Below are 72,089 nucleotides of genomic sequence, written 5' to 3'. Positions count from 1 at the left end.
AAATCTTACACATCTACATGTTTACACCATTCACACAATTTGTCAAACACATAAAAGATATAACATAATAGAATAAGTAGTAAACATATCATTGCATAGGAAAATATCCACAAACATAGTTCATACATCAACATCATAACATAACTATTTCTTATATCCTAGATATGGAGAATCTACTCCATTACAAGGTATTTCAATCCAAAGATGAAGCAAGAAGCAAACTATAACTCAATACATGAAGATAGAGAGAAAAGATGTTTATCTTTGAAGCATAGCATCCTTAGAAGAGCTCCCTTACTCTGGAGATGGACAGATCTTGAAAAAGAAGAGCTTTAGGGCTTCCTCCTAAGGGGAGAACCCTTCCATAAGGAGAGGAATAAAGTCCCCAATCCCAAGATGAGTAAGAAGGGGAGAAAAACCCCTTCAATAGGGTTGGGCACGAGTCTGGCATGGCCCCTGCCATAGCCGTGTGGTATCCACATAGCCAGGGCCTATGTACAGCTAGAACTGGAGCACAGAAGTGTAGAATCCACACGGCCTGAGTGAAGTTAGTCTCTATCTGTAAGACACGGATATGCCAAAAGGCATGGCCCCGCTCTAATTGAGCTTTGAAGAAACTACACGACCGTGTAGATCTACACGGCCTGAAGCTGTCGGGCATGGGAACTGCCACACAGCCATGCCTGGGGGCATGACCATGTTCTGGTTGCGCTCGGGGTAAGAGGCGCATCCGTGCCAAGAGGCATGACCCTACTCTGCTCTCTTCTCCACATGCTTCTCCTTAGCGCATTTCTGCTCCGTATCTGCTCTAAAAGCGTTCCTATCCTTACAAAATGCACAAGAACATATCTCTGAACCAAAAAGAGTGGAAATATGATATCATAATAAAATAAAGTGTAATAAACATAGATTATGCTCTTGAAATACAAGTAGATGTGCATTAAAATATATATAAAAGTGCATATAATTTACGCACATCACACCCCAGACTTAAACTTTTGTTTATCCTTAAGTAAATACTGTATCTAAACTTATATGGTTAAATAGTACATCGTAATCTCTAGTGCATCCATCTAACCCTATCAAATGATTTTATTGATGAATAAGATACAAAAATAGTCTAAGTATGACCTAAATAGTAGTTCTTCATGCTTAGTGCGATAGTGGCCTATGTTTATCAAGTTTTAATCACTAAGCCTAGTCAAATTATCATAGAATCGTATTCCTTATGCTCCCAGTGATAGACACTTGTTTATCACATACTTGGTTCATCCTTCTCAATCTATCCGAGGTCTCAAAGACGTGCTCGATATCAAGAGAAACATAATAGTTATTTCCAGTAATCTAACTCAATTTCAAAGGGGAACTCACTAGTTTCCACTCACGACAATTATTTTTTTATGTCCCTTATTCATTTTATATATATAGAGAGAAGAGATTTAATATGCTAAGCAACGCTTTGTGCACAACCATGAGCAACGCGCATACATGACATTGCCAGCTCGATTTCATTACAAAAAAATATTCCCTTTATTCTCTCACCCCTTCCGCCTTTTTTTCAAAACAACGATGCTTTGTGAATTTGACCAAATCTAAATTTCCCTTGCGCGTGCTCTCTCACACATTTTCTCTTGCTATTGCTCCTTTCTTTGTCGCCATCGTCCGTCGAACCTCAAGCTCCTGCCAAAAAAATAAAACAAAGGCGCTACAAGCTAAATCCACGTTATAGTCACTTGCTTGTCCACTAGCTGGCTTGCAGCTCCCCAAATTGACACTGAACACATAGCCGACGTTGGTTTGCTTAGCACCCCTCTCCATTCTCTATCGTAAGTCTTTCCACTCCACTATCTGTTCTTCAGCTCTGTACAATAATTTTTATCCCTGATAGAACCTATAACGCACAAACCCTAGCTATTTTTTTTTTTATCAATTTTTACTTATGTAATTTGCAGGAAACTTATCAAACATCAATTCCCACATTGAATAAACCAATGGTAATTCTTTTCATATTAAGTTGTATATTAGAAGGAAGGAAGGATTTATACTACAACGTGCAAAGCCGACACCTGCTATAAACGCTTGCAGAGTGCCTTTGTTTTGCTACTACACGTTATAGCGGATACTTCGATAATTAATTGCTACACCTTGTAGCAGCTAACTGTGCATTTTTATTTCATTTTAAGTTATAATTCCCTCTATTCCTATTATATATCATTTATATGTGATTCTTTTTATTGGACACCCCGGATGTTAAACTATTAATTAATTCCACAATTAGCAGCTACAATATTATAGCAGTTACTTGGAATGCTAGCTGCTACAACGTTGTAGCAGTTACTTGGAATGCTAGCTGATACAACACTGTATCAACTAATTCAATGGTTAGCTACTACAACGTTGTAGCAGTTACTTGGAATATTAGTTGTTATAACGATGTAGCAGCTAATTCGTCGGTTAGCTGCTACAACGTTGTAACAGCTACTTAGAATGTTAACTGCTACAATGGCGTAGCAGCTACTTTGAATGATAGCTACTACAACGTTACAACAGTTACTTGGAATGTTAGCTGCTACAACGTTGTAGTAGCTAATTCGTCGATTAGCTACTACAACATTGTAGTAGCTACTTGGAATGATAGTTACTACAACATTGCAGCAGCTACTTGGAATAATAGCTGCTACAATGTTACAACAGCTAATTCGACGATTAGCTACTACAACATTGTAGTAGCTACTTGAAATAATAGCTGCTACAACGTTGTAACAGCTAATTCAACAATTAGTTGTTACAACGTTGTAGTAGTTACTTGAAAAGTTAGCTGCTACAATGTTGTAACAACTAAGTCATCGGTTAGTTGTACAATGTTGTAGCAGCTACTTGGAATGTTAGCTGTTACAACATTGCAACAACTACTTAGAATGATAGCTGCTACAACGTTATATCAACTAACTGTCAAATTAGCTGCTATAACATTGTATCAGCTACCTTGACACTCCAAACCACCTTTTCTTATAATTTTTTTATTATAAAATTTATAGAAAACTTGCCAAACATCATTTTTCCACAAACCATTTGATGGCAATTTCAAGGTAGCTACCTAGATGATACTATACTAAATAGGTAGTAGACATTTATATTTGTATGGGTTTTAATTTTTTATGATTTAAGTTGTAACTGTTACAACATGTATCAGCTTTCAATTGGGTAGCTGCAACACCTTGTTCCAGTTATCCGATAATAGTTGCTATACAATGTAGTAGCTACCCTACAATAGCTGCTCCATGTTATAGCAGCTACCCTACAATAGCTGCTCCACATTATAGCAGCTACCTACAATAGGTGCTACACGTTGTAGCAATTACTTTAACACTCCAAACAAACTTGTCTTATAAATTTTTTTTTATATAGTTTGCAAGAAACTCGTCAAACATCATTTCCCACAAACCATTCAATAGTAAGTTTTTTCAATAGAAGTTATAAATCCCTCTAATCTTAATAGCTATTATCCTGCATGGGACAAAAAAGAGAAAATATATTGTACAATTATCTTTTTGCCCTCATCGACCAAAGTTTTAACCCCTAAACTCGTCATGTGACAAATATTTCAAAAGAATTTCACTAATAGTAGATCGGTGCCCCACGGTGTCTTCGTCAACCAACCTCACCGCGACGAGCTGTTTCTTATCCAAAGCTTCGCCTCCATCGTAAGTATTGTGTTGTGTTATGCTTTAAAGTTTTGATTCTTCTCGTTTTATTTAGAGGTTTGAATTTTTAGGGTTTTAATTCATCTTCTAGCTGTTATAATGGTGTTTAATAATTATAGGTCTTTGTATTGAAGATTTACTTTGAGCGAATAGAGTGTTTAAAAAAAAGTTTATCTTTGTTATAACAATAAAGCGATAGCAAATGCTACAACGTAGTTAAACCCTAATGATTGATACAATGTGATTAAACCCTACAGTCCTTATTGGCCTCTCATTATTGTAGTAACTACTTGACCCTAACTGCTATAACGTGATCAGTAGCCATGTTATAATAGCTACTAATCACATTATAGTACCTAGGAGAAATTATAGATATTATAATGTATCATATTATAGTTAAAAAATAATAGTGTAATGTATCATATTATGGGTGAAAACTAACTACATTGTAATGAAGCCAAATGATTATCACTGAGATCTTATATATTTTTTTGATAGAATTAAATAGCGAGCCAGAGAACCTCTGCCTCCCGTGCATATCATAAGAAAGTGCATTGGAAAAGTAATTACCCTTACTTCAAGGATTTTTATCATCACTACACATAAACGACTAACAGATGAGTTGATAAATGGAAGCTCATTTGCTTGGGTCATATCCGAAGCTTTATACAAAATATGTTTGACAATTGAGACGTCAAAATCAGATGTTTCATCTTTCATAATAAGGAGAATAGATTCATAAGGTAAGATATTTTACTGATTCTATGACTCCCCAACCAAGGCGAGGAAGTTAATTTGCAACAACAGGCAGCCACTACCCCACTATTTTTTCAACACTTCAGTAATGTGGAATGTACACAGAAGGAACTAGAGAACAAGAAGATCAACCTTAGCAAACAACCTTCATCTGTTGAATCTAATACTCTCTTTTGTCAATTTTTAATATTGTATTTTTTTTGTCTGTGTTTTATTTACTACTACTACTAGTAGTATATCTAGATTACCAGTACAATCACTAATAAATTGTGTAGATGATTTTGATAATTTAGGTAGATATAATTGGTATAAAGATGTATATGACTATATCAGCCCACAGCTGAGAGCCATTGGTGTGATGCTTTCATAGCGGCCAAAGCCAGAGGGCCTTGAGGGAAATCAAGCTCTAATGCTCAAAGGGTTCGCACATCTCCTCGCTGTAAGTTATTAAATTTAATGATAGACTCATATTATTTATGTATAAAATTTCATATTTAACCTTTTTTATTGTATTGTACGTATGGATGTGTGAACATGTCAAAATAATGAATCCTTACCAACAACATGCCCTTCCAAAAATATGCATATGAAAGTGATCAGGTTTCCGAATGGAGACAATAAAGTCTAGAATTACAGAAATACCTGCTACCAAAATAATTATTGATTTAAGTTCATCAGATCTAGAGATACAGATTCTCTTAAACGATTCCCTAGAAGATGTTGTAGAGCATATAGATCAACAAATTGTTGAAGGGTTTATACAATTAGTTTCTGAGGAAAATCCCGAATAAGTTTTTGAGTAATATCCTGAATAGACAACCAAAGCTTAGGAATATACTACAGAATATATTCAAGAGAAAGAGGCTTGTACTGTCAAGAAAGGGAGACCAAAATTATTCATTTGGAGTTTGTAGTTGAAGCCAAGGACCACTCATTGTAAAGATGGAGGCCAGAATTAATGAGTTAATTGAGGAGAATAAAATCTATGATTCAGAAACTACAATAGCTACCAAGGATAAAACAATTAATGAAAAGGACAAAATTATAAATGTAAAAGATAAAATTATAGTAGAATATGAGAGAAAAATTAATGATCTTTAAAGTCAGTTGCTTGGCAAGGATATAGAGGCATTACTTGCTAATCGGCCAATAACAAAGTCAAATAGGAGCGCTACAAAGAGAATCACACCCCCACCTGCAAAAGGGATTGAGGGAGTGTCCATGGCCAAAAGAATTAAAAAAATAATTTCCGAGATGAGAATGAGACAAGAAAAGGATGCGCAAGGGCAAAGGAGATAAAAATATTGAGCATCCTGTTAAAGTTCAAGAAGCATCTATCTCATCTATGGATATAGCTGTCATATTTTCATCATCTAAACTCTTGTATATGATTGTCAAACAAAAATCTAAAATCATGAAGATACGATTTAGGTTGACTGAATGTTGTCTTTTATTTCTATATCACATATAATTACTCACGGATAAAAATATTCTCTATGTATTTGTTGAGCAAGTAAAGTCATATTTTAAGAAAAATAAAGATGATTTGGTGTCAGGAACATTGTTGAAACAGAGTCAGCTAAAGTGACTCAAGTGTTCATTGATTCATATGCTTACTATAATACAAATATTTGATGATTTATGTTAATACTTCTATTGTGAACACAAAGATAAATTGCATTGGAATTGTCTTCTTAATGTATAGTCAAAAAAACATTTCGTATTGTTGAATAAAATCAACTATGGCTAATTTAAAAACTGCTATAACACATATAATTTTCGTAACTGCTCCAATAATTATAGTAGCAATAGACAATAGTGTTGTAAAACATCATTTATGGACATGTTTTATTTTTGTTTTATGTAGGGCTATGACAAAGTCGATTTCATTGAATATGGCATCTTTCCTGGGTGTTTTGATTGGACCATAGCCACAGATGGCGATTACATAAATGCATATTTTGCAATTATTGCAGAGGAGGCCAAAACCTCTGGCATACCATATTAGCTATTTATATTTTATGCTGCTGATTTTGTTGTAAGTATAACACTAACTGCTACTACCGAGTTATTTTTTCCACATATTCCTCTAACAATGTGTGTCTGTATACATAGAATTTGTTTGAAATGTTGTCTTATAATATATTTAATCTTTCAGCAAACACTGATAATGATAAACCAATCAGATATATATTTTGTCTATTAAATAACACAGACGATCACTGGCACCTACTGATCATAGACCTCCAAGAAGCTCACTATATGCATTATAACTCCCTTGGATCCTCATAGCTGTGTACATCTAAGTTTCAAAGTTCTGTAAGTACCTGCTGTAATGACCCAATTTTCCCTATTTCGAGTTCCAAATGTCCATAAAAATATTTGGAAATTCTTTTAAAATATTCTAGAGATTTTTAGGAATTTTTAGAGTATTTTTATGCAATTTTTGGAGTTCGTTTGGTATTTTTACCGAGAGGAGAAAGTTAAAAAAAAAAAAAAATTGTAGAAGCTAGGTTTCAAACCCAGCTCCTCGGACCCAAGCAAAACCGGCCCGACCAATCGAGCTACGCTCGTTTTGTTAACCAGATATGTAGAGATAGATATTTATAGTGTAGTTATAATGAGAATTGTTTTTTTTAAAAAGGATCGAAATTTTCCCCGAAACCCTATCTGTTCTTTCCCTTCTCCTCCGTGACGGCGCTGTTCTTCGAGCGATTCTTCTCGGGCGGAAAGGGGTGACGGCGTTAGGTCTTTTCTCCGGCGCCGACGAAGACTTCTTCCGGCCGGTCTTCACCTGTGTGTGGTCACCGCGACAAAGGGAGTTCGGGAACTCAAGGGAGCCGCCGAGATCCTCAAGCTTCACCCAAAACCCTAAAATTTGCTCCTCTCCGGTTGTAAGTCCAAGAACAGCGAGGTGAGTTGCTACTCACCTGCAGTAGGATAGCTCCGAGTTTTATTTCTTGTTATTTTCCTTGTTCCCGAAGCTTTGCGCGAAACCTTAGAGTTTAAAGAATCTGCAATAGGGATTTGGTCTTCCTTTTGGTTTCGGATCATGATGCACGGATTTGCAGTTTCTTTTTATGTCTGTGGAACCAAGTTTAAAGAACCTTGTACAGAATTTGTTGCTTGTGAAGCTTGCTGCCGTGATTCTTATAAAGAAAATAAAGGGATGTTTCGTGTACAGAATTAGGATAGCTAGAGGTTTAAGAACAGCATGCGTCCCTTGCTTTCTTTTCTCATTTCAGTTGAGTTTTTTTTCTTTCATTAGACCTGGATAGGGTCTTCCTGGATGTTATACATCAGATTTGTTTACACTTAGTTCTCCTCTTTATATATGTACAGATATATCTTTTGGGTTGGGTGGTAATAGAATGAAATGAATGTGTTGATACGAATTTCGGAATCCATTCAACAGATTTGAGCATGTGTTGTTTTTGTACTCTACATATGCTATTTTGGTACTCATTAAAGGTTAGATAGGTGCATACTCTACTTAGAATTTTGATTATGCTTAAATTGAGTTTCCAGATTCTAATCATAACCATGTGTTTAGTTGAAAACTAGTATTCCAGGAATACCCTAGATTATTCAGATGATATGTTCATAATATGGAGATTTCTAGTTGAATAAATGTGTACTGTGCATGTGTAATTAACCTGTAAAGATAGAGTTTGGATTGTTAGGTACACATAAAGTAGCAAGCTATAATCAGTCACAGTACTTAATTAGATTCAAGAATTAGTTTAGGGTGTTTACTGATATGTTCTCTTGAACCAGCATTACGAGTTTCCTTTGTTGTTTGAACTTACCTTAGCTGAGCATGTTTTGTTTTCATTTACCCTTAGCTGATCATGTGCAGTTTTTAATTGCTATAAGTTGAGCATTATCAGTTTTCTTTATTACTAGATACACATGAGCAGTTCCTTTAGTTTTCATTTGCTATTTTAATAAGCATGAACAACCATGTATTCTAGTGGGAAAATTAAGAGTTCTATCAAATTCTTTTAGAGGCACTAACAAGTAAAAAGAAAGAAAAAGAAAAGAAAGAAAAGGCCAAGGCCTTAAATAAATCCTAAGGTCAAGACTTTAGGGATTTTAGCACACAAGGTGCTTATTAATATGTCAAGGCATTTAAAGAAGTAATTAAGATAATAAGTATTTTACTTTTAAGAAGAGGCTAGTACCCGACTTCCAAGGTTGTCGTTAAACAAATCTAGGTGTTCAATTCCAAGGTCTTGGCCCTGGTAGACCAAGGTCTGCTCTTTTAGGATTGGCGGCTCGCTACCCCAACCTATTAGGGAACGCGCATAAGATGGTACTATGCCTGGGCCCAAGAGAAGTTGATTATTATTTTCAAGTATTAAAGTATAAATTTTAAACAAGTGAAATAAAAAGAATAAGATTAGAGTAAAAGAAGTAAGTTTCACTTTGTTTTAAAGATCAGCAAGTTTAGCTTTCTTTTATGCTAGCAGCTTTTACATGTTTAGTTTCTTACATGTTATTTATTTGCTAGTTGATGAGCATGTTTTGCTTTATATGTTGGCATTCCAGTTAGTTTGCTTTCTTTATTAGTTTATGAGCATGAGTAGTTATACATGTTATCTTTTCTGTTAGTTGATTTCTTTGCTATTTATGAGCATGAGTAGCTTTACATATTAGCATTCAGTTTTAGCATGTTTTTATTTGTATACATGCATATCGAGTTTTGTGAGTTAGATAGCGCTCACTAAGCTTTATGCTTATAGACTTTCTCCTACTGCAGATAAAGAAAAAGGAAAGCTAATATGAAGGAAGGCGACAAGGAGATGCAAGAGGGGTGTGTGATGTCTGCACTATGGAAGTTCTAGGGATCCTTGCGAATAAGATGAATTATGATTTGTTCTTTGAGTTAATTAAGTTTTTATGTGTTAAGGAAATTTGATAACTGTTTATAAGGACACTTGATACTGTGTTTGCTATTCAGTTGTGGTTGTGGATTAGTTTTCCTTTATTGTTGTTGAGTTAGATTTATTATACTGCGTGGTTGTTAGTTATGTGTTCCAGCCGCTTGTGGCTGAGTATATATACTGCATGTATTGTTGAATATGGTCACCGGTACAGGGGAGACTCTGTCGAAATTTTTCGATAGAGTTTCCATGTGGTTTTTAATCACACCGGTTAAGTAGAGTTAGTAGTTAAGTAACGGTCATCTTTAGAGAATAGTAGTAGTAAGAAGGGTGGTCGTTACACCTGCCATGTTGAAGAAATCAATATGTATTAGACTTTAGTGTGTATTGGTTACAAACTTCATCCTAATGCCGATGGACTTATTTATAAATATGGACCCATCTTACAATGAAATGTGGTATCTAGGGTTACATTCGTTAATGTCAAGAGACTTTGACGTATCTATAATCTTGGATCCAATACAAGTAAATCGTAAGTATATATTTATCCATGATTTTAATATATATCTATATTTCTGGTTGCAATTAGATCATTAACAGTGTGAAATCAACTCAATCTTTCCAGTTAGATTGTGTATTTTTTGTTATGCGATACGCCGAGAATTTAATGTACCGAAGACCAGCAAATTTTCGATAAGCTGGAATGAGAGAATATAATTTTCATGTTGGTCATAAAATTTTTACTAACACTGGATTACTGACAAATTGTTGGTATAAATTTATTGTAAAATTGATGGCAATTTAAGTTACCCTAGCATTTTTGCCTAGGTGGTGTAAATATTTTGTAATTTTGCTGTAAATGTATTGTCAAGTTACTATAGGGTGTAAGTCACACTATCACCTTTTTCTTAAAATAACTAGGATTGGTAGATTTTTTCCTTCTACTTCGATTCTTACGCTATTATTCAATTAATAATCTGAGATGTATTACATAAAGTCTCCCTCTGTGGTGTAATAACTACGGATAAGTAACTACGACAACATGAAGTCTGTGTTGTAGCCGTTACAAACCCGTAACTGCTACAACATCAACTCAATTAAAATTATATTTCACCCACTCCTCCCATTACATTTATTGTGTTATTTGGAAATGAAGTTCCAGTTGCTACAATGATGTAATAGTTACCACACACTAGCTGCTATAATGTGGACCTCATGGTCATTGCTTGTGAGCTTGATCATAACTCATGAGTCCACTTTAATTTACCATATCATGATATGACAACATACTTAAGAAATAAAATAAAAATAATATATACAAAAATAATTTTATTTGGCGATTAAAAATATTGGAGAACAAATTCAAGCACAGTATTTAACATAACATCTACCCCGTAGAATAATCTCAACGGCTAGTTGGCAATAGCTGCTACATCATGTAGTAGCTACATGGGAGTAAGAAAAACAAGATGTAACCGCTAGTGCCAACTAGCTATTATAACATGCACTAGATAGTTTGACAATACATTTACACATGGTATACAATGGATTTAACCAGTTTTTACAATAGTTATACAATACATTTATACCTTTATTGAGAAAATATTGTTAATAAAATTACATTTTGATTACATCGTAAGTTTAATATTGAACACAGTGTTCATAGTTTTCTGAACCCCCATGAGCACTCACATCGTTCTCATATTGTACAACATCAATTTCATATTGGCCAAGCTTTGTCCACAGTGTTCTCCATAAGCGATCATCTTTGATCAATATACACAATGATCTGACCCCCAAATAGCATATGTTGTTTTTCATCTCCCTCATGTCATTTGGTCGCAGATGACAGAAGTTCATGGAGGTGAGCATCCTATGACTACTCCATCAGCATTCCTCAGGGCATTCGTAAGGCTCTTCGTCGCACACACAAGATTTTTGCCTAACTTAGACCACTCCATGAGTGGCCTAACCTCATCAACGTACGTTGATCAGAGCTAGACATTGGTGTTCGCATTACAAATATTCTTTTACGAATATGGAAGCTTACACCAGACCATCGAAAGCAACTTGACCGCATTGTCATTTCCGCTTTGAGAGAAAGAACCACTTCAAAATTTATAGTGGATGCCATCGAAGAAATGATGAAGGTGGTGTGGGAAAAATGACGCTAATCCATTAATAAGCTATTCGTTTACTTTTGGATGTCATGAAAGGAGTCTCCCTCTGTTATATAGGAAAGCATAGGCACTATACTACTCAATTTGGGAATAGTTTTATTCACAAGCCCACAGTTGCCTTCTGACAAAACTGGATTTTACCGGTATTCACGGGTCATGATCTATGATAAGTATGACTAGTCATATGGTTTATGACAGCTATGAGTGGTCATTCTATGGACGTCACGGATTAATGAACCAAATTTGATAAGTCGCCATTAATTAATTGATGTGTCTCCATAAATTCATTAATTTCAAATTATATAAGTGATCATTGAATTATTAATAGAGATTAGGGCATGTTAGCTGCATCGACAGCAGCTTTGGAGTAAGTGCAACACATTTGTAGCAGCTAATCTACAGAGAAGCTGCTACACGTTGTAGCAGCTTCTGCCGACTAGCTGCTACACGTTGTAGCAGCTTCTTCCCACACTTCTTGTATACACGAAGAAATAGTTAGAGACTTTAGTTGGGTTGATATACATGAAGGAAATAATATTAATATTCTAAACAAAGATAATAACATAGGACAAGAACACTAATGCTATAATCAATTGATTATTAGCGTTCTCTAATGCTATATTAACTTGGAACAGTTATTGTCGCACTTACACAAATTTAGTTTGATTCTTTTTCTTTCGCAAAAGGGCAGCATCGATAGGAAAATGTTAGGTTGAACTTCACAAAGAATAATATTTCATTTAGTCAATTGATTTATATCATCCTCTAATATTACATTAACTTGTATAATGATTGTCGCACTTGCACAAGTTAGATGTTTCCTTAGTCATTTGATTTATAGCATCCTCTAATGCTACATTAACTTGGGACAGTTGTCTCGTCGTAGTTGCACAAGTTCAGTTTGATTATTTTTCTCTCGTAAAAGGACAGCATCCAACTCCTTCCTCGTCTGATTCCGTTGTTCTATGGGAATCTTAATATAGCCATAAATAACATGATGATCCATGGCTAGACTGAGATACTGTTTAGATTAATTTATAAATTCAAAAAAAGAAAGATATATATAATATAAAAATGATGGATAATATAAATCAAGAAGTAGATGAGTTTATTAATAGAGATGATCTTTCAAAGGCAAGAGACAAAGAGCTTAAATCCTCATCATTAGGGAGTTCTTTAACACCACCTTGAGTGAGTTTCATCTTCCTGCTAAAGCAAGACATGATCCTTGAAGAGCTATACTAAAACCACTATATAAGATGAAGAAGGACTGGCCAGTGTGAAAGAGAGTTAAGTTGAAAGATGATTTATAGGAAAATTGGATTTGACAACATTAACTCTTGATAAAGACAACCCTCAAACGGAAGTGTCTTTTCGATACTATAAATAGGGTCATCAAAAGACTCACTACAACTCATCAAAACCTGTGAAAAGATAAGATAGAGAGTAAAGACAAAGATAACCAACCGTCAGCCCTTGAATCCTTCCATGCACCTACGGTACAGAAGCTGCTATAACATGTCACAGCTTATATTACAAGCCTTAGGCACTAATAAAAAAGTATGCAACAATCTATTTTTATAATAGGGTGAATAAAACTTTTTTCATCAAAATTTAAAAATTCTACTTGTTGTAGCTACAACTCAACAGTTACTACTACAATATGTAACAACTACAACATAGTCTTTGTTGTAGCAGTTACAGACCAATAACTGCTACAGCATCCTCTTGATTATAATTACTAAATTTCACCAACTCATCTGCCTCTCGTTCCATTTAATTTGCTATCTGGAAATGATGTTTCAACTCCCAGAAATAAATTTCAACATTCATCGCACTTTACCTCTAAAATTGATGAAATTATATCATTATAAAGATGACATCCTAAATCATTTATCTTTCATTATCCTAAACCATTCAATTTCAGATAGTGAGTTCTCCTTTGGGAGACAAGAAACTAATACCTTTTCCTAGGCCCATGATACTGATCAATGAATCGACATTTTCCTCTTTTTTTGGGTCATGGGAACTCTTCAGCCTCCCTCCCTTCTAAACCAACATCCTTGCAACAAAAGTGGGATCAATCAGTGATCTAGTCGAAGTGAGCCCTTCAAATACTGGTGGAGACCAAAACAGCTATTAAAACAACCATTGATCTACTGGAGAGCATGAAATGCTAAGGGCTCACCTTATAAATCCTTAGGCTGGGGAAGGGTCATTTTGTAGCACTTTGTTTTGTAACGTTGATATGCCTTATTTATTTTGTTGGTGTTTTATAATGACTATCTTTCATATTTTGTTTGTTTAATAGAATTAGTAATTTTTACTTTTAATTTTATACTGTGGGTTGATCTATCTCGGCTTTGTATAATATGTTATAGTATCTACGGTTACATAGCTGTTACAATATAAATTTATCGTTGTAGCAGCTATTGTCCAATAACTGCTACCACAAGCTAGTCCAGTATGTTTGCATGGTAGCAGCTAGTCTGAATTAGCTGCTACTGTAGCAATGAATTATAACTTGACTCATAATATATTAAAATGTATTAAACATGTGACCTGTAATATTGGATAGAAACAATGATAATAAGATAAATATAAATGTCTAATCTTCATAAGTAATTTGTTCAAAAGTTAATATATCGTGGAAGATTTTAAGCTAGAAGACCTATAAACACTATGACTTCAAATATCATATCTAATCTTCATCACTAATTTGTAGAAAATTTAATTATTCATCTCTCTCTTCCAATGCATCTTTAAGTTTTCTAAATTTTTTAGTCATCAATACTTTTCTCTCTAATTTTAAACTTAATACTTTATTTGAGGCTGCAAACGAAGTTTCTTTTCCTCTTAAAGTAATGAAGGTATTCTCTTGATTTTTATTATTGTAGGCTTCAAAAGTCTTATTGCATCCTCTATATTAATTAAAAAGATCATTTATAATCACGAAAAAATAATATATTAGAATGAAAGAAAAATAAAATTATATTAAAATGACTTACCAAGAAACTGTTATACGTTGTAGCAGTTATCCCTCCAAGTACTTGCTACAGCGTATAGCAGTTAAATTTCCAAGTAACTATTCCATGTTGTAGCAACCAATTGTCTAAGTAGCTGTAACAACGTGTAGAAATTAGGTCTTGTACATTGTAACATAAATCCTAATAATATATTAGGATTAGAGATAATTAAAGCTTAAAATAAATTTAAATAATGTTTTACCAACTTGTTATACATTAAAAAAAATTAGCAGTACAATTTGCTAAAAAATATAGCTACTTCAAAAATATTATATCACCCAACAAAAATTAAATTTATAAAAAAACAATTCACATTGAAAGAAAAGATTACTTGCCAAATATTTTGTAATATGGTTTATGTTACAATGCCACAACGTACAAGCCCTAGCGACTACACCGTGTAGCGGATACTTGGACAATTAGCTGCTACGGGTTGAAAACTAACATTTTAATATATCATTAAGATTATCACTAAGATCTGATGTATTTCTTTGCTAGAATTTAATGGTGAGCCGGAGAACTTCTTGTCTTATTGTATTGCAGGTGTATATGTGTGAATATTTACATCTAATTGAGTCTTACAAACGCCACCATGACATTCCAAGAATATGCTAGTCGACTAGTTAATCGCCCTTCTTGTCTTTTCCATTTACCTCGCATAGTGGTGGGCGAAGATTGGTCGATCAGATCAACATAAGCGGATTCTTGAAATCCATCGAGGCACACAGTCTGCAAGATGAAAGAATAGAACATGAAAGACACACGGGCTAATTTCGGCCAAAGATATTCCTTTCTAAACCCCAACCTGGTTGCACACAACCATATGAAAGCTTACAATACACCGCAGAAGACAACATGACCGCCATGTGATTTCCGTTTTGAAAGGAAGACACAATACCATATTTCAGACAAACACAGTGGATGTCATGAAAGGAATGACAAAAGTAGAGCAGGGAAGATGGCGTCATAGTTATGCTATTCGTAAAAGTGACATGAAAGCAAGAATGTCAAAGAAAGTGAGAAGGCTCGTAAAAGAGTGATCATTTGGAAGCGATAATGACAAGCATCTCTCTGTGACACCATCAATTTATAGGAAAACAAAATCACTGTAAAATCGGGGAATAGGAGTAGCCCCCACCCACAGGTGGTCTTCTACCAAAGTCGAATTTTCCCTATGTTCACGGGTCATGGTTTATAACAGGTATGAGTGATCATTCTATGAAAGTGACAGATCAAATGATCAATGAACAAGAGTAGATAGGTCTAAATTATTATGAATTGATGTGTGGTCATATATTAATTGGTGTCAGCTAGTTTTTACAATGTGTAGCAGCTAATGTAGGATAACTACTATAACGTGTAGCAACTATTGTAGTGTAGCTGCTACATTGTGTAGCAGCTACTATCGAGTAGCTAATACAAGTTGTTGCAGCTACTCGATTGATAGTTGATGCAAATTGTAACAGTTACAAATTAAATTATAAAATATTAAAATGTATCAAATATGGAAACTATAATACTGGATAACTAAATTTTGACAACATAACAAATATAAATATCTATTAACTAATTTGTAGCAACTAAGTAGCTAACTGTCAAATTAGCTACTATACGTAGCAGCTACATGTCGAAGTAGTTGTTACACATTGTGGCAGCTAGGGCTTGTACGTTGTATTATAAATCATATTAATATATAATAGGATTAGAGGAAATTACAATAAATTTTGAAATGACTTACCATTGAATGGTTCGTGGAAAATGACGTTTAGCAAATTTCCTATAAATTTTATAACAAAAAATTGTAATAAATGGTTGTTTGGAGTCTACAACTAGCTATTACGTATAGCAGTTAATTGTCCAAGTAGTTGTTACAACGTATAACAGCTAGCTTTCGAAATAGCTACTGCATGTTTTAGCATAAATCCTAAAATTGAAATGACATACCATCGAATGAAATGTGGAAAATTGAAGCTCCCCAAATTAGAAAGTTTGCTGCAAATTATATAACCAACAAAATTAAATATTATCAAAAAAAATTATTAAGATTGTAAGATAGTGCGTTGTAAGCTTCAAAATCTCTTATTACATCCTATTTACTCTCGAAGGACTGGTGTATAGCGTCTTTAAAACAAACGATTAAATTGTATATATGCTTCTATCCCAAGTGTCATAAACACCAGATTTATGTCCAATAAAGACAACATATATTTTCCCCTATATTAGTTAAATAGATCATTTAGAATCATATATAAATAATATACCAACTAGCTATGGAAAAGGTTATTTAGGGTGATGAAGTAGCTGCTACAACGTTGTAGCAACTAACCATCGAAGTAGCTACTACAATGTTATAGCACCCACACTATGGAAGTAGCTGTTGCAACTTTATTGCAGCTATTATTCCAAGTAGCTACTGCAACGTTGTAGCAGCTATCATTCCTGGTAGCTGCTACAACGCTGTAGAAGGTAATTCATTAGTTAGCTGCTACAACTTTGTAGCAGTTACTTGAAATGTTAGCTATTACAGCGTTGTAGCATCTAATTCGTCGGTTAGCTACTTACTGTTCATCCGAGGCTTAAGGTTTCTCCTTTGTACCTGCAAGATACATTAGTCTAAAAGATACCTTGCAACACAAAGTTAGCACATAATATCATAGATATAAAGTCTGACAGTCATCGGACTGTCCATGTCTGACTTCAGATTTTCGACTGAAAACCCTAGGTCGACCCGACGCCTATTGTTCCCTCTTCCGAGGAATGCGTCCTCACCTACTCCCCTCAGGAGAGATTACCTGATGCCAGTCTGGTCCTCCAGACCGACTGGACTTTCTGCTTAGGGTTGCCACCCCCTAGGACTTAGGGTTACCGCCCCCTAGGGTTTTTCTCCACCTAGGGTTACCACCCCCTAGGACCTAAGGTTACCCCTCCCTTAGGATTTTCCTCCACCTACGGTTACCACCCCCTAGGACCTAAGGTTACCCCTCCCTTAGGATTTTCCTTCACCTAGGGTTACCACCCCCTATGACCTAAGGTTACCCCCCTTAGGATTTTCCTCCACCTAGCATTACCACCCCCTAGGACCTAGGGTTACCACCCCCAAGGGTTTTCACCTTACCTAACCGCAGCTAGGACTTTTGCCTAAGAACACTTAGGACTTTCCTGCAATCTCCATCAGACATGTTAGAACACATATAAGCTTAACTTTGATTCCTTTGCCATTATCAAAACTTGGGATCAATCGTCGGATGCTTCCCGCACCAACACATTATAGTTAGGTTATACATAAATCAATTAGCTAAACTTAATGATATTCTTGTTAGAAAACATATTTAATTCCATCTAATAATCCAACACTTCCTTTACATTTAATCTATTTATCCTTTCATCATAGTTAACATCTTTCATTTGTCTTGCTTGGATAATCCAACTAATAAATGAATCTTCCATCCATTAACTAAAACTGAAAGAAAAGATCTAATTAAGTAATGGAGTTTATTACCCTATGACTTCTCCTATTCTCCGGTGATGGCCCACTACTACCCATAGAAGGAATGGCATGAAGTGGTTTACAGAAATGACCTTGCTGCGACAGCAATAACAGCTACTTGTGGTGGCCATCGTGGAAGAAAAATGGCAACCTCGACTCTCCAGCAATGTCCTAGCCCTCTGACGATGGCCTCTCAGTATGGAACAAGAACTCCACAAGTGGGGGATGCGGCGGTGTGATAGTGATGGTGGTGTCAGTTGATTGGGTGGTGACGGCTCCAAAGACGCAATGAAATCACTAGAGAGAAAGGGAGATGGCGATGGCAACTCTCACACGGCTGGCAGATGGATCGACACGGCCAAAGAGGGTGGCGGCTATGGAGTCGCCGTGCTAGACTCACATGGAAGGGGGTGCCGGTTAGACGACGATCCGACGGTGGATGCAATGAATCGGAGGGAAGAGTGGTGGGTAACCAGCCCTGGGTAGCTGTGATGTTAGTTGCTGCTAGGGGTTTGCACTAGCGACGAGCGGTACGGTATGAACGACAACGTTAGGGGTTGGCATCGACGACCTAGGGCACATAAGAGGCGACGCACATGGAGCGGCGGCTCTCATTTGTGGCTGAAGAAGAGTCAACGACTACTGTTCTTACACAATCGGCGATTTGATTCGAGAGAAAAGTACCAAAGAGGCGGTGATCAACACCAGAGATGAAGAGGGCGACGGTCAGGAGTTGAGCACAGATCTCCTGGACCACTTTTTTGTGGTCCAGGGGATGTGTCACTCGTATTTGCAGTCGGATCGTGGCCGCGATCTGGTCGTAAATTGTTGAGATCTCTTCCTGGGTTCATCGTCCCCACTAGGTTATAATTTTTGTTCGGAGCGGGCGGCCAAAGGCCGCCCGGAGACCTCCGGTGGTGGATAAGTGGCTAGGTTACTGGGCGCCAAGTGAGGGTATCCTCCGGGCGGCCTCCGGTCGCCCGCTCCAAACAAAAACTATAGTCTAATGGGGACGGTGAGCCTAGGAAGGGATCGCTGTTTGTTAGTCCTAGGAAAACGTACCGGTTCCACTGTACAAAAATTTTTGTACAAGTGTCGAACCTTTCCTTAAATAACCTATTGTGTTCTTTAGAAGTTAAATTAGGAATCGCAGACGGAACTTAACATCATTGATTCCAAATTTAACTTATCTGTTCTTAATGGTTTAGATTTGAATCGCAAGCGGAACTTAACATTATTGATTCAAATTCACCTATGTTATTAATTCCATTAAATACTAATTTCTAAAATTGGCTTCCAGGACTGCATGGCGAGGCACATGGCCTTCTTGGATATGGGAGCAACCACCACCGCCTAGACAAAGCCTTTTAAGGAAAGCTAATATTTAATTTCCATAAATAACTCTAGGTTTAATCAAAAAGAACAATCGAATCATAAATTCGAAAAATAAAACAAAAGAAACACAAATTCGAAACAAATCTGAAAACTCTAGAATCATATGTCTCTTGTGTTTGGTATTTCCAAAAATAACTATACAAAGAAAAACTAGTATGATGCGGAAAACAATTACTAGTTATACCTTTCTTTGTAAGCAAAAATAACCTTTTGATCTTCTACCGTATTCCTCTTCTAACCTCGGACGTTGTGTGGGCAACAATCTTCCAAGATGAGAACCACCAAGCACCTTCTTCTTCCTTCTAGGTTTCGGCCACCAAAAGCTCCTCCAAAGATGAAGAGGTTCGGCCACCACCAAGCTCCAAGGGATGCTAGAAATATCGCCTCCTTTTCTCTCCTTCTTCTCCAAGCAAGATCCGACCACCACAAGGACTCCAAAGATGAGATGAGGTTCGGCCACAAGATGGAGAAGAGAGAAAGAGGAGGGGCCACACCCAAGGAGAAAAAGAAAGGAGAAAAATAATAGAGTCGTTCGCCATGAATGCACCTCTACCTCGTCTTTTATATTCCTTGGTCTTGGCAAATAAGGAAATTTAATTAAAAACTTCCTTAATTCTTTTTCCATGAAAAGGAAAAATTTATTTAATTAAAAACAATTTTCCTTTTCATTATTACATCGTCGGCCACTTATTTCCCCAAAACAAGGAGAGTTTTAATTAAAATAAAAATTAAAACTTCCTAATTTGTTTCCGAAAATTTATAAAAAATTTCTCCAATAATTTTTCCTTCATGGTGGGTTATAAAAAGGAAATTTTATAAATTAAAATCTTTCTTTTAAACATGTGGATAATTTTCAAAAAGGAAAGTTATCTCTAAAAATTAAAATCTCTTTTCAATCTACAAATAAGGAAAGATATCAAATCTTTTCTTAATCTTTTGTAGAAACTAATAAAAGAGAATATTTAATTTTTAAAACTCTCTTTTAAATTATGATCATGGTTAAAAATGAAAGTTTTCTCAAAATTAAAATCTCCTTTCAATCTACAAATAAGGAAAGATTTCAAATCTTTTCTTAATCTTTTGTAGAAAGCTATAAAAAGAAAGATTTAAATTTTAAACTCTCTTTTAAAACCATGATATCGACATAAGAAATAATTTTAATAAAAATCTTTTTTAATATTCTAGTGGTCAGCCACCTAAGCTTGGGACCCAAGCTTTGGCCGGCCACCAACTTGGCTCATCCACTTGGTCTTGGCCGGCCCTATTAGGATGGGTAAGAAGGTGGTTATGTGGTGGGTATAAATCTCTATATACAAGGGGCTACGATAGGGACCGAGAGGAGGAATTGGTTTTAGTCTCCCAATGAAATTAAGCTTCCCGTGTTCGCCCCGAACACTCAACTTAATTTCATCAATAATAATTCATTCCACTAAAAAATTATTATTGAACTACCGCACCAATCCCAAATTACATTTTGGGCTCCTTCTTATTATGAGTGTGTTAATCTCCCTATGTTTAAGATGTCGAATGTCCATTAATTAAATGAGTTACTGACAACTCACTTAATTAATATCTTGGTTCCAAGAGTAGTACCACTCAACCTTATCGTCATGTCGGACTAAGTCCACCTGCAGGGTTTAACATAACAATCCTTATGAGCTCCTCTTGGGGATATTATCAACCTAGATCACTAGGACACAGTTTCCTTCTATAATCAACAACACACACTATAAGTGATATTATTTCCCAACTTATCTGGCTTATTGATTTATCGAACTAAATCTCATCCATTGATAAATTAAAGAAATAAATATCAAATATATATGCTTGTTATTATATTAGGATTAAGAGCACACACTTCCATAATAAATGAGGTATTTGTTCCTTTATAAAGTCAGTATGAAAAGAAACGACCTCTAATGGTCCTACTCAATACACTCTAAGTGTACTAGTGTAATTATATAGTTAAGATAAACTAATACCTAATTACACTACGACCTTCCAATGGTTTGTTCCTTTCTATCTTGGTCGTGAGCTACTATTTATAATTTATAAGGTGCTGATAACATGATCCTCTGTGTGTGACACCACACACCATGTTATCTACAATATAAATTAATTGAACAACTACATTTATCATAAATGTAGACATTTGACCAATGTGATTCTTTTATTTCTAAATAAATGTTTATACAAAAACTAGACTTTTAGTATACACTCTAACAATAGCAACCATTTGCGGTCGGATCACGGCCATGATCCGACCGTAAATACGAGAGGCACATCCCCTGGACCACAAAAAGTGGTCCAAGAGATCCTGCCTCTCAGGAGTTTGGGCACGAGGCGGTGGTGACGTGAGAGGGAGAGGAACCGGGAGCAACCTAATCCGTATTTATATTTTAGGTATTAAATCACAACTTTAATTAAATCAATAAACTTTTAATTTAATTTACATTCTAAATATATCTTCTCTAATATATTTATCCTTTTAAATATATTATACAAATTTAGTTTAAATGTCTAAAAAAATTCTATTAATTTTTAAAAAATTTTATAAAATAATTTTTAATTAACACTTATTATTTGATTATTATTTAAGTATCATATATAACATGTACATGTATTAAGTTTTAAAGCAAGGTACGACTACGTATAAAAGGTCCTTTCTTATAATCTATATTGACAAGAACTTCATACATTGAATTATTTTTATATATATGTGTTTAGTTTCAAACATGATATGATTGTGCCAATTTAATTAAATTTATATTTTATTATGCGACACGTTATTTAAGCTTATCGTGCATGAGTTCTTTACTATTTGAATGTTTGATACTTATTTATAAGTCTTATTTAGTTGATTATATCATGCAATTGTGATTAAGGAGGATGATAATAATTTATATCTTAATAATTGATATCCTAGTATAGGTGTGCATGATTACATAAACCCCAAACTCATCTCATTACTATCACACCTCGGATGTATACTTATCCGACAGAATAAACGGTGCCCCTTAGTGACAATGTTAGATATAATATGATATAAGCCTACAACACAGGGATAAATACATAGTAGAAGACATAAATCAAAAGATAGCATAATAGAGGGATTTGCACAACCCACTCACAACATAGAAAACTAAAATAACTGGCTGCATGTCGGCATGGATTAACCCAATAACAGCATAAAGCCGAATAAAAAGTAGTCTAGTCACGAGGTTAAAATTAACATCTAAGTCAAATTATTACACACCAAAGTTCGAAAATAAAGTACAAACAACGCAATAAGAAATAGTAAGGAAAAAAAATCTCAGATGTGACATGGGACTAGCAGCCAGGATCCTTCAAGCGATTCCACAATCATCTACCTGCTACCTAGAAAAAATAAAGTACAACAGGGTGGTGAGTCCAAATGACTTAGCGGATAATAGATAAAAGTATACAGTCTCACAGATAGAAAATATGTACACAGCCATAATCAACATAACAAATGCACTTACTAGAACCGATTTAACAAGTATGGCATACTAATCAATAATCACTGGGGATCTGCAACAGATCTGCTCATACTAGATGAGCAACATATGATAGCATATACATGTATGATAAATGAACATGTATGAATAATGTCAGACATATGCAACAATCATATCTCAAATATATACAACATGCATCTACAACATAAGCAACATATTCAGCTATAAACAATACCATGAGTAGTGTTGAGATGATCAATAGAAGTACTACATAGCCTAACCATGTGCTAGTATAAATAACAACAATATATCATCATATGTGAGAGCAACATTTCATCATAAGAAATACAAATGACCAAGACATCTGGCAATCTAACTAGGGTCTGTGGAAGATCACTCTACCACAAATATCTATGGGTAGTCTAAAATGTCAAGATCTCTATTTGTTGGAGATCACTCTACCACAATTACTTGTGGGCAGACGAGAAGTAACTATCTAGCTACGAGCTGCAAGAGATCACTCTACCACAAATACCTGTGGGTAGCTCAGGGTATAACAATCCAATGGTACAATATAACACACATATCACAATATTGACGACACACTCAACCACTCGTAGGAGCCATGGTTGACAAGATATATTCGGTCAACTCTCTCAATATCATAGTGGAGGCATGATCGTCAACCACTCATAGGAGACATGGTCGATAAGATATACCAGTCACTATCAACTCTCTCAATATCATAGTGGAGACATGGTGGTCAAGATGCATACAATGTAATGATGTGCAAGATGCTAATATCCATGACTCAAACACAGTCATCATCAATAAAACAACATGATAAACATAAGTATCAAACATGTAAGTATTAAACTCAAGTAAAAGTATAAGTAGAGTCAAGATAAAGTGATCTAATCCATCAATTATATTCATGCACTAAGGTCAATGAACTATAGAGGTCAAGGAAAAATTACCCTCCTTTATATGTAGACCATGCTAAACTATCCTCACATTGGTACTAGTGTTCTGCAACACATAATACACATTATAGCTAAGTTTTACCATAAGCCACATGTCTAAACCAAATTCTTAACCGATTAGGAGACCCCTAATTACATCAACTTAATTATCCCTACACTATCAACGTCATTTATACACCCCCACTATTTTACAAATTACTTGCAATAGAGAAACAAGAGTAAGAGCTACCTTGATCAATAAAGATGTTTCCCTGATCCCCTTGCGACAATTGATCCTAACTTTGTTCCAAGAATAAACTAGCTAATAACAACCATCATTAGCATAGTGACAATATTCACTGACAAAGAACTAACTTATAAGGGGCATATTACCTAATATTTGGCCCCTTCCTCTCTTGCCATGGCCCACGACTACCGGCCAAGTAATTGGGAATTGACTCAAGCAGAGGCAACAGCAATCAGCTGACGAAGTAGCAGCTATTGCCTGAAACCCATCAGCATGAAATGGCAATAGATCGACATTCCAATTCCGTCTCCAATCTTTGATGGAATGAAACTAGAAGTGGATGGTGCGGCGAAGAGGGTGGTGTTGGGCGAGGGAAGAAAGGGAGTTCGCAAGAGGGAGGGCATCAACAGCTCTCACACGGTTGGCGAAGTCACGATTTGCCCTCAGACAAAGGGGCAGTAATGGATTGGGAGAGAGGAGAGGTTAGGGCATGGCTCGGTGGGGCTTGCAGGCAGCCAACGCATGGGTCATCTTCTAGTCAGGATCATCATCCGAGGAGGAGAGGTTGGCCGAGGAGATCGAGAGGGGATATATATATATATATATATATATATATATATATATATATATATATATATATATATATATATAGACTTAGGTTTGGTTAATACCTTATGTCAATTAAATCAATCAACTCTCAACTTAATTGATATATGAACTCGGTTTAAACCCTGAAAAATTCCTTAAAATTCTTAGAAAAATTTACAAGATAATTTGTTAATTAATACTTATTATTTTAGTATTATTTATTTATCATATGTTACAATTGCAAATATCAAATAAGTGAGATATAAGAATGATGATGTTTAAGATGCTTATTATGATGTATCTAGTTGGACCAAGTATCTTAAAATTATAGATTTCATATAATGATCAAATATAGGAAGGCTTATGTACAAGCCGTGTACATATAGCTCAATAATTATGATTGAATATTTATTTGAAAAGGGGTTAATTAAAAAAAATGAAATTTTTTAGTTTATATCTATTTGTAGATAGAAGTTCCCAAAAACTATATTGATATAAAAGTTAGATTGAAACACTAAGGTTTTCAATGTGATCCAACTTTATGCTAATCTTTAAATTATGTTTTTTAAGAAAATTATTTTTTCTTGATAAATATTAATATGAATAATATTTATATAAATTTTCATAATTTTTTGTTACATATACTACTGAATAATATAAAACTAAATCTACTAAGAAAAAGTGACAGGTGACTAATCCTACGAGCAATCAACTAAATAATCTTATCAAGTTATTCACTCCTAACTCCAAAACCAAGAATTTAGAAATATGAGAATTTATTATTTATGAATTCTGAAATATAAAAGATTTTGTCAGTGTAATATTTATATGAGGAGGAGAACTAGTTAGGTTAATGGGAAATCACTTTTAAGGGAGAAGTATTTCCTTTATGGTAGATACTTCCTTAAGGGGGAGAAAACTTTGGGAATTGGTAATTCATCTTTGAGTGGATCAATTATATTTGGTATTAAAATTTAAAGTTTTGAATTTGGTAGCATCTATGATTAATTTTTACCATTTGGTATCAAGTTTGATGAAAAATAATTTAGGATAATTCCTACTTGAGCACTTTGATTCTTATCAAATAGTTGGTATCAAACAAATTCAAATCTTGATTTCAACCTATGTTTTTATCATTTGGTGTCACAAGTCGTAACTTTTATCAACATTTGACACTTACATTTGGAACTAAGCAAATATAAATCTAAGGTAAACTCTCATGACATTGGTGGGTGGAGAATATTACAAATGATCCAAGAAAAGTGAGGTCTTTTCATGATATAGAGAGGGGGTGGATGTGGGGGCATATTCAAGGAAGAATTGTGTCTATGTTCAAGTATTTGGTATCAAGAAAATTCACTGGTGAATTTTGATATTTAAATATAGATCCCTTCATTGATCTAGGTTGTATGATCAATATTTGGCATGGAGATTCCAAATGAGAGTTAAGGGGGTGACACAAATTCAAGGTTGAATTTTGTCTACGTTTTTGATACCCACATGTGAATCCTATTTGTGAATCAATATTTAAACATACTCAGGGTTTAAGAATTCAAAGAGATTGTTGGTGCAATAGTCAATTGGTAAGGTAATGATTGAAATAAAGGGTAGGTGCCCACCTTGAGAAAATGAGTTACACTTAATATAAAAGTTTTTAATAGCTAAGTGTGATGTATTTAAGTAATTCTTTTTTATGCATATCAAAGGGGAAGAAAAAGGAGAGGTTTAAGTTATGAGCCTTCATTTTTATCCAATTTTGACATAGGAAATAGAATTGAATTAATTTGGATTGCCTAAACTTAAAAAAAGTTGTTACATTTCAAAAAGGGGAGATTGTTGTAAAATCATGCTCCAACTTTATCCTATTAGACCCATTGATGTTTGGTCAAATGGTTATGTTTAGCTAAGTGTTTAAGTTAAGTCAATATGGTGTGGACAGCAAAGAAGTTCAATAAGTGTCAGCAATAGATGAAGTCCAACAAATGTTTACATTAGAGAAGTTCAATAGATATAGGTAGTGGATGAATTCCAACAATTGGTGGCATTAAGGAAGTTATGTTAGGTCAAAGTAGATCGAATGCTTGTCATGTGAAAGTCTTGATAGATTAAGGTTGACCAGATATTTAGTAAATGAAAGTTCAAAGTAAGGTTGATTAGATACTTGAAAGTGAATGTATTAACAAGTAAAGGTTGATTGAGTGCTTGGCAAGTGAAAATCTTATAAGGTCGAGGTTGAAATGCTTAGCAAGTAAAAGTTCTAACAAGTTAAGTTTGACTTGATACTTGATAAGTAAAAATCTTAGTAGGTCAAGGTTAATTGATACAAGTTCTGGAGGCATGCCCTCTTGGAAACAAATAAAAGTCTTATATGCATACCTTTTTGACAAGATGAGGAAGTCTTGGAGGCAAGGTCTCTTGGCAAGAAAAGTCTTGAATGTCTAACCTCTCTGTAGGAAAGTATAAGTAAAATAAGACTCTACAAGTGACTTGCAATTTGCATTTTGCGTAGACCTTGACTTAGGTGAGGACTCAATCTTAGAGTTGGTCATAATCAATGATCTAGGCAGTCGATTGATGGTTGGATTTAATTAATTGGTGGATGAATCATCTAGGCAATCGATTTGTCTTGCAAGCAAACAAATATTCTATTAGTGGATTAGTCAATTAGAAATTGATTGAGTTAGAGTTAGTCGACTAAAAAAAGTAACAGCCAATTGAGATGGTACGATAGATCAATCAACTAGGGAGAGGATAAATTGACTCAAGTATGCATTAGGAGGTTAGGTAGTCGACTAGATGTAGTCAATTGGCAAAATTATTGGAAGACAAAAGGCTGAAGCCAGCCCTCAAATAGTCAATTGGGTAAGTGATCAATCGATGATTGAACACATAACAACAAAAGTTATTTTAACATGAAGACTATAAGAAGGGGAGCAAAGGGGACTTTTGGTAGCATAATATAAGATCTAATGCATATGAATGAAAGCAAGTGAAAGAAATGAATAAAAGTGAAGTGAAATAAGTAAAAAAAAAATCCTAAGAAAAGCTCTATTATTGTATTTGTTTCCTTATCGTATTTATTGTTGCTCACTTATATCGTTGTCTTATCTTGCAATCGATAGTAAAATGTTTCTCCACCTCTAAAAGGTTCCAAAAAAAAAGATATAAGGTATTCGACGGATGACTTACCAATTAATCATAGGTTGTAAAATAAGACCTGAAGGTTCCATACCACTTAAAGGATAAGTGTTTACATTTCTTATGTTTCTTGTTAATGTTTTGATATACTCACTACAAGATAACTTTGTTGTAGACCTAAGCAAATGATAATAGTGAATGACTATCCCCCTATAGCCTCATTGATTGATCTAATAGTGATGTCTTCAATTGTGAAATGGACCCTTAAGTCATATTTTGTTGAATATCTTGAGTCTTGAACATTTGGTATTTGGGTAGGAGTATGATTATTTTAAGGCAAGTGAAGAGGGATTATCTAATTGCTAGTTTCTAGAATGATATTCCAATTGACTGGAGCATGCTAGTCAAGCAAATGATCATTTGAAAGTGATTTTTAGGAGAATAGAATGTTTTTTTTTACTCTAAGTTCAATTGAATAGCCCTCTAGTAATCGATTGGGAAATCAATTAGCTAAAGAGTTATTGATATATGACAACTGCTTCTGACACTATAGTCAATTCGAAGTAACTAGAAATTATCTATTGGGGACTTTATTCTTAAGAACTTTGAAGATATTATTTTAAGTTAAAATTCAATTTTTTGTGTTTTTATCATTATTATGAGGTGGTTATACACACCAAAGTCTTTTATTTGAATGATACTAGGGTGTAACAGATAGTGAATCTATGTTTTTTTATTCAAATGATACTATGAGTTTTTAATGTTGATCCAGATAACATGAAATAAAATCAGAAACTAAACTGTAAATGACTTACATTGATCTTCCAAAGAAATTGCAGAAGATGTCGTCGAAGACGCTATTGCTTCTGTCGCCAAGAAGATCACCGCTTGGAACCTCCTCGAACTTTTTCACGAACCAAATCCTGGAGTCCAAGATGTTCTCTTCTGCTCGCACACGATCACCTCACACCTTTGCTTTCCTTCCTTGATCACCCCTCTGATCTTATCTTGGATGCCTTTTATAAGAAGAAAGAGGAAGACGAAGGGGAAAGGACGCCCCTTCGTCTCCTTGACGTTTGCAGAAAGGGGAGATGAAGGGGAAGCAATACCCCTTCGTCTCCTCTCAACGTCCATCATCTCCCACTCATCCAAGTTAATCCATAAGGTTATATGGTCACATAGACCATGTCAGTCACGTAGACTACAAGGTGGTCATGTCATAACGTCAAAATCAAACATTAATTGGTCACATAAACCAAATAAGTCACATAGACTATTTGACGATCAAGTCACGAAGACCAAAGCAAAATTAATTAGTCACAAAGATCAAATAAGTCACGTAGACTTTATGAGGATCAAGTCACAAAGACCAGAGTATAAATTAGTCACAAAGATCATATAAGAATATTCATTCCATACATTAAAGAAAATGGTTCGTGCGACAGCAAGCACAGTGAGCATTCAATTGCTAAGAAGATTGTCACACCTTACTTAGCTGCTCCATTGAACAAATCAGAGACATCAATGACTTGCCTTTACCCCAGATTAAATTATTTACATTAATATGAACATCTTTAATTCCTCATATTGACTATATGTCAAGAGCATGTTCAACATCTCCAATCAAATAAATTATTCATAATTATATTTTATGTACTGAACTAAAAATGTAAATGGTACCAGTGAATAAATATCATAGATGTAAATCAATCTTAATCTTCCTTTTTAGCTAGAATCTATTCATTCTAATTAGTCGTTTTCCTATTTATGCTCCATAGACTGAATCATCCATAGCCAATAGGAAACATACTAAAGTAGCAGACACTGATCAGAACTTCAAGTAGACAGCTAAATAGTCACTTAGGGTAAGATTGAGATTAACTTATAATCTCAAGGGTCTCATATAATAGAGAAGAAGGGATCCATTACCCTTCTTGTCGTCATAGCTCATGTGGTATGAATCACATGCTACAATATTATTCTCTTTACTAAAAAGAGTGCATGTCTTTTCCAAAGTTTAACATCGTACAGATTTCGATCTAAACATACCTAATGTCCAATCCTGAATTCAACATATGAATTCCAATCTGACTTTAAGCAGATTAATTAAATGATGGGTGCATTTACTCCAATCATTACATAAATGATCTCATCTTGATACAATTATTAAGGCGACCTTAACTTATGGGTATATCTGTATTCATAGCTATATAAGTTGTCCCATAAGTAACAGTCTTACCTCTATTTATACTCAACAAATAGAGATGATTGTCCATATGAGTGGATCAATCTCAACCTGCCAACATGCTCATCGAGACTTTAATCCAAAATGTAACAACTTATACATTGAATAGATCATGACATTTTACAACGTGTTATATTTTACGAAGTCACAAAGACTTCCCATTCTTTGAAATAACTCTTTAGTGAATGGCTTAGTATGAGGATCTGCAAGCATAGTACGTGTAGGGATATACTCAAGAATTATCATTTTCTTATCCATAATATCCCTTACAAAATTATACTTAATTCTATATGCTTGTCTTTGCTGTGATATTTGGGATCCTCAGCTTGGTCATTATAGTACATTGTAACAAGACTTCCATTGTCCTCAGCAATCTTCAAATGCTTTAGGAATATTTTTCAACTAGACAGATTATTGCACAACTGATGGGCAAGCCACACAGCTTCCAATGTCAACAAGGCTACATAAGCCTACTTCTTGCTATTCCATGAGATGGCACCACCATTTAGCAAAAAGGTATAGCCTGATGTGGATTTTCTGTCATCAAGATCTCCTGCCCAATTTACATTTATGTAGCCACTCGGACTCATCTTAGATCCTTAAAATAAGCAGATACATAATCTGTTGTCCTTTAGAGGTATTTAAATATCCTCTTTACCGCTTTTCAGTGTCTCGATCCTGGGTTTGACTGGAAATGACTAACTAAGCCAACAACATAACTTATATCAGGACGAGTACATAACATAGTGTACATTAAACTACCAATAGCACTAGCATATGGTTTTTTTCTTCATTTCGGCTATTTCCTCAGGAGTCTTGGGATACATACTTTTTCTCAAAAAGTACCTCTCACTATAGGCATCTGTTCGATATTGTAATTTGACATATTGAAGTGTTGTAGTATCTTAGTGATATAAGCTTCTTGAGACAAACCCCAAAGTCTTTTTGATCGATCTCTAATGATCTTCACTCCTAAGATGTGCTCTGTTTCTCTCATATCTATTATGTCAAATTATGATGAGAGTCAAGATTTGACTTCTATCACACATTTTATGTCGCTTCCAGCTATTAGCATATCATCAACATATAATGATAAAATGACAAACTTTCCTTTTTCATTTCTTAGGTAAACACAATGATCCTCATTGATCATTTTGAAATTATAAGACAAAATGACTTCATTAAATCTTATGTTCTATTGTCTTGACGCTTGCTTTAGCTCATATATAGACTTCCTAAGTCTACATACTCTTTTTTCTTGGCCTTCAGCAACATAACCTTCTGGTTGTACTATATAGATTTCTTCGTCAAGATTACCATTAAGGAAAGTCATTTTTACATCCATCTGATGTAATTCCATGTTATATTGTGCTACTATAGCTAGGATGACACGTATTGACACAAACTTTACAACTGGGGAGAATGTCTCTTCAAAATCAATACCTTCAATTTGGGTATATCCTTTTATAACTAATCAAGCTTTGTATCGATTAATCGATCCATCTGCTTTCCTCTTTACTTTGAGAATCCACTTATTCCCAATAGCCCTTCGGCCCGGAGGAAGATCGACTAAATCCCAAACTTGATTCTTTCTCATTGACTTCATTTCTTCATCCATTGCAACTTTCCATTCTTTTCTAACTGAGCATCTCAAATCTTCCTCAACTGTTCGAGGTTCCTCATCATCAACCGGGAGAATCATCAATGTCTCATTCTCAATATTAAACCTTCTCCGAGGAATAATTTGACGACTACTTCTTCATAGGTTAGACTGTTGAGAAACTAACTCATTCAGTGACAGATTACTCCCACTAGGTTGACTAGATTCAAGTATCTCTTGATCTGTTGATAAAGGAACATTATCCTCCTCCTCTATCTCATATAAAGGAATTGTCTTATTAACTTCATCTCATGTTGGGAACTCAGTTTCAAGAAAAGTAACATGTCTTGACTCTATTTCAGAGATGGTTTCATCTTGTCGCTCACTAATAAAAACATAACCCTTAAAAGTCTCAGAATACCTTATAAAGATACACTTCTTACCTCTGGATCATAATTTTTCATGTTCGTGAGTCTTATCATGAACATAGGCAGTTGACCCCCAAGGTCTTAGATTACTTAAATCCGGCTTTCTGCCTGTCTAACATTCATGTGGAGTAGATGGAACTGACTTTGAAGGCATTTTGTTAAGTATATAGGCCGCAACTAATAATGCATCTCCCCAATAGGAGATTGGCAAATTAGCCTGCGCCATCATAGACCTAACCATTTCAAGAAGAGTCCTATTTCTTCTTTCAGCAATCCCATTTTGCTGTGGAGTCCCAGGGATAGTTAGTTGTCAAATAATCTCTTTCTCATTACACATTGTCTTGAACTGATCAGACAAATATTCACCTCCACGGTCAGTGAGCAAGGTTTTAACCTTACGTTCCAATTGATTCTCAACTTCGTTCAAGTAATGAATAAAGCAATCTAATGCTTTAGATTTATGAGAAATTAAATACACATGACCAAAACGTGTGAAATCATCAATAAATGTAATGAAATAAAAACTTCCATTTCTAGCCTTCATATTCATTGGACCACAAATATCCGAATGAATTAATTGCAATGGTGATTCAGCCCTAATAGCCTTACCAAATGATTTTCTAGTCATCTTTCCATCAAGACAATGCTCACATATAGACAAGTTAATCTTAGCATGAGTGCTCAAAAGGCCCTCCTTAGCTAATCTATTCATTCGTTCTTATCCTATATGTCCTAACCTAGCATGCCAAATTTCATCATTAACATCAGCATTACTAGTAAGAGCAATGTTTGCAAAACAACCATCATTATTATTTGGTCCTACATCAAGAATTATAAAATCATTTGTTACATAACCATACCTAATTAACACAGAGTTAATTCGAAGTTTTACATAACAGCTATAAAAATTTACATTATAACCTAAATCAAGAAGACAAATGACGGAAACCAGATTCCATCGAATCTTAGGAGCATACAGGACATCATGTAGAAACAAGGTACGCCCACCACATAGGTTAAGATTGCAAGTGTCAATTCCTTTGACTTCAATTCTTGCATTGTTTCCTACATATATCCATTTGTTGCCAGCTGGTACCCGATGGTACTTCACATATGTAGCTCGATCACGTGCTACGTGGTTCGTTGCTCTTGAATCTACAATCCACAAAGGATACGAATCAGCTAACAACACTATACTTGCAACATATTGCTATTGGAAAGAAGATAACAATGGATCTACCTTTTTAGGCTCAGTACAATCCCGAGCAAAATGACCCTTCTTGCCACAGTTATAGCAAGTCAACTTGCTCTTAGGTCTTTGTCCATTTTTCTTTCCTTTCTTCTTAATTTGGTTTTTCGCAGCAACAGCATTAGCCTCCTTTCCTTTTCCCTTTCCTTTCTTAAACCATTTATTCTTATTCTTGGAACTAGAACCTTTAGCTACAAAAGCTTGACCAAAAATCCTTGCGGATTTAATCTTCTCCGCCTCAAGTTCTACATGGCGTGAGACATATCAATGAAAGTCTTGATAGTCTCACTATGAGTCAAATTCTGTTTCATCATTTCCCAAGAATCAAGAAGGGAATGAATAACTACTTGAACCTATTGTTCATCGGTCAACGCATAACTAGCAGTCTTAAACTCTCGAATCATGTTATTCATCTCCCTGAGATGTTGGGCCATGGTAACATTCGAACATTTTTTACAGCTATCAAACTTGATAGTTAGCTGACGGAGCTTACTCAGACTTACTCCACTGTACTTCTCTCTAAGGGCTGCCCAGATAGCATGAACCGATGGTAATAGCTCATACTCATATACCAGGTCATCCACCATTGAACTAATCAATATTCCCTTAGCAATGGAGTCCTTCCTTTTCCATGTCTTATAGGCATCAAGGTCACATCTGTGTTGTGGTGTAAAACCATCAATCGGTTCCTCCATGAATTGATTTATAGCCTCTAGAACTTCTTGTTCCTCAAGAACGTATTGTATCTTGAGATGTCAGATTTTGTAGTTTATCCCCATATAATTTCTCTTCCTTATTGAGTTCAGTTATGATGTTTTTAGTTGTCATGATCTACATAAATAAACACATTATTTATTATTTCAGTGTAATTCATATATGTGTAATTATTTATTGACTCAGTGTAAATTAGAGTTAGTTTACAAAATCAAGTGATAACATTGTTTCCACTCATCATTTGTATGTTCTAATCTAATCAACATTGATCAATCATATTACATACATCCCATCTAATGAACAAATCATTATTAAAATGAACTAATCATTTTTCATATGAACTAATCATATGGATATATGAACTAATCATATTCACATGAACTAATCATGAGCAAGTTAGTTAACACATAACATAACTGTTTATTTATCATAACTCTATTCGTACATAACGACAGAAATTATTACATGATTGAAACACTAAATGAGCTAACTCTGTTTGTACATAATGACAGTAAATAGAACACTAATAAATTAGATAGGCCAACACCGCTCCCACTAGGACAAATACTAGTGCAGCGGCCAACGTTATCCCTATTAACCTGGACTCATTTGGGATAATCTCAGATGGAGCAACTTCAGGATTCTTCATCAGATCCTTTTCTAGATTTTCCTCGAACATTTCCTGGTCCTCTTTAGACTCTTCAGGCTCTTCTTCACCCATATAGTGAAGTAGTTCCTCACACAGTTCTGAATATGTGGCGCATCCTTCATGACGCCCCCATACATAGTTTGCTATTACCCTAGGATACTCTGGCAATGAATGCATCAATGCCCAGATCCTATAACTGTCTAGGACTAGAAACTCTTCTAGCTCAAGTTTCCAGAATAGTCTATCAAGCCTTCTAACATGTATGTCGACTCCATAAGCAGACTTATACTCTATCTCCTGAATCTCCTCCCAGAGTTGGTTTCACCGCACTTCGCGATGAGTTAATGTGGTAATCGTCTGAACCATCTGAAAAATTAAATTTAAATAAGTCAGTACAAAACTAACTAATTAGTACAAAATCAATTTAATTCAATTTATACAGATATAGAACCATCATTATAAATCAAGAAAAATAAATCTTCTTGATTTTCAGGAGTTTAAGTCGACTGACCGATTGGATCGGTGGATTAGGAGTCCAGATCTTAAGCTTAGTCTATCGTCCTCATTAGAACTAATCTAATTGGATAGGGATTCTGACCTATGTTTTGTTATTGTTTAAGCACATTTGAGTCAATCTTAGACTTATTGATCAAACTTATGTCCATTTGATTCATCCAATTACCCATTGGATTAAGTCTGATCCATTAGAACAAATCTAATCTTTTTGATCAAATCTGACACAATCTTTTTGATCAAATCTGACACAACAGAACTAATCTGGTCATATTTAATTAGCCCAACTTCTGTAATCAAGATCACCCCAACTAATTCAATAATAAATCGAACTAGTTAAACCAACAAATAATTTGAATCAGATCTAGATATCATTGAATCAAATTAGTCTGCTTAAATCAACTAATAATTTAAATCAGACCTGGGTTTGATTAGATAAGTTGATATGGTTCAATTTTCAATTAATTGAACCATAAATTAATTAAATATCTATTTATTAATTAATAATACATTTCTATATGCATTTAATTAATTAATAAATATATTTAATTAAAATTTTAACATGCACTGTTTATCTACGTGAAGAAGAAAAAAATTTTAAAAAAAAACAAACATGCAAGTGATTTCCGTCAAAACCTACTGTTCATATCGTTTTTTTTCTTTTCTTTCAATCTCCAATCGATTCATGAATTGATCGAAGAATTGTGCGCGTTTTTGAATCGATTGAAATGAATTTCAATCGATTCAATTCAATTGAATCGATTGATTAATCGATCAAGCCATTTGACGGATGAACAGTGCTCACTGTTCATCTTCTTCGCGACAAAAAAAACGTGAGCCTTCTCGCGATAAACATGAGGCGTCCCGCAATCAACTTCCATCGATATTTTAACGCGATCGTCGGTGCTCCTCTGCCGTCATATGTCCGGGAGGAAATCGCGACTTCGACAGCATTGGCAATTATTCCGAAATCGCAATGTCGCCATTTTACAGTTAATTTCATACTTTCTTAACCATAATTTTAGCTTTGCTACCATTGTTGATCCAGATAGCATGAAATAAAACCAAAAACTAAACTGTAAATGACTTATATTGATCTCTTGAAAAAATCGCAGAAGATGTCGTCGAATACGCTGTTGCTTCTGTCACCGAGAAGATCACCGCTTGGAACCTCATCGAACTTTTTCACGAACCAAATCCCGGAACCTAGGACGTTCTTTTCCGCTCACACACGATCATCTCACACCTTTGCTTTCCTTCTTTGATCACCCTTCTGATCTTATCTTGGACGTCTTTTATAAGAAGAAAGAGGAAGACGAAGGGGAAATGATGCCCCTTCGTCTCCTTGATGTTTGTAGAAATGGGAGATGAAAGGGAAGCAACGTCTCTTCGTCTCCTCTTAACGTCCAACATTTAAAAGCATGATATTTTAAAGAAATGTCATAAATTTCCTGAAATGCTTCAACGGAGCCCAATGAAGTTAAATCAAATTTATATTGTGCAGACACATGTTAAAAAAACTTAGACTTCCAATATAATAGAAGCATTTTATACCCAATAATCATTTGCTATTCTATGGTGAAAATGTTGAACTGATGACATTTCAATACTCAACCTCTTGCATTTGATATAGATACATGGAATGTTAGATTGGGTATCTTCCAATCTTACTAATTCTGGAGGTAGATGAATCAGCGCCACGAACCGACTACTAATTAAATTCGGAAAGTAAAAATAAGCCACGAAGAAATCCTTAGCTTCACCAATGGTTACTCTATGGCCGTTTGAAAATGCTCAGGATGAAATTCAAACCCTCATTATTGTATAGAAAAGAGCCCCATGGCTTTAGTACTGCACCGTGCCCTGGGAGCCGCTAATAGATTTTTACTATTAGACTGTTGGTTCAATGATGTCATATTTATTAGTGTTAATCTTATTTACAATTTGCCTCAACTTATTTGCCTAAATTTTATGTATGGGAGATGAATTTATCTTTCTTAGACGGCTATTTTGAGGCTCAACTAGTTCGGAGAAAGTGATTGATGTATCTATGTGATCGTATGAATTAAATATGATAATAGTTCGAAGCTATTGAAATAAAATTTTCAAATAAACGCTGCTTTATTTTTAATGACCAATGACTTTACTGCGCATGAAATACTAAACGGATGGAATACATTTAGGAAGTTGCCGCCATGTCCCATATTGTGGCAAGGTGATTTATTCGTTCCAATATTCCTGTTAATTCGTCTTTAAATCATTACATTAATCATTAGTACAGTAGCTAAAATATAAAAAATATGCTCGGACATGATAAATTTTAATCCTATAATAACACCCTATGTTTTACCTATCACACCGTCCTGAGGAGACATGCCGCCATTCCTCATATTGAATGGGAAGGACATTGACTTTTTTACATGACCACACTAAGAAACCTTTGTAATTTACTATGATACCATTTTATCCTTGAGACTTTCACTATCAAGTAAAGTTGACCTTAATTTTCTACCCAATTTGATTTTCGACTATACAGTTTCAATTGCTATAATAAAAAAATATAATTAACCGGATTAAATAATGTATCATATAAAATTTTCGACCAATTGTCAAGATAAATCAAGTAGTACTTGCGATAAACGGCTCTAAAATTTAATATTCCTTAGTTACAAGTCTTATTTGAAGAAAAAATCTTTACAAATATATTATAATTGGAAATCAAACTATGAATGTCTAGATGACTACTTGACATCATTCCACTACACCATAGCCTCGGGGGCTAGATGGATATTTTGTCATGACCTTACAATGAGGTGATTAAGCACTTGAGGCATAAATGATCTATAACACATCAAGAAATTTGCCTCCATTACTGGCTCTAATACTAACAAGCAACTAACCCCAACAGTTAGAAGAAGGTAAATATCGTCCTCTCGAAACGGTGCGATGATTAAGACATGAGGTGTTGTCACATGAGATCTTAAAGTCGAAACTCGGCGTGTCCGAACATGTCTCCTCCTATGCCTTACCACCTATATTAATAACTAGTAGTCACCCATAATTTATCTCCTCCGTATTAGTGGAGGCGCTGGGACGAACAAATCATCTTATGCCACTAAATGCTAATTTATGCAAACCAAAGCTCTAGACAGCATGAATTCTAAATTGCATTATTTACAATATCGAAAACTCAGCTTTGCAGTTCTAATGTCTTGGAGATGTGAAGTGCCTAGATCCCTGACCACATGAACAAAATATACAGAGCTCTAACATTTTGCGAATGTTTGACAAAGATCTAGTTCAGACAACAGGCAGTTGGAAGAAATAGGAGTGTGATGTTCTGAACACTTGATCTTTTATAACTTCCAATAAATACCCATCCGATGCAACACACCTGCCACGAGGGCCCAAAACAAGATCTGGGCAAATATGACATAAAGAAGAACACCCACTCGTCGTGAACGCCACACTTGGATGAATACGTGCTTCCGAATCCAATAGACCTGCAAGTATGGAGAAAAGGTTTAAAGAAGCTATACTAATCAAAAGATTTAATAACCCTAACCAAAATGGGTAGCAAATAATTTGAGAAAAATGCATAAGCATAGAAGTTCCGAGGCACGTACCAGTGTGTTGTTAGTGGTCTCATAATACCACCCATTCAAAAAACCCTCAAATATTCCCTCCGCTGCCATTACAAAGACGAGCATTGCATTCATTCCAATCCATTCCAATGGCAGAAACAAATTACGGAAGCCCAAAATGTCAACCTGGAATAGAAAGTAAAAATATACGAGGACAGCCACAATATGTAATATCTCCCATAAAATCCTACATCTGTCATAAAGCAGATTTCCTATGAAAATTGAACAAAGTGAATCAAAATGAGACGAGCATGATCTCTCGCAGAGTTGATAAATGGAAAATAGTGCATGAACATATACTCCAAACAATGAATATTTAACTATAAACAATGACATGAAAGAAGTTGGGAGGAGACTTCTTATGGAAAGTTATTGGCGAGTCAAAGAAACCAATACTAGAAAACCCTCGCCTCTAGTCTTCCAAATGAACAAAACTAAATTTGCTAAAAATAAAAAATAAATAAAAATAATGGAGCACAATACCAGAACATAGAAGGTGCAGAAAAGTATTCCGGATGTTCCAGCTGTAACACAAACATAGCTGAAGCTATACAGTTGCTTGTTCAACGGGATTGCTGCAAAAGTTCGATAAAGTGACAAAAAAGGTAGTAATATTGGAAAGCAATCAAACTCCAAATAAGGTTGAAATACATGTAAGATCTCTTACCATGTGAAAAATGTAAAACAATTCCAAGCACAAGGAGAGCAGCTCCAATTGAAAACCAATGTTTTAGCCTGTCCAAGTGACCCTGAGAGATCATGGCAAGGTATAAAAGAAAGGAAGAAGCAGATGTTAGAATTGTTCAATTCACCTATCTATTTGTTCATGCAAACATAAAGTAAACCTTCATATGCACAAGCACATGGCCAAAATGTACTCCAATAATTGTGCTCAGAATAGCAGAAATTGAGCTGCAAAAAGATTCGAGATTAAGATGACATGGATAACAAGCACAGGAAATAGAGGGAAAAAAGACGATTTGGAATTTTGAACAAATGAGGATTTTGGATTTTTACTCACCTAGCATGTTCAAGCATAATTATTATTTGAAAGTAAAGAAGGATATTCACGAGTAACTTTTGTCCTACAAATAGAGATAGCATGAGCAGATTAGAACCTGAGTCATCTAACCACACTACAAACCTAAGGCTGGTTTCACATCTGATAGACATTATTTTTGAGCATGACACTAGATATCGGTTGAAATACTTATATATAAGCAAATTAATTCCTTGAGTGTCTGCACCTGCCGAGAGAGAGAGAGAGAGTTGAGTTGACTATTCATCCTAATGTCGGGTGAATGCGGATCATTAACAGAAGTTAACTCCCCCAAATAGCACTCAAACAAGATGTTGACCAGCGTGAATCCAAGCACCCAAGAAGCATCAACCATATTGCATTTACTGGCTCCATTCAGAAGGTATTGCTTCATCCAAAAAAAACCTTTGAAGAGATTGTCCACTGCCAAATCCAAGCAATGCACCATAAATGTTGATCCATTGAGTGGTACACTAAAATCTCATCTGTTGAAATACTTTTCAATAAATGTATAAAATGTTTCTGATCTAGACATTGGATGAGTTCTTACTATGTTCGGTGGTGCAATTAGAAATGATCAACAGGGTTTCAATGCTCCAACTACTAGAGAGCTAATCCATCAAGGAATAAGGCAAAAGGTCAATTAAATGCTCCATCACACCTAGTAAAAAGAAACTCCACCTTTAATTAAGCACTTATGAACTTGCTACCTAGCCCTTCACTACATCGCCAATGGTGTCACAAAAAATCAACCTCTTGATCCTCTATTTCCCCTGAGGTGTTCTATAACACGAAAAAGGTTTTGTTTTTTGAACATCACTAAAGCTCAATTTACTCTGTAGGACAGCAAATTGAAGAGGTAGATTGCACGGGAGTCAAGACACTTTCCTGTTACAAGAAGAGAGTCTCAAGACAAACGTAGGCGAAAGAGAATAAGTTGCCTAACAAGCTAACGATGTGGATCAAGCTAAGGCTATGGAAGAAAAGGAGCAACCCATTCTAAATACTAATGATGATCTATTATGCATCAATGGAGGCCCAATTACAAAAAGCTAAGGCTAAAATGATGAAGTTAGTACTAATGTGCTAATTGAAGATGTGAAGGTCAAAGCTACAATTGAAGAAGGTTTGACTAAGAGCAAGTCATGCGGCTTAGGCAATCTAATTCAAGCCTTAGATGGGCTTAATTAGCCACTTAAGTCTCATGTCTATGTAGTGGGGATATGTTTGATATGTAAGCTCAATTTAGGCTCAATTTCTTCCTTTATTTGGATTGTAATGGTGCCATAAGCTCAAAATAGCTAAGTAGTCTATGTAGGCCTTTATTAAATAGGCTTTATTTAGGCCTTCACCCTATAGCTATAAATAAAGGGGGTGACAGCCACCCATGTATCTTTTGGCTTATTTCAATTTCAAGCATGATGAGGCTCTCACTTGTTGGTTCTTCATTGAACTAGAACTTATCAAGACATCCCCTTGTAGTGTTCAAAGACTTATCAACCTCAATTCCAAGGTTGTGGCGTCTTCCATCTCTTATACCAAGGTTCGTACTTTCTTAAGCATTGATCGAGGTTCTTCTCATCCATTTTATCGATTTAAACTTTCCTTATTTCTTCTTCAATTCATTGTGGATTCATGAGATTTTCTTCTCCTTGGGTTCACATCACTTCCTGTTATAGGAAGAGAGTCTCATGACAAACGTCAGCACCTTTATGTCAAGAGGAATGAGAATGAGTAGTAGTAGATCAGCAGTTTGTAAATGAGACTATCATCTCGACCAAGAAGTGTGTATTTTCCAACAAGATGGGGATGATGCAATAGTAAAAGTGAATATTGACCATAAATTCATCCGTATATCTTTATAGTGGCCCAAGACTCATTGGTACCCAGGTTGGTAAGTCCTGTACCAAGTATGATTCAATTCATTATCATAATTGCATTTTGTAACTGGCATTAGATGTCTCTTTCCAGAAGATATTTAAATACCAAAAATGTTGATTTACTTAATCTTTGTCTCTCTTTGATCTAGGTCTCAAGTGTCAAGTGACTTTTAATTCTCTATTTTACAATTTGTAACTGCCCTATCAATTACTTCATGGGAAAGGAATTCAAATATAAAAGTACAAAATTAATATGTAGAGCATTGCACATAGTATTTGCATATTCTGAAGCAAATTCAAAGTGTTTCAAATTATGGTAAAATATATATAAAAAATAGATATACATTTCTTATACTTGGAAATTAATGAATTATCGTGTAAATAAGAACTGAATCAAAATTGGCATGTCAAATAAAGGCATCTAAAGGGCATATTTTACATTAAATATATATAGCCAACCTAACAATCCCTTCAGGTTCAAATGGTGACTGGCACCATGCTGGAGCATCATTGCGCAAAGGTCCTTCATGGGGTGACTTAAAAGTGCAAGCCTGCATTACTTTGGAAAACAAATTTATCATAGTTGATAAATTTAAAATTTTAGTAAAACACCAAAAAAAAAAAAAGGAAATTTAATTGGCCGTCAATTATAACAAGACCACCTTTGTTCTTTTCCAAGCTGGATGGTGGTACATATGGTTGATACCCAACACTTGTCGGTCAACAAAAGCTACAGCATTGCAAGGAGGGTCCAACCTTCCTCTAGTACCACAAACTACCTAAACCAAAAAAATTAAAAAAAAAAAAATTAGCACACATGACCAAACAACTATACATGAGAACTGTGTTTATTGACAAAATGACTCAAATCAATGCTTTTGGACATTTTAACTCCTCACTTTACAAAGTACAAGAATTTTTTTTAACAAAGAAGGTATAGGAGGAATCTGATGGATTGTCACTTGTATAAAATGTTTGTTTGAGGACCAAATTGTAAATAAAATATGGCTTATATATATACACACACACCGTACGTAGGGATATAAGGATATAAATGAAAATCACAAATGCAGGCGGCAATCTTGAGGATTCCCCCATCCAACATGGCATCGGAACAAGTTAATCTTTTGCACTTTAGTTCCTTCTCCTTTCTCTACACAAGTCATCTTCCTCCTATATTTTGTGCGAACTGCCAACACTCCCTAGTTTTATTCTCATCTTCATTATGCTGTTCAATCTCCTTTGTCCCAATTAATTATAAATGCATTCAATTAGTTGCCTTTTGCACTCAACTTCGCAATAATTGTTTGTTGGCTCCGTAGTTTAAAATCTCGAACCATATTGGAATTTTGGCCTATGACTGGAACAATACAGTTTTGGTACCATACTATGCCGATATGGTTTTGGTATTTTTTTTAAATATAAAATATATTAATTAAAAAAAGATTTAACATAAAGATTTAAAAATATAAAAAAATAAATTTTTAAAAAAGAAAAACATGGAATCATAATACTCTCATATGATAAATAAATAAATAAATTATTATATAATTTTTAAATAAAATATATAGTTATAATTAATGAGATGATCTTATTAGGATTTAATTAAACTTATTTAGATTATCTCTATCATAGTTAGGAGTTGATTTAGATCATTAACATAAGTTTAATTAAAAAAATCCAACATGCTCATGTCTCACAACGCCCTTCAATGGGGATCGCAATCGACGGGGTCATGTGACCCCTCCGTTCCAGCAGACGGGATCGTTAACGAGGTCGTGCAACCCCTTCGTCACGGTCGCAAGCCTAGTGACAAGTGTTCCAATGCCGATCGACGGGTGGAGCAAAATGTTTCACCTTTTTCGTTCGTTACGTCACAAGATTTCAAACACGAATTGCCTCCTAAAGAACACAATACCCCAATAGAATGTGTTGCTGCAAGGAAAAAATATGCATGTTGTTAAAACAACTCATGCATTATTGCTTCCTATGGGAAATCCTCTCAAGTTTTGGAAGGATCTCATTCTCATTGCATGTTACATTACAAATACATTCCTTCTTTAGTTCCTCATTGTAAAATCTCTTTCACACTATTTTTCCTCATGATGCCCTCTACTTAAAAACTTGAATGGAGCCAAATTGTACTAGAGTTTTAGCCTTTGCTTAGAATGATAAAGTTTCAATACTGTATCGCACTATACCGATAAAATATGGTATTTATTTATTTTCAAATATATGAGTAAGCCGATTAAATAGTCGAGAACAATAGATTACAAAATATTGTCTTTCACTGGAATGATATTATTTCAGTATCGTACTGTGTCGTGCCCCTCCCGCCTACGAGCATCTATGTTGCAATCGACGGAGGTCGCGGTGGCCTCCACGACCCCGTGAAGGTCGCGAGCATCCCCGCCACGACCCCACGATAGCCCGCGGTGCAGTGCTGGGAAGAATGACAAATTTCGCTCATTTTGCACTGCATGATATGATTTTTTTTTAAAAAAATTATAATAATATCAATCACTTTGCTTATAGAGTTATCATCAAGTGTTTACATTATAACTGTGGGATGCGACATTTATATTCATATTATTAACAAAATTATGATGATAGTTTAGGAACTTTTTACATTTAATCTCTAAAAATTTGGTAACATCTCATACGTTCATGTCATAGTTATTTAAGGCATGAAACGCCCAAAAGCACATAGGTGTAGTGGGGCCGCGCTAGGCGCAAGATGAGGCACACGTCTTACCAAAATAAGGAGTTTTGGTATAAATTTTTGTAATTCAAACGTATATAGGGAATTTCTGTCAAAATATTTCACTAACAAAATTCAAATATTTCACAAATTATTAAAAAATAATAAAAATATAAAGGCATTCAAATATTGAAATAGTTTATCCTCATAATTAAAATCAAACTTCAAATTAAATCTGTGAGGAAAAAAACATACTATCATGATGAAACAAAAGGAGCAAAGCAAAAAAGTGTAGCCAAATCCAGAAGACTGATGTTGATGTTGTAGGCGAGAGAAGAGTTCACGTTTGAGAGGGGAGGGGAGGGGAGGGGAGGTTGATGCTAATTTTTTGGGGGAGAGGAAGAGACTAAGTGCATGAATGCAAGAGACTAAGGGAGGTTGATGTTCATTTTCTAGGGGAGAGGAAGAGTCACGCAAGAAAAATGTCGCATGAATGCAAGTTAATGCTAACGAATTATTTTAAAGGGTAAAAACTTCAATAAGGTGAGGAAAATCAGGCCTTAAGCGTGCCTTAACCTCTAAAAAGTGAGCGCTTAAGCGCGCTTCATTCAAGTATTAAGTCTCAGTCAGGCGCAAATGGCGCGCTTGGCTACGCCTTGAGCCTAGGCGCAACTAAGCGTACACTTTTCACAACTATGGTTCATGCTATATTGGAGGCTCGTGACTTTAAACATGGATGTTTTAAATAGTTTTGCATGCTAAAAGAAAAGGGAAAGTACAAATTTGGTAAAGCATTCAAGTAGAAAAATCAATTACTAAGTTTGGTTAAAAGTATTGATTACCTTGAAAACCTTTCTATTATCTTGGCTATCAATATTGTGCACTGTAAATTCCCAATCAGGAACATATGCCCCATATATCACTGAGAAGTAGATAACAATAACACATACACCAAGGAACCTGAGTAGGAAAAAGCACAGCGTTGACACATGAGAAAGTAGTAATTTAGTGAATGGCATGTAAAGTTTAACTTGGCTATCTAGTACAAGTACAATAGTAGCAATAGTATATGCTAAAAGTTTATTGTATAAAGTCAGGATGGAATGCTCAAATTGAGTGGAATTGACGAGTCTAATTATGATTGCTATCATCAGCTTGTTCAGTATTAAATTATATAACTAGTACCAAATGTCGGTAAAATAAATTATTCAAAATTTTCCATAATTCTCATTTCTTTGGCATAATCATATAATATTTAATGGAGTATATGTATTAATTCTTTTGATGGTATACGTTTGGCATAAAGATCAAGAGAAAGGAATACGTTTTGCCTGTTTAGATAGGAGAGAGAAAAAAGGAGAAAGGATTCCTGGTAAAAAGAAATATATATGGTTCCCTTGTTTGAATAAAGTAGTGGGAACTGTGTCAAAAGAGAAGAGAGTTTGATGGTAATTAAGTCTAATTTCAATCTACTGATTTTGCTGATATTAATCATGCAAGTCTAGTTGATAGATACCAGTAAGATATAATGCATAATAGCATATTTCATATTGATGTTGATTGATCAATTTAGATTGCACAATGAAATATTTTTAGTTGATATGCTTGAGTTGATCGTGTTATTATTCTTGTATGTTGTAGTCAAAGAGATCATGCATGAATGTTCTTTCTTTATATATTGGTATTTGTTATTGATCATATATGATGATAGTATTCCTTTAGAACCCATGGTTACATACAATGATGTAATATGATCAGTTTTTTAACTTTAACCTTTCCTTTGAACCTGTTGAATACTTCCAAAGATTCCCTTGATTGTAGGGATTATGATTGATTTAGATTCCTTTGATTATTGGGATTGAGATTGATCTTGATTGTATTCCCTTAACTGTAGGGATTGAGATTGATTTTTCTTTTCTCTCCTTATGTATATAAATACCTATATGTAAACATATTAATAATAACATAGAAAGATTTTCTCTTCTCCACATGGTATCAGAGCCAAGTTGAAAGGCAAACCCCTTTTTTTTTCTTTCTGCGCAGTCGTTCCTTGCGCCGTAGCATCGCGCACGCCTCTTCGCACGCATATCGCAACCCCTCTTCGACAACCGCCCGACACTGCCGCCCTCCTCTCCTCTTCGCGAACTGACACCGGCATTTTCCTGCGTCATGAGTACACCGTCCTTCGTCCTCTCCTGCAGTCCGGTGATGGAGAGAGGCTCGGGAGATCAGCAGTTTGGCAGCAACAGGGATTATTCTTCCTGCAGTTCCACTGTCCTCACCTATCTTCTTGCATCGCTTGAGCCTTTCTTTGTCGTGTGCCCTCTTTCACCGAGCTGATCAATGGCTTTCTCCAACACTCTAAAGCCAGATATTTCAATCTTTATCAACCACATCATTGCACCACTCTCTTCCAAGCAGTTGAATGGTAAGAACTACTCTTCTTGGGCCTCTCACATTGAGCTTTGGCTTGTTGGACAAGGTTATGAAACACATCTCACTCACACCGAAGAGAATGTCTAAGTCGTTGATCATCTTCTATGGAAAAAGGTTAACGTCCAGTTGTGTTGCATTATCCGAGCCACCATCCATCTATCTCTTAGATGTCTTCCGCACTCACAAAACTTGTAACTCTGTTTGGACACAGGCTCAACAACTCTTTACAAACGCCTCTCGGCGACTCTATCAGGTTTGTGAAGATCTCATGACCATCCTCAGTGCCTATCAGGTTAAGGATTCAATGTCTACCTATATAGGTTCAGTCTCTGATCTTCTTTGTGACTTCAATGAACTACTTCCACCTGTGGCCACTCCTGTTGCGGAGCTTGAAAATTGGAAGAAATTTTTTGTCTCTGACTTTATATGGTCTACCCACAGATTATTCTTATGTTCGCGATCAAATCCTGGGCAGCCCCATAAAAGCTACCATGGACAGTACATGGGTAACTCTCCTCCATGTCCCTGCCAAAGTCTTGACATTGCCTCCTTCCGTTCATGTTGACTCGTCAACTTTGGTCTCTCGAAACAACAACAGACCTCCACCTCGGAAGGGTGGCAGAGGACGTCCTTGGTGTGATCACTGCCACCGACCAGGCACACAATTGATAAGTGTTGGAGTCTCCATGGTCGACCTCCTCGCGCTGCTCATATCGTTCAGAGTTCTGTCACTTCTTCAACTTCCGCTACACAATTGCCACCGGATCAAACCCCACCGCCTTCCTATGATGACTTTCTAAAATGGTATGAGGATCATCAGGCTTCAGATTCCACTACTGCTGTCGCACACGCTGGTAATTCCTTTACTGGCATATCTCGCTCTTCGGGTCTTTGGTTTCTTGACTTTGGGGCCACCAATCATATCACTAGTAATAACTCCCTTTTTTCTTCTCTCTCTACTTCCGGTTATTTACCCTTTGTCACCATGGCCAATGGTTCCCAAACTCAGTCCAGGGTGTTGGTATTTTTCATCCTTCCCCGTCTCTTTCTATCCATAATGTTCTTTATGTCCCCGGAGCTCCCTTTAATTTATTGTCCATAAGCCAACTTACTCGGACCTTTGATTGTGTCTTCTCTTTTACTAAAACTTCTGTTTCCTTATAGGACCGAAGTACGAGGAGGATGATTGGCTTCGAATGTGAGTCTCATGGCCTATACAGCTTCAATAACCCTCTCTTGTTGGTTCGGTGACGACATCTCCACTTCTTATTCATGATCAGTTGGTACATCCAGGTCTGGATAAGTTAAAATAATTACGTCTTAGTCTTTCTCACTTAGAGTCTTTGTCTTGTGAGTCGTGTCAATTAGGAAAACATATTCGCAGTTCTTTTTCTCCTCGTACTGTGAGTCGGGCTACGTCCCCTTTTGCTTTGGTTCATTCTGATGTTTGGGGTCCGAATCGTATTTCTTCTATATTGGGATCATGACATTTTGTTGCTTTTATAAACGATTTTTCTTGTTGTACTTGATTATATCTGATGAAGGATCGTTCAGAATTGTTTCCTATTTTTCAATCCTTTTTCCATGAAATCAAAACTCAATTTGGTATTTCTCTTCGAACTTTGCAAAGTGATAATGCACGCGAGTATCTATCTACTCAGTTTCGTACCTTCTTGACATCTCATGGTGTGTTGCATGACATCACACGTCTTGCCCTCATATTACTCAACAGAATGGGGTTGCAGAACGTAAGAATCGTCATCTCCTCGAGGCCATCCGAACTCTTCTTCTCCACTCTCACGTTCCTCATCAGTTTTGAGGTGATGCTGTACTTACTGCGTGTTATCTCATCAATCACATGCCTTCCTCAACTCTCCAGGGTAAAATACTTCATAATGTAATTTATCCTCATCAGTCTCTTTATTCTTTACCACTTAGGGTCTTTGGTTCTATATGTTTTGCTCATGCTCTTGATCCTCGCATTGACAAACTCTCTCCCTGGTCTCATAAGTGTGTCTTCCTTGGATACCCCCGGTCTCAGAAAAGGTATAAGTGTTATTCCCCTACTTTTCGTCGGTACTTTATCTTTGTTGATGTCACGTTCTTTGATTCGGTTCCCTTTTTTGGGTCTCACGCATCTCCATCCTAGTTCTCTCCTTCTCTGCCTGCATCAGTGACTATCTTTTATCCTTCGGGGGACGTCTATATCACCTCCAGCCCCATCTCCTCCTTTGCAAGTTTATCGGTGTCATTCTCGTCCTGCTTTGCCGCCGCCCATCACTAACATTGCCATAGACACATCTTTGGAGCCGAGTCATTCGCCTCTTCCTCCGATCCTATCCCCTAAGTCTGATATTCCCATTACACTTCAGAAAGGTATGCGCTCCACTCGGAATCCTTCTCCTCATTATATTTCCTTGAGTTATCATTGTCTTCCTCCTTCCTACTTTTCTTGTCTTTCTTCCTTGTCGTCTGTCTCTCTTCCAAAGACTGCAGATGATGTCTTTGCCCATCCAAGATGGAAACGGGCTATGCTCGATGAAATGTGTGCCTTGCAACACAGTAGGACTTGAGACCTCGTTCCTTTACCACTTGGGAAGTCAGTTGTTGGTTGTCAATGGGTGTATACGGTGAAAGTTGGTCCAGACGACACGGTTGACCGGCTTAAGGCTCACCTCGTCGCTAAAGGCTATACTCAGATCTTCGAATAGGATTATGGGGATACTTTTTCTCCTATTGCCAAGATATGCGCTTTTTCCTATCTATTGTTGCGATTCGACATTGGCCTCTTTATCAGTTCGACATCAAAAATACATTCTTACATGGTGACCTGCTCGAGGAGGTCTACATGGAGCATCCTCCGTGTTTTGTTGCTCAGGAGGAGTCTTCTGGTCTTGTATGTCGCTTGCGAAAATCTTTATATGGCCTCAAGCAGTCACCCAGGGCATTTAGTACTGTAATTCAACAGTTTAGCATGACTTGGAGCGAGGCTAACCATTCTATCTTTTATCGCGACTTATCTACTGGTTGCATCTACTTAGTGGTTTATGTTGATAATGATCATCTCGGGATTTCACAAGTAAAATAACATCTTTTCAAATATTTTCAGACAAAAAATCTCAAATATTTCTTGGGGATAGAAATAGCACAGTCTAAAGATGGGATCATCATATCCCAAAGGAAGTATGCAATGGATATTTTGGAAGAAATAGGAATGTTAAACTCAAAGACAGTCAACAACCCCATGGATCCTAATATCAAGCTTCTGCCAAATCAGGGGAGTCTCTTTCAAATCCTGAACGGTACAAACGATTAGTAGGGAAACTAACCTACCTTACTGTTACTCACCCGGATATCTCGTTTGCAGTAAGTGTAGTAAGTCAGTTTCTCAACTCTCCATGCAAGGAACATTGGGATGTTGTGACTCGCATTATTTGATATATCAAAGGTCCACCAGGAAAGGATCTTTTGTATAAAGACAAAGGATATACTCGAGTTGTAGAATATTCTGATGTAGATTAAGCAAGATCTCCCACTGATAGAAGATCCACTTCTGGGTTTTGTATATTTGTCGGAGATAACCTTGTTTCTGGGAAAAGCAGAATGTTGTAGCAAGATCTAGTGCAGAGGCAGAAGATCGAGCTATAGGCATAGCTAGTCAAGAGCTTATATGGTTAAAACAGTTGCTTCAGGAACTAAGGTTTGGAGGAGAGGTTACACAAGTATCACTTATATGTGACAACTAGGTCGTCATGCATATCGTCTCGAACCCAATTTTCATGAGAGGACAAAGCATATTGAGGTTGACTATCACTTTATCAGAGAGAGTCATATCTAGAGAAATATATATTAACTTTGTCAATTCACATGATCAACTAGCAGATATATTCACTAAGTCACTGAGAGGTCCCCGAATTGACTATATATATATATATGATCTATATTCTCCAGCTTGAGGGGAAGTGTTGAATACTAACGAAGATTCCCTTGATCGTAGGGATTGTGATTGATTTAGATTCCCTTGATTATTGGGATTGAGATTGATCTTAATTGTATTCCCTTGACTGTAGGAATTGAGATTGATTTTTCTTTTCTCTCCTTATGTATATAAATACCTACATGTAAACATATTAATAATAATATAGAGGGATTTTTTCTTCTCCACAGAACTCATTGCATGCAAAGTTGGCTGCAGTACTATAGGACAGTAGATTATTTACACCACTGCAATGCAAGCGCTAGGTAACCCTCTCAATGGGAAACCATAGTGATTTTCCATCATAATCACTGATAACTTTATAGAATAATTGTAGGATGTGCAATGTGGTCATTATAGGCTCACATTCAAGTACAAGAGATGTTTGAATTTTCACCAATTTTCTTGTTGATCATGCACTCTTGTATTTTAGCAGTGTAGCAGTTAGTATTATAATGCACCAAATGTAAAGGTAGTTATGTTGTGGTTATTGTTGTTGCTGTTATCATAGGCTACTAGTTATGTTGCTGATGCACCCATAGGTTTTTTGGTTTTGAAATTTAAGAAAATGTGGAGGTTTAATAGCTAATAGATTTATATTACACTTTCTTATTGTGACTTAGTTATATTTATGATTCAAAGTATTTTTGTCCCTATTTGGCATATTTATGCTTGCTTGTGATCTTGCCTCAAGTTGTAGGAGTGGATATCAAATTGGTTGTTTTGGTAGACTAATTGTTAAGCTTAGCTCTGACACTTGCATTAACTTTATATACTCTAAAACTCCTCTCTTTCTCCCCTTGCCTCCTTTCTCTTCCTTAAGTAGAACAATGAGAATGAAATTGATACAAAAATATAATAAATGACATATAAATATTGTTTTCATATTTCACTCCTAGGACAAAAGAACAATTTGAATAGTCATTGAGTTCATAACTTTTAATCACCAAATTCTTTTCATTAATTAGACATCATATGGGTAGCAACTGACAATTTGAAAAAGACAACTCAACTTGTATTGCATTAACTTTAACTGTTCCAAAATGATTGTCCAGGAACAAAATATATATATATATATATATATATATATATATCTTAGGGAGAGGAGAAATAAGTTTTACCACTGCCACCAGTACAACTTAAATATGGAATAGCCTGTAGTTTGCTGACCCTCAAATTTTGCATCCTTGATCAGGATTTCCAAGACAGCTACTACCATATATGCCAGAGCTATTCTCTGAAAAAGCAAAGTACAACAGACAAAAATGAGTTTGAATAGGCGTAGTTCAGATGAGTGCTTTAGATTGTAAAATCATTTGTTCCATGTCGAACCTGAAGGATGCCACACCATCTTATTTGTTTCATGTCAACTCCGTAAGTGAGATTGTCAGGAGCATGAGAATAGCCACCTGTAAAGTTAGCATCTAACGCATTAGTACAGGTGGAAGGAGCTAAAGAAACACTTAAAAGGTTTCGCTTAGTGAAAATGTACTATGAGATTTCTCTGAGAATAATTGTGCGGATTGTGGCATTGAATTGATATACTGGATATTAAATTATTGAAAAGTGCTCAATTCTACAAAAAGTGTTAGACATTGAGTTTTAATTGATTTAAAATTTTAGCGCCTTAAATGATTTTTTCAAATTTTTTAAATGGAGAAATAAGTTGAACCGGATGGATAAATTTAATTTGGGCAACAAGTTGAAATCAAATTGGGTTCGGATTGAACCCATTGGGTAAAATTAAAGTCATGTTGATTTGAACCAGTGTCGATTTGTGTTCAATCGGGTTGGGACAAATTAGGGAATCTTAAAGAGTTAGGAATTATTTTCTCTCTCTTCTCTCTCACCCACTCGCAACTCTCATTCTCACCCATCCAGGTCACTCCTCTCCTTCCTATTCACAATGATTTCCCAACCTGACATGCTCCCTTCTTCTCATATTAAAAATTATTTTATAAAATTTTGAACCAACACCGTTGAAAATAGAATTTGGATGTTGAGTTGAGGTTGAATTAGGTTCAAATTAAACACACCAGGTCAGCGTATAGATTAAGATTATGTGGGTTCCAACCAGGGTTGATTTGGGTTTGATTTAGTCAATTTATAACCAAACAAAATTTCAAATGGGTTAACACATTCAATCGGTTTAAAACGAATTAATTTTTATGTTTTTGAGGAGTTAAGGTTAATTTTCTTTCTCTACTTTTTCTCTACCTCGAATTTCCTCTCCCATGCGACATCTTGCCATGCCGCATGCGTTGAAGCCTCCTCCATGCACTAGCCTCTTTCCCTTATCCTCTTCTTCCTTCTCCTCTTCTTCCGGCATCATTCCAGAAACTCTCCTTCCCAGCAACAACAACATTTCCTCTTCCAATAGCCGCTCCTCCCTCTTCTTTTCCCTCGATTTTCTTCTTCCTTCTTACTATTCTCCCAACAAGGGGGCCAGCATCACAACACCTCTTTCTCATTTGGTCTCTCTTCCCACCAACACTAGTAGCTTTCTTCATCTTCTTCTAGCCAACAATAGAGCCTCTCCTCCCCTCTACCAGTGTTGGTAATAATGTTTCTCCTGAACATCTCGTGGCCGAAGTTGTACTACATTTTCCTTCGGTGATAAACCATCTTTTGTTTCTTCTACTCTAAGATTTGCTTTCTTGGATTTGGAATCCTTCAATAATTAAGTTTCAGTGATACCTGAGGAGATGACCCCTAGACACATTAACAGAATGATCCTGAGACATGTCAACAAATCCGAATATACATGGCTTCTATCCACATCAGCATGCATGTAAGGGCACTCGATGACTCAAGTGTCAGGATTCGACAACTTAAAGCAACAAGGGCAAGACATGCTTCAGGTCTCGAGACTAAACAAGTTGGTTCGGCAAAGAAAATGATTCGACCTCAAGGGACTGGGCCGCAAGTAGGTGTGAAGAAGCCGAAAAGCAAGTGCTTCACATGCAAGCAATCTAGACATTGGAAGGCGAACTGTCATCGCAGAAAGGAGAACAATAAAGGTATATCTCATTCATTAGTTAATGAAACATGTTTAGCGGTGTTATCTACCAGTACCTGGTGTGTAAATACGGGAGTCACTAATCATGTCTGCAATTCATTACAGGTCCAGAAAACCCGACGACTACATGAAGGGGAGATCACCATCTACATGGGCAATGCTACGAGAGTGGCGACTGTTGCAGTAGGAGATGTTTATTTATCTTTTGATAGGAATAAAACATTGATTTTGAGAAATTATCTTTACGTACCATGTTTTAGAAAGAACTTGATTCAATTTCTAAATTATTTAAGGATGGATATTCTGTTTCTTTTGATGACAAAGTGGTTGTCAAGAAAAATAAGGTGGTTATCTGTTCTGGTACGTTGGTTGATAATTTGTACACTCTTAATCCAATAACTCTCACGATGCAACAAATGGAAATTAATAATATACCTTCTAATTCTAATAAGAGAAAACAACCTTCAAAAATGAACCAAACGTATCTTTGGCATCTAAGGTTAGGTCATATTAACTTGAGTAGAATTCAAACGTTAATAGACGATGGACCTTTGGGTTCATTGGTGGTGGAAAACTTTCCAACCTGCGAATCTTGCTTGGAAGGAAAAATGACCAAGAGACCTTTTAAGGCACAGGGGTATAGAGCCAAAGAAGTGTTGGAATTGGTTCATTCTGATTTGTGCGGACCTATGACTATCTAGACGAGAGGTGGTTTCGAATATTTTGTCTCTTTTATAGACGACTATTCGAGATATGGGTACATTTACTTGATGCGTCGCAAGTCTAAGTGCTTTGATAAGTTCAAAGAGTACAAAACTGATATGGAGAAACGTCAAAGTAAAAGTATCAAGACACTACGGTCAGATCGTGGTGGAGAGTACCTCTTAGGAGAGTTTAGGAATTACTTATCAAAGGTCGGGATTCAATCCCAACTATTTGCACCTGGTATACCCCAACAGAATGGTGTGGCGGAACGAAGGAATATGACTCTTATGGAAATGGTTAGATCAATGATGAGTTATTCAGAATTACCAAATTCGTTTTAGGGATAGCTCTGGAAACGGCGGCGTATATTCTGAACTTAGTACCTTCTAAGTCAGTGCCCTCTACTCCCACAGAATTGTGGAACGAGCGTAAGCCTAGTTTGAAACACATTCAGATTTGGGGTAGTCCAGCACATGTGCTGAAGAGAGATGCTGATAAGTTACAATCACGTACAGAAGTTCGCTTGTTTGTGGATTATCCTAAAGGAACGAAAGGTAGTTTGTTTTATAGTCCTAAAGATCAGAAGGTCATTGTTAGCACCAATGCCCAATTTTTAGAAAAGAACTATGTAATGAACCACAAGCCCATGAGTAAAATTGTTCTTGAGGAAATAAGAGAGGGCACGTTTAATTTAGTACCAACGGTACAAGATGAGATACCACAAGAAACTACAACACGTGTCACAAATGATGCACAATTGCAGGTAGTGCCTCGTCGTAATGGGAGGGTTGTTCGGCAACCTGATAAATTCATAGTTTTGGGAGAGTCTTCGGACTTGATCCCTAGTGAACATGAACCTGATCCCTGGACATATGATGAAGCACTCCAAGACAAAGATGCAGCATCTTAGCAAAGTGCAATGAACTCTGAAATAGAATCTATGTATTCAAATCAAGTCTGGGAGCTTGTAGAACCACCAAATGGTGTAAAAGTCATTGGATGTAAATGGGTCTACAAAAGGAAAAGAGAGAAAGAGGGGAAGGTGGAAACCTTTAAAGCGAGGCTTGTTGCGAAGGGGTATACTCAGAAAGAGGGAATCGATTATGAGAAAACCTTTTCGTCGGTAGTCATGCTCAAGTCTATCCGGATTCTTTTATCTATTACTGCTCATATGGATTATGAGGTTTCACAAATGGATGTCAAGACAGCTTTCCTTAACGGAAATCTTGAAGAAAACATCTATATGAAGCAACCAGAAGAGTTCATTGCAAAGGACAAAGAGCATCTAGTTTGTAAGCTCAATCGGTCCATTTATGGACTGAAGCAAGTTTCGAGATCTTGGAACATCCGGTTTGATGAAGTAATCCAGTCTTATGGATTCATTCAGTGTCCGGATGAGTCTTGTGTATACAAGAAAAGTGACGGAAAAACTCACGAACCGGCTCAATTCGTTTACACCCCTAGTTTGAGTTCAATAAATTTATATGGATGAAAAATGATTAATTCATGGACAAGGGGTACTTCGAGAAAAGTTTAGTCAAGATGAATGTAATGGTTATATTATATGATTTCAATGGCATTAAAATTATAAATTATACTTATTTGATTGAGTATTCTAGTTTATGGCATATTAGACTTGGATATGTAAATTATAACACTTTGCAATGACTAGCGAATTTATATTTAATATTGATCCAACACAAATGTGAAACATGTATTGAAGCTAAAAATGACAATTAGATTTCCATTTAGTGGAAATAAACCACTCTAGAGTTAATCCATAGCAACATATGTGATTTAAAATTCATGAAAACTAGAGAAGATAAAACATATTTTATTAGTTTTCATGATGATTGTACAAGATACTATTATTACATGTATCTATTGAAAGGTAAAGAATAAGATGAAGCCTGGGAAACATTCAAAACTATAAGAATGAAGTTGAGAATTAAATTAGCCAACAAATTAAAATAATTTAAAGTGATTGATGTGGAGAAAATGATGGTCTATTTAATGAATTTTGCATAAAATCCAAAATTATACATCAAACTATAGCATAAGAAATTTGACAAAATTATGGTGTCAAATGATTTCAAAATTAATGAGTGTGATAAATGTGTATACAACAGAGGCACACATAATTAGTTTGTTATTGTCTGTCTATACGTAGACGACATGCTCATCATAGAAAGTAATCATGGTCTAATCATAACTACTAAGAAGATGTTAACCAATGAAAGATATAGATATAACGAACATTATACTCTAGATTAAGATCACAAAGACATCCGAAGGAATTATCCTTTTATAGTTTCACTATACTGAGACAATGCTAGGGAAATTCAAGGCACATGATATTTTTCATGTAAAAATACTAGTGGACTTAAAGCTTACATTTAGCTAAGAACCATGATGAACTGTATTACAATTAGAATACTCAAGGATAATTGATAATCTAATGCGCATCACTAATTGTACACATCCTCAAGGGCGGAGCCACCTTATGGCCTACCCGGCCTATAACCCGGGGGCCTGATGCCAACGACAAGGAGCGGCTGAATTTTCTATGGGAAAAAGAAAAAACATGTGAGAAGGAGAAGAAGGTAGCCTAGGTAGAAAAGAGAGGAAGTAGCTCAAATCCTTTTTTTTTGTCCGATCAACCCAGGGCTACAAATTTTCTTGCTCCACCATTGCACATCATAATATTGCCTACGCAACCCATAAATTAAGTAGATTTACAAGTAATCCAAATGAAATCTACATTAATAAAGGTTCTTAAATATTTAAGACATACCATAGATGGATTGCAATATATGAAATATCAGTAGTACTAGAAGGCCACTATAATACAAATTGAATATCCAACACACAAAACTCCAAATCAACTAATGGATATGTATTTCCATGGATGGTGGAGAGGTGTAATGGAAATCCACAAAACAAACATGTATAGCTCGATCTACTATGAAATCTGAGTTTATAGCCTGTAAAGTCATTGAAAAAGTCGAATGGCTCTATAACCTCTTGGAGGCTATCCCGTGTTGGACAAACCCAGTGTATGCCGTAATGATACATTATGATAATCAATCAACAATTGGAAAAACATAAAGTAGCATTACAATGGTAAGTCACAATATATTCATCGAAAACACAATACTATTAGGTAATTCATTTCAAAATGGAGTTCTTTTGATTATGTTAAATTGACAATAATTTGGTGAATCCGTTAAAAAAAGTTTAAGTGCATATCAAAAGGAATGAGATTAAAAATCTACAAATAGGAACATTTATACTGGTAAGACAGCCTTGTTAATTGGATATTACAAGATTTTGGTTCAATGGGATAATGAAATTATGAGAGTTCGTACAAGCACTTGGACTAGTTCTACTCTCATTCCTAGGATGGAAAAGTGTAGCCTACCATATGTGGTAATGTTAAGTTATAAACTTTTAATGATTCTTGTACTTAAAAAAGTAGAGTATGATAGAATAGTATGAAGACATGTCACTTCAATGAAAAACTTATGAATCCAAAATGTTAACCATGGCCAAAATGGACACATCCATTGAGTACTAAAAAAATATGAGAAAGGTTATTATGTAGGTACTATTGTCTTGATTTACACGAACAACTGAGTAGCTCAAGACATCCCTGATGCAATACTCTTTCCATTGAACTCTCTTTAAGTGTTTATATACATGCATGCATTAATTTTCATTCATATGGGGATTATTGAAAATTTTATTTCAAACCAATAAACTTTGAAACATAATTCGAGTGATTTTTGTTTGATAAAACTAAAAATTGATCAAATAATTAAAATATACATTTCCAATAGATATTTTTAGAATATTTAAATTCTCAAAATCAATTTTGAATGAACGGATAAATGAAAGGTGAAGGGAAAAAATCAATATCCTTTCCCACGTCAAAAAGGAAAGGATATTGAACTTTCCTTATATAATGTTTGTGTTGTGGGGGTTTACTTGGTTCAACTTGACCATACCCCAACCCTATAATGGTGAGGGAGGTGCGTAGCACTGACTAAGGTTGTGCACATCGCATTGGGTGCACTTTGCATTGTCGCGAGAAGCTTGAGGAGTCTTTCTTTATGTACAATTGAAATTAGGGTAGCTCGGTGTGGTTCAATCAATACAAGCAGCACACACGTGGCATTACACATGGAGTGGATGGATGCAATCTAGATCGTTGGGTTCAAATGGATGGATTAGATTCATCCAAATGAAAGGACACGATCTACATGTTGCGATGTTGATCGTTGGAATCAAGGTGGATGGATCAGATCTCGTTGATCCAAGAGACTCAATTATTCGCGAAAAGGCCCCTCTTACTCTTCATGATGTATAAATTTGTGCCCCCCTCCAAATTTGCAAAATCATCCAATTTAGGATACAAACACTCCATACTCATCCTTTCTTGCATTCTGGAGACTTTATTTGAAGTTTTTATTATTTGTAGTGCTACTATTACAAGATAAAAGTCATTGTATCTTAAGAGACAATTGTCAGATTATGTGAGCATCGTGTGGGGGGCAAATTCTTCTTAAAGAGATAGAATTCAATTTTAACCTCAACTTAGATTGCACCTTTTGCTACCTCCAACAAGAAATTATCATGGAAATGGTTAAAAATAACTCTTAAAAATTAGAGGAATGGGATAAAAATGTTTAAAAATTCTTTAAATTTTTTTATATATATAAAAAGACATTATGCCAAACAGATTTTCTTAATTTCTTTTGCATTCCTATCAAAATATAAACAAAAAAATGTAATTTTGTTTGGTTCCCAAACAGGGGCTTAAGCATTTCATCATTCACGTCGTTCATACTAGTTGTTGTAGTGGAGGAAAAAAGACCTCAGGATCGGGGTTGGTAATAATCTTAGAAATTCTAGTCTAACCTTGCAAGATGATACCCCAAAAGAGCAGTTTGAGCGTCCGAACCATCACCCTTCTGAAAGCCTGCAGCCGGCTCGGCATCCTCTGCAACAGATCATGCCCCAAAAGCAATTCAGTAATTTCCTTGCGGTGAACAAAAGTAATAATCGAAAATGATGTAAAAAAGAAAACAAAAAGTCGTCGAGAGGAATCAGTCAATGACAGTGAATAGGAAATTATACTGTGGCACGAAGCCCCAAATCAAGTGGTAGCAACTAACCTTGAGGGAAAGGGGGATCGCCATCCCGACGATGAAGAGGAAGAAAGGCATGACGAAGTCGGCGAGATTGCACCCATTCCACGGGGCGTGCCCAATGACCGGCCACTCGCCGCCGGCCCCGTCCACCAAGATCATCAACTGTGCTGACAACCAACCACATTAGAAATTACAATAGGTCAAACCAAGAGAGAGAGAAAGTACAGCGACAGTGAGGCCGCGGAAAATGTCCAGCGAGGCAATGCGATTTGTCCGTGCCGGGCGGCCCTTCTCTTCGGCAGCAGAAACAGCGGCGGCGGGATTCTCCTCATCGCCGTGAGATTGGCGGAGGGCATGTTGGCCGCTGGTCGCCATTTCTGAGGACTAGGTGCCGGGGCCTGGGTAGAAGATGAGTGGAGTGTTGAGTTCTCCCAATTTAAATGAGTGGCGTGTTCCGCGAGATTTTTTTTGATGATCGATTGGCTTCGAATGGAGGCGTCGTCGTCGTCGTCTTCCTTGTCGTCTCCTCTTCTTCTTCGAGGCGGCGTCCTTGTCGTCTTCTTCAATCTTCCTTGTCGTCTCCTCTTCTTCAATCTTGCTTGTCGTCTTCTATCGACCATGTTCACTACTCCTCATTTGATTTGATTTGGCAATAAATTTTTCAATAATACTGTGTTTAACTTATTTTTAACCATAACCTTCTCACCCACAAAATAGTCAAATAATACCTGATCTTTGGGTGGCTGGTTTGGTCCGATGAATATTTTCCTGTGTCATTGGTGCCTTTCCGCTTCATCACAACCTTGGCCAACTTTCTCATCAACGTCACTATAGATGGATTATTTTCTAACTGATTCATCTACAGATAAATTTGAAATATACTTTATACACGTTGATCTCTAAAACATTCAACCGCGTCAAATATAGTTGCATAATTTTTTTTTTAATTTAAATATTTAATTCTTTGAGTTGATTAAGTCTAAAATGATCGATCCATCCGACCTTACAAAAAATTTTAGCCGACTACCAAATAAACCAGAATGATATATAATTGCTCATATGACACTTAGATAATTCGTCACTACAAAATTCTTAAGTAAATCTAATTCATTTAATATCCACCAAAGTTAGAATATCCCGACAATTTCTCAAAAGAGCATACTTCAAGCTTGATTTTATCCAAAAGGCACACCAAATTTTCAATTTCTCAAAAGATACACCTAATTCTAATTTTATTCCTCTGACTAGAGATGATAATGGGTCGGGTTCGGATCGGATTCTATATCCTCCATCTCCATACCCATCGGGTATAAGATCTCTGATGGATATGCTCATACCCATTAAATGATCGGATATCTTCTATAGTTATAATTTTTTTTCTTTCTATCCAATTATTATCATTCAACAAAAATATATTACAATTAAAAACATATATATATATATATAATTAAAAAAATAGATTAAACATCTATATAATCTCCTCCTAATATCAACAAAAATAGTAAGTTAATTTTGAAAAAAAACATTTTCTTTAATATATATATATATATATATTATTTAATCGGATATTCGGGTCGGGTATTCATAGTCCCTTCATACCCTCCTCCATTCGGATCGGATATCGAATCCTTCATCAGGTTCAGATGAAAAGTATCATCCCTACCTCTGACAACTACTAATTTTTCCTTTTCTCTCTCTTCCTATTTAATTTCTTCACTTTCCTCTCTTTAATTTGTCATTGCATGTAATATTTTTTCTTGTTTCTTATCTTCAAAAATTAATTATATAAACTTTAATTTAAACTTCAATCCACACTCAAAATTTATTTTATTTTTATTTTTAATTTTAAAATTACAGGTGCACATTTTGATGGTCGTACGGAGGAAGGGAGGCTAGTAGTGATGAGTGAAACATTTTGAAATTTAATTGACTTACTACATTATATACAGAATTGTGTTTTATTCTTTCATTGGTTTTCTTGTGTAGAGTGCTACATTATAGGGGAATCTATATAAGGATTTGTTTGATGATATATATTATCACTAAAATAATAATTAGTTAATGTTTATCCAAAGTACATAAACTTTAGTGTGACCCTTTTTCTATATTCTGATATGCTTCACGCACAAATAACATTGTAGTGTTAGTCTTCGAAAATTAACATCACAATGTGATCAGAACCAACGTCATTATGATACTGATCTTGGAAAACCAACACCAACATCTATTCTAATTGACATGCGATCATAATTTTACTTATGTGTCTTAGGACCAGTATTGACTCTATATATATCTTCTCCAAATTAACCTCTCCCATCTCATTTCAAATTTTCAAAAATCTAAGTCTCCTATGTGTATCAATAGATTTCGATCAAAACTCATTGATAAACTTAAAGAGTTCCGATTAGGCTCATTTCAACTCATGTAAGTTTCTGTAGTATCTAAAAGTTCATATGTGTCCTCTGTTATCACTATAAAGGATTCTCGACATTGCTTAAAAGGTTTAAAAAGTTTTAGACCTTGTGTCAATTGGCACAGGTCTATAACTTCTTGTAGAAGACTCGAGACTAGGATTTCTCACCATATTATAGGATCGAAAAGAATTTAGATATCTCCATAATAACATGATATTATCCACTTTGGGCCTAAGCCTTCATGGTTTTGCTCTTAGACTCTCCCCAAAAGGTCTCATGCCAAATGGAGATATCTTTCTTTTATAAATACATGATCTTTCCCATGTGTTTTTAATGTGGGACTATGTTTGCAACCTTGCAACCCCAACAATCCTCCCTCAAACAAAGGACCACAGGTTTCCCACGTCTGATCCTCAACCTATCAGGTCTTCCTGCCCCTCGGTCCACCCGACCTACTAGAACTTCCTTGCCTAGCTGCAACTAGGACTTCTTGCCTAGTGTCTGGTCCTCTTGATCCGAACATAAGAACCCTCACTTTCTTTGTTCGAGATTAATATTGTAATCACATAGCTCAATCAGATCATAGCTCTTGTGCACAGTCAGCGGTTAAACCTTCTGACAGTCCAGACTCTGATACTAATTGTAGGATCGAAAGGAATTTAAATATCTCCATAATGACATGATATTGTCCACTTTGGGCCTAAGCCCTCATGGTTTTGCTCTTGGGCTCTCCCCAAAAGGTCTCATGCCAAATGGAGATATCTTTCTCTTATAAACACATGATTTTTCCCATGTATTTTCAATGTGGGATTATGTTTGTAACCTTGCAACCCCAACACATATATCCTTTTTACACACTCCACACTTCCATCTCATTGCAAGTTTTAGGAAATCCAAGTCTCCGAAGTCCATTAATGGATTTCGGTCAAAATCTATTGATCGACTTAAAGAGCTCTGATTGGTCTTATTCCAACTCATGTAGGTTTTTGTAGTGCCCAGAAGTCTAAATATGTCCTCCATTATTATTTAAAGGATTCCTAACATTGTTCAAAAGGTTTAAAAAGTTTTAGACGTTGTGACATATAGGAGACTGAGGACTAGGATTATCACCATATATATTTTCTACACACTCCACACATTCATCTCATTATAAAATTTTAGAAATCTAAGTCCCCTAGGTCCATTAATGAATTTTAGTCGAAACTCATTGGCAAACCTAGAGAGCTCCTATTGAACTTATTCTATGCAAGTTTCTACCATGCCCAGGAGTAAATATATCCTCCATTATCATCTTAAAGGATTCCCAATATTATTCAAAAAGTTTAGAAAGTTTCATGCTTTGTGCCAATTAGTACGGACCTATAACTTTGTGTAGGAGACTCGAGACCCTTCTACATACTCCACACTTCCATCTCATTGTAAATTTTTATAAATCCAAATCTCCTAGGTCTATCAATGTACTAGAGTGTATACTAAAAGTCTAGTTCTTTGTAAACATTTATAAGAATCACATTGGTCAAATGTCTACATTTATGCTAAGTATAGTTGTCCATTTAATTTATATTGTAGATAACATGGTGTGAGGAGACACACAGAAGATCATGTTATCAGATCCTTATAAATTATAAATAGTTACTCACAACCAAAATGGAATGGGGCAAACCATTGGAGTGGTTGTAGTGTAATTAGGTATTAGTTTATCTTGATTAATAAATTACACCAATACACTATGAGTGTATTGAGCAGGACCATTTGAGGTAGTATCTTTTTATACTGACTATATAAAAGAACAATACCTTTGTTATTATGGAAGTGTGTACTTTTAATCATGATATAATAACAAGCACATATACTTAGTATTTATTTCTTTGATTTATCAAATGGTGTGATTTAGCTCGTTAAATCAATAGGCCTGATAAGTTGCGAAATGATATTATTTATATAGTGTGTTGTTGATTTATACTTTCTACATACTCCACACTTTCATCTCATTATAAAATTTTAGAAATTTAAGTCCCCTAGGTCCATTAATGAATTTTAGTTGAAACTCATTGGCAAACCTAGAGAGCTCCGATTGAACTTATTCTATGCAAGGTTCTACCGTGCCCAGGGGTAAATATATCCTCCATTATCATCTTAAAGGATTTCCAACATTACTCAAAAGGTTTAGAAAGTTTCATACTTTGTGCTAATAGTACAGATCTATAACTTTGTGTAGGAGACTCTGTTGGAACCCCGAGGTGTTTTGATGTGATCAAATAAGTTAAGTTAGGTCCTGCGTTGTTTAACCCTTGTGTCTAAGTGTGCAGGAACTTAGGAACACAGGAAGTCGAGCGGAAGACGCAGCTAGCGAGAAGGACGGCACGGGAGAGAGCCGACGGGCTCGGTGCGTCCGAGGGACGAGGTGTCCGCGGAAGAGTACACCGGTGGACGAGAAGAACGTGCGCGGCGTTCGAGGGACGAGAAACCGGGAAGGAAGGCTGCTCGAGGAGAAGGCCGGAACATGGGTTCGGGTGAGCCCTATTCCGGATGGCCGAGATCACCCAAGCTAGTGGAGCCGGAACAGAAGACCCGGACCGAGACGAGTTGAACCGAAGCGGAGCGACCAGACGGAAAAAGTCAACCAGAGTTGACTTTTGGGGTCCGGGGCGCTCGGAACCATCCGGGGCGCCCGGACCCCTCCGGGGCGCCCGGAATGAGATTTTTGACCAGATCGAGTCAAACTCGATCTGAACGTTGGGAGATAAAGTTTTATCCCCCCAGGGCGCCCGGAACCCTTCCAGGCGCCCCGACCAAGGCTATAAATATAGTCTTGGTCCAGAAGCAAATTAATTAATCAGAACAACGAACTTGTAATCAACTTCTGTGTGCTTTACTTTTCTTCTTGTACGTTCAACGCTGAAAAGGCTACTCCGCCCAGAGGAGAATCAGATAGTGCACTTACATTCCTTGGATTAGCAATCCCCTGATTGCAAACCAAGTAAAACTCTGGTGTCTGTTTTTCTTTACTTAGTCTCTTTTATTTATTTATTACAAGTGTTCATTATATAGTTGAAATCCGAGAAAGGTTCGTGTTTTAATTTGTAGGGCAATTCACCCCTCCCCTCTTGCCGGCCTCCAAAGGGACCAACAAGTGGTATCAGAGCAAGGCGCGCTTCAAGAGGACTAACCGCCGATTGAAGCAACACGATGGTCGGACCAAGCATCGTCCCACCAAAATTCGAGGGGAACTTCGCAGACTGGAAGCGTCGTATGGAGGTATTCCTAAAAACAGATTTTGAAATTCGGTTTATTATGAAATATGGTTTTATAGCTCCAGTAGATAAAGATGGAAAAGAAAAAGAAGAGAGCGATTGGACAAAGAAGGAGCAGAATGAGTCGGTAGCAAACAGTCGTGCGGAACATCACCTGCTGAGTGTGTTACCGCCTCAAGAGGTCAATCGCATCGGAAACTATGTGTCTACTAAAGAACTTTGGGAGAAGTTCTTGGAACTCCATGAAGGCACGTCCGAAGCAAAGCTCGCTAGAAGGGACATCCTCCGTAACAAACTGATGAACATAGGTGAGAAAGTAGCCAGTCTACACGCGAAGGTAAAAGAACTAATTACTAGTCTCGAGAACCTCGGAGAAAAGGTATCAAATCGGGATACAATACGCTACGCGCTCAACGCATTTCCTCGAACTCCGGAGTGGACTTCAATCATCGACGCTTACTACATCTCAAAAGATTTGGAGGTAAGTACATTAGAGGAATGTTTTTCTACCCTTGAATTACACGAAACTAGATGTGCAGAGACATCAAAGGACACAACCCAGACTATGGCGCTAAACGCAACCAACAAGGATGAACCCGAGTCAGACTCCAAAGACGACAAAGAAGCATACATGGTAAGAAACTTTAAAAAGTTTTTTAGATCTAATAAATTTAAAATGCAGAATCAAAAGAATCAAAAAGGTAGAAGAAAGGTGCGGTGCTACCAGTGTCAGAAGGAGGGACACCTAAGGGAAGACTGCTCAGAACTCAAGAAGGTCAAAATGAAGACACCCAAGAAACACAACCTAAAAGCAACTTGGGACGACACTTCTTCATCCGAATCAGAAGCTCAAGAATATGCTGGGATAGCGCTGATGGCAAGTTACAAAGGGCAAAGCTCGTCAGAACCTAGCATCGATGAAGGGGGAGCGACCTCAGATGAGAGCAGCGAAGCAGGGGGAGATTCAGACTTCAAATCTGATATGGTAAGTGAGGTATGCCTCTTACCCCCTGATCAACTTTACTCTGGCATTAAGGCAATGACTAAATCCATGTATAGATTAGAAAATGAAAATACCAAATTAAAAAATGAAATTCTGGAAACAAAAAGAATTTTAGCAAAATCATGTCTAATAGAGGATTTTGATAAATTGAAAATTCACAATGAAAAACTAAAAGAAGAAATAGAAAGATTGAAAAAAATATAAAAGTTCAAATATTTCTACTTTTAGAAATTATAGAGGTTTAAATTGGTATTATAGATTTCATCAAAGTCAAATTAGAAATATATCAAAAATCTATGTACCTAGGAAATACTTGGTTAACCCTGTAGGTAGGAACCTCTACTGGGTTCCAAAAACCTGTTTAATTTAACTTAGCATTTTCAGCAAGGAAATTAAACGACTAATTTCATTATGAGGTTTTGTCTAAGGAAGTGGTTGTTGCTCCAATAACCAAGAAGGCCTAGTGCCTAGCCACGACCTGGAAGTCAAGTATCGAAATGAAAAGTTTAATTCACTAACCAAAAAAAAGCATTAATTTAATTTACCTAATGCTTTAAAAGAGTTATTCAATTTATATATTTAAAATTAATTTTTTAAAAAAAAAAATAATAACAATAAATTTTTTTAATTGACTTAGAAAATTTTTGGTAATCATTGACTTAGATATTTTTTTAATTAACTTAGAAATTTTTCTATGAATATTGTCTTAGACATTTTCCTTTGAAACATTGCCTTAGAAATTAATATTAATTGCCTTAGAAAGTTTTATGAAAATTCACTTAAAATTTTTTTTTACCTTAGACTTGTTTAAAGAACCCCTATTTTTAATGTGATCAAAGGGGGAGAAGAATGTTAAGTCTAGGGGGAGGTATATAAATTTTTTTATGAAATATCTTTGGACTTAATTACAAATAAATTATTTTTATTGCATCTGTTTTTCCCTAGCTTAACTTGGGTTGCTCACATCAAAAAGGGGGAGATTGTTGGAACCCCGAGGTGTTTTGATGTGATCAAACAAGTTAAGTTAGGTCCTGCGTTGTTTAACCCTTGTGTCTAAGTGTGCAGGAACTTAGGAACACAGGAAGTCGAGCGGAAGACGCGGCTAGCGAGAAGGATGGCACGGGAGAGAGCCGACGGGCTCGGTGCGTCCGAGGGACGAGGTGTCCGCAGAAGAGTACACCGGTGGACGAGAAGAACGTGCGCGGCGTTCGAGGGACGAGAAACCGGGAAGGAAGGCTGCTCGAGGAGAAGGCCGGAACATGGGTTCGGGTGAGCCCTATTCCGGATGGCCGAGATCACCCAAGCTAGTGGAGCCGGAACAGAAGACCCGGACCGAGACGAGCTGAACCGAAGCGGAGCGACCAGACGGAAAAAGTTGACTTTTAGGGTCCGGGGTGCCCGGAACCATCCGGGGCGCCCGGAATGAGATTTTTGACCAGATCGAGTCAAACTCGATCTGAACGTTGGGGGATAAAGTTTTATCCCCCCAGGGCGCCCGGAACCCTTCCAGGCGCCCCGACCAAGGCTATAAATATAGTCTTGGTCCAGAAGCAAATTAATTAATCAGAACAACGAACTTGTAATCAACTTCTGTGTGCTTTACTTTTCTTCTTGTACGTTCAACGCTGTAAGAGGCTACTCCGCCCAGAGGAGAATCAGATAGTGCGCTTACATTCCTTGGATTAGCAATCCCCTGATTGCAAACCAAGTAAAACTCTGGTGTCTGTTTTTCTTTACTTAGTCTCTTTTATTTATTTATTACAAGTGTTCATTATATAGTTGAAATTCGAGAAAGGTTCGTGTTTTAATTTGTAGGGCAATTCACCCCTCCCCTCTTGCCGGCCTCCAAAGGGACCAACAGACTCGAGCCCCTTCTACATGCTCCATACTTCCATCTCATTTTAAAATTTTATACATCCAAATCTCCTAGGTCCATCAATGGGTTAAATCAAAATCCATTGATGGACCTAAAGAGCTCCAATAGAACTTATTCCAACTCCTATGGATTTATAAGCTGAACCTAAGTCCAAATAAGCCTTTGTTTACTCTTTTAAAGTCCTCCCAACAATGCTTAAAATGATTTGAAATATTCAAAATACTTTAATGTTGGTTTCTAAAGACTAACACCACTTTAGTGTTGGTCTTCGGAAATCAGCACCGCAGTTTGTGATTGAAACCAATATTGTGGTACTAGTTTCTGAAGACTAGCACCACTATTGTGCTGATTTTCGAAAACCAGCACCAGCGTCTGTTCTAGTCGGTATGCGACTATAATTTTGTCTACATGTTTTAGGATCAGTATTGGACATCATATATACTTTTACAAACTAACCTCTCTCATCTTATTGCAAGTTTTCAGAGATCCAAGTCCTCTAGGTCCATTAATGAGTTTTGATCAAAACATATTGATGGACTTCGAGAACTCTGATTGATCTCATTCCAACTTATGTAGGTTTAAGCAGTGCCCAAGAGACTAAATATGCCCTCCATTTCATCATAAAGAATTCCCAACATTGCTCAAAAGGTTTAGAAAGTTTTAGATTTTGTACCAATTGACACGAGCCTATAACTTCATATAAGAGACTTAGGACTAAAATATCTCACCATATGTCATTTCTACATACTCCACACTTCCATCTCATTATAAAAATTAAAAAATCTAAGTCTCCTAGTTCTATCAATGAGTTTTAGTCCAAATATATTAATGAACATAGAGAGCTCTTATCAAACTTATTCTAATTTCTATGGGTGTATAAGATGAACCTGAGTCCAAATAATCCCTCGTTTACTCTTTTAAATCTCTCCTAATAGTGCTCAAAATAATTTGAAACCTTTAGAATACTATGATGCTTTCTAAAGATCAGTACCATTGTGATGTCGGTCTTCGTAAACTAACACCATAACATGTGATCATAACCTACATTGTGGTACTGATCTTCAAAATTCAACACCATAAATGAGTAATGTTATATTTAATTATGGTGTTGATTTTAAAAATCAACACCAAAGTGATTTTTTATTTTATTTTTTATTGTTTTTATTAATAAAATTAGTTCACATTATTCATTTTATTATTTTTTATAATTAGATATTAAAAAATAGAAAAAAAATAATTTGAATATTTTATTAACCTTCTCTTGAAAATAAATAAATTTAGAGGATAATGTAATTTAAAAGAAAAGATAAGAGAAAATGTTGAATCATGTACACCGAATTTGGGATGAAAAAGAGAAAAGACAAAATTGATAAAAATAGAAATTACATTTAATTTTACCTAAAAAGATCGAGAAATATATGAAAAAAAAAGAGAAGAAAGAAAAGATATTATATATAAAGAAGAGAGAAAAGAGAAGAGAATAGAAATGAGAGAGAAAAGAAAAAAAATATTATATGCAAGAAAAAAAAAGAGGAAAGAGTAGAGAAAAAATCAATAATTATCAAGGGATAAAATTAAAATCAAGTATGTCTTTTCGAAAGAAGGAAACTTATATGCGTCTGCATTTTCAAACTTTATCGAATATCTCCTATAAATGTTTAGATTTTTTAATATGTTTTTGAATATCTAAATATTTTTTATCATAAAAAATTCTATAGAAATTTCTAAATAATTTTAATAAAGTTTCTATATAGTTTGATGATGATTCTTTTTTTTTTTCAAAAAAAAAAATATTTAGAATGATTATTCCTTGAGAAAGTAAATTATATTATAGTGGATTAAATAGAAATATAAATCATGGTCGGCGGTTGTGCATTGCATAGCCCATAAAAAAAAATTTAATTGTATTGGACCCAACAAAATTTATTGGTCACTGACATTGGACTGGACAAGGGTAACAACCTAATTTTAGGTCAGAATAGAAATAATCTGGACTTAATTATAAAACATGTACCAAATCCGACATAAAAAATATTTTTAAAAATAAAATTTTAAAAAATATTTTTTAATTCAATTTTACTCAATAAATAAACCGGTTGATTAAACTTGTACATTGTATTTGTCCATTTTAACTCTTCTACTTTAAAGAAAGAAGATTAAAGATAACAAAAAAAGTAATATATAGAGTAAGTAGACTTGAATAAACTTGATTTTGACTTATATTCAATAATCAAATATTATTTTTTAATAATTCAGATGTGGGTCTTCATCCGATTAATCAAAGCTTCGTTTTCCTCTCCTTCGTGCTAATTTTATCTTGAGTATCAATCTACCATAGCACTTGTCTTAAGATTACCAAAATATTTGATCAGATATTCAAATAACTTACAATTGAATTGTAATTTCTATCATTGTTTTAGTATCTTTCTCATTTAGTATTTTTCTATTAAATATGCAATAATGAAATCAATGTAGAGAAGGAAATCAATAAGAGGCCCCTTTTCACCCAAATTTATCAATTAAACATTAAGAGGAAAAGATAAAAGGATAAATTACTATTATAGCCCTATAAAACTAAAATAAACTATTGTGTAACAAGACATTATTTTTATCTAGGGGTATCCAGTTGATTAAGATCAATTTTCGACGGATGCATACCTAAAAAAAAATTTCTTCCCACCCTTAATCATTTGGCGGTCGATTATAAATTGACTTTATAATTTATCTCTCTTCGCATAACCTGAGAACAGATTATGAGGGACATAATCATCTTTTACTATAAAATATACTATTTTCTATCTTAGCTAGTCCACCAACCATTAAAAATAAAAGAAAAGAAACCGTTTATATTGGGAATATAATTAAAGTCTCATATTAAAAATACATTAAAAAATCATAAATTTAAAAGATAAAAGATATTTTTATTACATTTTGAGTAGATCATAAAAATAAATTCATGAGAACTTAGACCCAAAGTGGATAATATTATATCATTATAAAGATATGTGAATTCTTTTAGTCCTAATAAGTGGTATTAGAGTCATTATTTAGACCAGATGCAATGTGAGAGGATCTTGAACGAAATTGAGAAAAAAAATCCAAAATAAGTCAAGAGTGATCGGATATTTAAGAGGAGGTCCGGAACAAATCAAAAGTATCTGAATGCTTATGGGGAAGCCTGAAATAGGTCAAGAATAACTAGATACTTGCAGGGAGACCCGGAGCAAATCAAGCATGACCAGATACTTATAGGGAGGTCTGTAGCAAGTCAAGAATAACTAGATGGTTGAGGGAATGCTCGAACCATAAAAGTAATAGTAATCCTTCGTTTAAGAGGGTGATTATTTAGAAATACAATCAAAGTGTCATATTAAAAATATATAAAAAATAATATAGGTTTAAAAATAAAAGATATCTCCATTAAAATAAGATCTTTTGGATAGAAATTAAAAATAAATTCATAAAAATTTAGAAACAAATAATATTATATCATTATAAAAATATATGAATTCTTTTAGTTATAACAAATTTTGCCCCTCAACTTTTCCTATTAATTCCTATTAATTCCACGTGCTTATCAAATTGGCTGGTTATAATTTTATTTTAGCCCCCTCAACTCATATATCCACTTATTCACCATGCTTAATGCTTATCAATTGGCTGGTTATAATTTCATTTTGGCCCTCTCAACTCATATATCCACTTATTCATGCTTAATCAAGCCAATTTCTCGATGCCTTGAC

General features: G+C 35.6%; 1 protein-coding gene across 4 annotated transcripts; it reads right to left on the bottom strand.

The window, feature by feature from the left end:
- Positions 1 to 38,391: 38,391 nt before the first annotated feature.
- LOC121969926 (heparan-alpha-glucosaminide N-acetyltransferase-like) lies at positions 38,392 to 60,401 on the bottom strand. 4 transcript variants are annotated; one of them, XM_042520248.1, is made up of 14 exons: positions 60,025 to 60,401; positions 59,824 to 59,961; positions 59,567 to 59,648; positions 52,255 to 52,331; positions 52,044 to 52,159; positions 45,353 to 45,470; positions 42,472 to 42,588; positions 42,269 to 42,360; positions 39,736 to 39,802; positions 39,558 to 39,639; positions 39,374 to 39,465; positions 39,017 to 39,102; positions 38,873 to 38,934; positions 38,607 to 38,749 (listed from the first exon to the last, which is right to left on the bottom strand). In XM_042520248.1, the coding sequence occupies exons 1-13, from the start codon at positions 60,172 to 60,174 to the stop codon at positions 38,919 to 38,921; spliced, it is 1,233 nt and encodes a 410-aa protein (XP_042376182.1). In that variant the 5' UTR covers positions 60,175 to 60,401; the 3' UTR covers positions 38,607 to 38,749; positions 38,873 to 38,918. The 4 variants fall into 4 exon arrangements, 3 of the variants coding, with proteins under 3 accessions (XP_042376181.1, XP_042376182.1, XP_042376183.1); XM_042520247.1 differs by lacking the exon at positions 39,017 to 39,102 and having other exon boundaries at positions 38,392 to 38,749; positions 38,873 to 39,016; positions 60,025 to 60,394; XM_042520249.1 differs by lacking the exon at positions 39,017 to 39,102 and having other exon boundaries at positions 60,025 to 60,398.
- Positions 60,402 to 72,089: the final 11,688 nt, after the last annotated feature.

The sequence above is a fragment of the Zingiber officinale genome, chromosome 4A (genome assembly GCF_018446385.1).
Source record: "Zingiber officinale cultivar Zhangliang chromosome 4A, Zo_v1.1, whole genome shotgun sequence".
Taxonomy (NCBI): Eukaryota; Viridiplantae; Streptophyta; class Magnoliopsida; order Zingiberales; family Zingiberaceae; genus Zingiber; species Zingiber officinale.
The sequence above is the reverse complement of the archived record's forward strand: the minus strand, read 5'-3'. Positions and strand labels throughout refer to the sequence as shown.

Coding starts and splice junctions, on each gene's coding strand:
- LOC121969926 (XM_042520247.1), bottom strand. CDS start 60,174: ATGGCGACCAGCGGCCAACATGCCCTCCGCCAATCTCACGGCGATGAG. Junction 59,962..60,024: donor TCCGCGGCCTCACTGTCGCT/GTACTTTCTCTC, acceptor TTGTCAGCACAG/TTGATGATCTTGGTGGACGG. Junction 52,160..52,254: donor GATGGTGTGGCATCCTTCAG/GTTCGACATGGA, acceptor TTGCTTTTTCAG/AGAATAGCTCTGGCATATAT.